This window comes from Impatiens glandulifera, unplaced genomic scaffold, assembly GCF_907164915.1.
Source record: "Impatiens glandulifera unplaced genomic scaffold, dImpGla2.1, whole genome shotgun sequence".
Classification (NCBI taxonomy): domain Eukaryota; kingdom Viridiplantae; phylum Streptophyta; class Magnoliopsida; order Ericales; family Balsaminaceae; genus Impatiens; species Impatiens glandulifera.
Window position 1 is genome coordinate 223738 of NW_025919459.1, and position 72089 is coordinate 295826.

General features: G+C 32.0%; 4 protein-coding genes and 1 pseudogene across 7 annotated transcripts; 4 read left to right on the plus strand and 1 right to left on the minus strand.

The window, feature by feature from the left end:
• Nucleotides 1–2901: 2901 nt before the first annotated feature.
• Nucleotides 2902–6696, minus strand: LOC124918004 (galactoside 2-alpha-L-fucosyltransferase-like). The gene is made up of 4 exons (XM_047458266.1): nucleotides 6194–6696; nucleotides 4593–5352; nucleotides 3453–4152; nucleotides 2902–3347 (listed from the first exon to the last, which is right to left on the minus strand). The coding sequence occupies exons 1-3, from the start codon at nucleotides 6432–6434 to the stop codon at nucleotides 3459–3461; spliced, it is 1695 nt and encodes a 564-aa protein (XP_047314222.1). The 5' UTR covers nucleotides 6435–6696; the 3' UTR covers nucleotides 2902–3347; nucleotides 3453–3458.
• Nucleotides 6697–20015: 13319 nt separating this feature from the next.
• On the plus strand, nucleotides 20016–21690 carry LOC124918021 (beta-D-glucosyl crocetin beta-1,6-glucosyltransferase-like). The gene is made up of 2 exons (XM_047458289.1): nucleotides 20016–20693; nucleotides 20771–21690. Exons 1-2 carry the CDS (start codon nucleotides 20120–20122, stop codon nucleotides 21571–21573), a joined length of 1377 nt encoding a protein of 458 aa, XP_047314245.1. The 5' UTR covers nucleotides 20016–20119; the 3' UTR covers nucleotides 21574–21690.
• A 1734-nt stretch (nucleotides 21691–23424) lies between these two features.
• On the plus strand, nucleotides 23425–23772 carry LOC124918003 (annotated as a pseudogene).
• A 5572-nt stretch (nucleotides 23773–29344) lies between these two features.
• LOC124918018 lies at nucleotides 29345–30565 on the plus strand. Its single transcript, XM_047458287.1, has one exon. The coding sequence runs from the start codon at nucleotides 29345–29347 to the stop codon at nucleotides 30563–30565; it is 1221 nt and encodes a 406-aa protein (XP_047314243.1).
• A 2979-nt stretch (nucleotides 30566–33544) lies between these two features.
• On the plus strand, nucleotides 33545–54577 carry LOC124918007 (DNA annealing helicase and endonuclease ZRANB3-like). Of its 4 annotated transcripts, none has more exons than XM_047458274.1 (25): nucleotides 33545–34082; nucleotides 34510–34869; nucleotides 35981–36113; nucleotides 36554–36729; nucleotides 38742–38815; nucleotides 39030–39065; nucleotides 39154–39244; nucleotides 39577–39636; nucleotides 41946–42120; nucleotides 42795–42991; nucleotides 44324–44425; nucleotides 46305–46415; nucleotides 47083–47148; nucleotides 47213–47311; nucleotides 48457–48487; nucleotides 48605–48708; nucleotides 48786–48899; nucleotides 49025–49111; nucleotides 49486–49800; nucleotides 49910–50097; nucleotides 50167–50269; nucleotides 50348–50493; nucleotides 51115–51194; nucleotides 53296–53468; nucleotides 54202–54577. In XM_047458274.1, the coding sequence occupies exons 1-25, from the start codon at nucleotides 33690–33692 to the stop codon at nucleotides 54391–54393; spliced, it is 3606 nt and encodes a 1201-aa protein (XP_047314230.1). In that variant the 5' UTR covers nucleotides 33545–33689; the 3' UTR covers nucleotides 54394–54577. The 4 variants fall into 4 exon arrangements, with proteins under 4 accessions (XP_047314230.1, XP_047314231.1, XP_047314227.1 ...); XM_047458275.1 differs by having other exon boundaries at nucleotides 48795–48899; XM_047458271.1 differs by having other exon boundaries at nucleotides 48457–48708.
• The last annotated feature ends 17512 nt before the right edge of the window (nucleotides 54578–72089 follow it).

The following is a 72089-nucleotide window of genomic DNA, read 5'->3' on the forward strand; positions in this document are numbered from 1 at the left end:
TTGTGATTCCAATGAAGCAAGTGCTTTACAAGTAAATATAAATAGCAAGCATAAAAGACCTAATAAATTATGGATTAATTACAAATAAATTAATTATACAACTTTTTTGTTAACTCATTGATACAATCTTTTTCACTTTCCTTTCATTTTGTATAAGAAATTTGTAATGTCTATGTCTGGTTGTATTTCTGTTTATAAAAAATTTTAAATCCAATATAAAATGTAAAAAAAAAATTAAAGTTACGAGATGTCGTGATCTATCTTGCTTTTCGGAAAGATTTGGTCGGTTTGTATAACATTTTGCATCTCAAAAAGAAATGATTTTTTTGTTCTCATAATTAAAAAAAAAAATCATTTCGTTAGTATTATTGTCTTTAAATAAACAGAAATATATATATATATATTGTTATAGAATATAATGTTGATTTGAGGGATGTGTTAGACACATTTCTCTTAAAACAGTTTCATCATCTCCTGTTTGTGCTGGAGCTTATCCCAGATGGTTGTCTCCCAGTGTACAACGAATCTAGTAGTGATTCTGCACTGAAATCACTATGCATCGAACTTGATCAATGTACCTGAACTATCACCGTGTTTCAACGAAAAATACCGAGCAAAGAACTCGAAAAACACTCACAAAAACAAGAGGATTTTTAGAATTCTAGAGTGAAAAAATAAATAAAAGATGAAGTGATATGAAATGAATAAAAAATAAGTATATATTACTTAGAATTAAAGTTTCAAATAAAATTATTCAAATATTTATTAGAAATAAATATTGTTCATTCATTTGTCAATTAATCTATAACTAGGGATGGCAATGGTGCAGTTCGGGACGGGGAATGCAATTACCATCCCCGTCCCGTTTTAATTTCGGAGATTTTTTTAATACCATCCCCGCCCCGTTCAGTTTTTTTCGGTTTCGGGGAATCCCGCAGGGCACCATTAATCATTTTTATTTAAAAAAATAAATAAATATTATACAATAAAATTATATAAAGCAATTTTTTAATATAATATATATTGTAATATATTAAAATTTTATATTATTATAAAAAAAAAAATTTTAATACTCTTATAAAATATAGTAAATAAATAAATATATTGATGATTTAATATATTTAATTATGTGTATGGTATTCGGGGCAGAATCGGGGTGAAAACGGGGTGAAATCAGGGCGGGTCGGGGCGGGAGACACAAATACCATCCCCGCCCCATTCTCGTTCGGTTTCGGGGAAAACCGTCCGAAACGGGGCAATTCGGTTCGGTTTTCACGGGGCGGTTTTAAATTGTCATCCCTATCTATAACTAATTAACATTATTGCCTATATTTTTGTTGAAATGCAATGTTGGACATCAATTATTCAATGCTAACTAAATGAAAAGTCTTAGGCTAATTAAAGTTGAATATTTATCGTAACATTAAACTTTAATTTTCTAATTAGATATTAAATATTAATTAAATAATAATATTTAATTATAATTTAGATTAAATTCACTGTTAATCTACGTTTAATTTTTTTTTTGAATTTTATTTGATTTTTTTATTATTTATAATTCGTTTTCCCATAAATTGGAATTTCAGGCTACGTCGCCTGTTTCTGGTTGTCGAGTTGGTTCAGTAAATCGCAATTCTTTTTGTGTGTCGGGCAGCGCAGCGCGCGTTAAGATTCGTCGCGTGATTGATAGGAAGACAAAGAGAACCGGGCTTTTCCAAAGAATGACTGCAGCTTTCCCACTCCCAAAAGAATCTAAGAGTTGAGAAGCAGCTTAGCGTTCAACCCTTACCTCTGACTCGACCTCTTCACCTTCCACCGTCTCTGCGGTTAATTACCAGTCATCTCTGCTACATGCGTACCGTACTACTTTCTTTCCTTTCTGCTAGACTCAAAGAATGGTTCCAACCCTGCGAAAGCTGATTCGTTTGCTTCTTCTGCTCCCGAAGACATCTCGTATTGAAAATGAATACTTTTTCACAAAGAAGCAGGAAGAGGTAAGTACTAGTAGCGGCGAGTGCCCCTTTCTCCCTCCGGCGCTTTCCTAAGCTCAATCAAGCCCAGATCTCCCGACCCCCCGCCGCTTGCTGATCTTGTTCCTGACTCCTCTCTTTGCCTTTAATGAATGTAATTAGTTTAATTTTAACAAATTTTTGTTTTAAAAAATTGTGTTTTTAAAATGTTATTTTTTAAATAAATAAAAAAATTCTAAACAGTTTGCAATAAAACAAGAGACTGAAGAAAGAAAAAAAAAACTACACTAAAGTTAGATTGATAAGCTTGAGATAGTTCAATCCGAAACACATTTCTTTTTTTCTTGATTAATACTAAAGTTTGAAGTGGAGAATATTTAATTGCTCCAAAACTCTTTCCTTGGAAATTAATCATATTCGTTCTTTTCATAATGTACTCTCATTCCTTGCTAATAAGACATCTTGAACATCTCAATGTTCTTATTAGCTATGAGACATGACTTACTCATGAATGATAACATTCTAAAATATTAATATTTATATTTAAATTAACTATGATTTAGTTAGATATTAAATAAATAATTATGTTTCACAGACTGAAATAACAATCTAAGGCTGCTCAAAGTTTTTTTTTTAAAGGGTGGGAATGGATTAGAATATAAAATATGATTTGAAAACACTTTTAAATAAATTTTTACAAGAGATTTTCTTTCATAGTTTATAAAACTAACACGATCATTTAGTAGTACTCGAACCCATAATATTTTGTCTCTTCGACAAAACTATAATCTCCCTTAAACTACGATAATGAGTTAAAAAAAATTACTTTATTTAACACTCAAAACCCACTTACCAGTCAAAAAATATGACAACATAATACAAGCAAAACAAAGATATCACCAAAAAAATATATGACTAAAACAATGCCAAAGACAATCACAATAGAAAATGAGGATTCAAAACAATAAAATGTTGTTTAATCACAATATGATCAAGAGTTGCAGCTCGAACAGTTTGCTAAGTCAAGCCACAGAAACCCACAAAAAAATTCCAAAAGGACATCTGATTCCCTTTTCCATGTTCAATAAGCTTGATCCAAGAGATCTTATAATCCACATGAAGGATCACTGCAACTTTTCAATTCTGAAGACATTTGATGAAGGAGCAGGACACTTGTCTCTTGGATTTAACAATTGAACTGAAACGAAATCGGAAAAAAAGGAGAACCCAACCAAACCTAACAAATGAGTTGAAGTAACAAAATTACTGGAGACTTTTGAATGTCAGCTCTTTATCTCCCATTGGTAATCCTTTACATTGGATTGAGTTTTCGAATATATTCTCCATCTTTAGAAAGACTCAACAAATACCAATTCTCTGATTATGAAAATGTATAAATTTGAGATTTAAGGACCATATTTACTGCAAACTAATAGTAATTTCATTAACAAACAATAGTGCTGCTTCTAAATTGTTACTTACAAAATTTCAATGTGCAGGAGGATCAACCAGCTTAAGACCCCAGCTCATATCTTCACAGTGTCTCACATGAGCCACCATAGCACCTGTATCCGCACCCACTTTCTTCTTACAATCGTAGAAAGCAGGGGCGTGAAAACAAGGTTCCATCGAAACCGCACGCTGACATGGAGGATCTGGAGTCGTTCGATTCTCTGGCTTGTACAAGATCCAAGGTCTAATCCCTCCAAGCCCCTGAGCAACATAACCAAATGTAGACCATGAACTCGTCACTAACTCATCCATCAAACTCAGCAAATACATCTCTGCCCATGCCTTCACATTGTGTGTTTGCTTCTCTGTTTGTTGATATTCTTCGTGGCTAGGCTGAAAAACACCAACAATCTCTCCATTACTAGTCGGGTTTTCCCAGTAAACGTCTCTCATTCGTTCAGAATACCCAGAACTTAAAGAAGTAATCAACACTGCTTTCGTCTTTGGGTTAGAGGCGTGTTCTTCTTCTTCTTCTGTACTGATCATATTGGGAAGGAGATTCTGCTTCCTTGTACAAGACAAGATCTGGTCTAAAACGTGTTGAAACGGGCCATTGCCAGAATCAAACACTCTTATTTGAATTCCGAGTTTCTGATCCGCTTTCGCCAAGTAAGCACGATGGTATCTAGTAATAAACCCCCATACTTTATTCGTTGGGTGGAACAAATACCTGCCAATACATTTATGAAATTTGAAAGGAAAAGGAATTACGAATTTATAGGAGCAATAATAGAAGCAACGGATAAATATGAAAAGAAATTCAAGAATATGATATTGTTAAAAGTAGTAAATTCATTCCAAATTAAGGTATTCATCCATAAAGAATGAAATAACTGAAGAATGCAAAGTCATTTTTGAAACACTTTCTGGATATGGATCTGGGTGATGGAGAAAATATCAACAAATTTATGAATTTGTGTCTATATTTGGATAAACATGAAGATGAGATACTTGACAAAGAAATAAAATGTGTTCGCAAATAAATTTATGTACGTTTTATCATCTAAATCCTGATCCAAATCCAAAAGATGTTTCCAAATGAGCCATAGTGAATGTAACTTGAAAAAATGTTTGAAAAAACTTGTTGGGTTATCGAGTAAATTCTAATACCTGCCCAAGAAGTGGAAGACGGTTTCCTTTACCGGAAAGAGACGGTCGAGTTCTCGCTCGAAAGACGGGATCAAGAAAAGAGATGGAACAAAGTAATTATCCGTCTTCATAATCAACAGAGGCACAACATTTAGCGACATCTGATCTTGATCACAGAAGAATAGTTTGTCTTGATCGTCATAATCATGTACCAAATGTACATAGACAGAAGACTGATTCAAAACAACACCTTTCTTCAGCATATTTCCATAACTTTGAGGTGACTTTTGATTAAAACTATCGAAACCATTATTACCCAGAAGAGAATCCTTAGGAAGTAGCCATGAGGTTTCAGGAAAGGGTTCGCAGAAGAGGTCGGGTATGTCTGCTCCTCTATCGACAAGTAGGACTCGATTTGTGAGTAGAGCGTAGAGAAATGCAGAAGTTAGAGTAAGTATTCTATTTCCCAAACCACTAAACGAAATCCATACTAAATAGTTACAGTCTGAAGGGCCGGAAGAGGTGAAATCTTGGCTGGATTGGAGGCGTTTGATTGTTTCGTTGTAAGATTTTGTGTATGGGCCGCATCTTTTGTGGAGAGATTCATATTTGCGAAGTTTTGAAATAAGGTAAGAGGATGGTTTATGACTCAACCCTTTACCATATAACGTTGATTGGTATCTACTAAGACAAGACCTTTTGTTGAAATCGGGAGATAAAAGGCCGTCAAGTAAGTAATCTTTAGGGATGTCAATTTTCCGAGATAAATCATTCACTCGACCTACATTTCAACCAAAAAGAAAAAGAACTTATTAGTAAATTAGGCCGTTCATGGGCAGTAGACAAATTTTAAACATAATAGTGGCGGGAAAACCATATAAACAAAGGATTATTCAGATTAAGGGTTTGAAAAAGGGCCCTTAACCCGAATCTGGTTTTTTCTCTCCTATATCAGGTCAATTAGAGAAGGATTTCAATCAGCATTTGATGTTCTTCAGTTTTTTAGGTAGAAAAGGATGCCTAAGATGAGATTATAAAGGAAAACATTGGATTAAACCTAACACCAAGAATGGATGTTTATAAAAAAATACCTTTCCAAAGCAACTAATGGAGACATGAAGAACAAAAACCAAAATTTGGATTGCAAAAATCTCTGTCACAATTACAATCCTTTTGGAAAATTACCATAATTTTCGGTATTATAGATTTTCTTTGCATCATGATCCACATTATAGTGTGTTTTTACATATAACATTATTTTCTATATCATGAACCAAATTATTTTCTAAATAATTGTTGGTTTTTGACCTAACAAATAAATGAAAATATAAAAATACCCTTTTTCCCATCCAAGACTTTGAGCCTGATAATTGGTTTGTCATTTAGCCTTAAAGACTAGTCAAATTTTATGATCATAATCCAGCCAAATGAAACTACTGTTTTCATAGACAATTTCAATATTTGGAGATTTTTCTACAACAAATTGGAACAAATCACACTTATGAAATAAGATCATTGTCTTTAAGAGGATTCCAATGATAAACTAAGAAGATTATCCATGTCAAATGAACAGAAAACAAGAACATAACAAAGAAAACGAAAGAAAATCAAAATATGAATACCTTCTTTTGTATGTACTTCAAGAACCCTAGCTTCAGCAAAAGCCCACATTCTATCACTAGGTGAGTCCTTAAGAATCGCAGAAATTGAAAACAGAAGAGAGATACCCATCAAAAGTAAAACGACGATCCCCAACAAGTTCCTTAGATTCAGACCACCCCATTTATTAACAGCCTCCTGATGAAGATAATCGGAGTTGTTTTCTTCCTTTTTCGAAGGATCAACCCTGTTTAATCTCTTCATCTCTATCAAAATCAAATGTTCATAGCAACAATCACGACAATAGGGTTTTAAAACTGTACAAAAACAAATGGGTCTGTTAAAAGAATGGAATCGGTAAACAAGATGGAGTGAAATGAGCAGAAATGGTAACAAAGATTGAAAATTTTCAGATATGTTAGGTTGAAAGGTTTAGTGTACTATTCGCCATTACTATATTGGTGAATATGGGCCAGAATGTCGGGGTAAAGCGCATTGATTGCCATTGGTAAGCACGTTTGTGCTCTTCTTATTTATAAATCTTAGGAGAGAGAAAACAGAGTCAAGGTTTAGACAGAATTCTTGCCATTTTTAAGACCTTGACTCATTAATCTTTCTTTTCTTTTTCTTTCTACTATTATTGGTAAATTTGTTTGGTCAAATTTTCAAAATTAAGACTTCAAAAAGATAAATTAGAATTTTAGACATTTTTTTTAAATTTTATAATATTTTATTATAATAATGATGCAAACTAAATTTTGTTTTAACGGTTTCAAACGTCGTTAATTTATTATTTATAAATAAAATATAATATCTCTAATTTAACTATCGAATTTAAGGGAAGTGACGATTTTGAGTTTTAACTACTAAATTTCAAAAAATCGATAGTCAAAACCTTCAATTCGCTGAATTCGATAGTCAAGTTAATAGCATAGATCTTGTATTTATTTATAAATGTCACGTATATAATAATTTAACAACGTTTGAAATCATTAAATAAAAATCTCATTTTGCATATAACTTTAATAGTTATGAGATTTGAAAGAAAATATTCAAAAATTATTTTATTTTTGTTATATTTTTAGTTATGATAATGTTAGATTTAATTTAAAAATAAAATATTTGATTAATAATTATTAAGATTAAATATATGTAAATTGAGTAGGGACGATTTAAAAATTTGGTAATTTTTTAAAAGAGAGAAACTAAATATGACTATGGATTAAGAAAGTAATATTTGTTGACTAAGTAAAATGAAATTTGATACAAATAGATTATGTAGGATATTAGATTATCAAAATATACTAATATTTACCATATTATAAAAATGAAGTAAAAATATTTTAATAATTTTATGGATTTGATTAAGAAGTGATTTGAATATGTTAACATGTTAATTTGTTTTTAAATTTGGTATTGGATTATTTGAAAAAAAAAAAATTATTTGAAAATTGAATTATTTTGTCAAAATAATTAAAATATATTGATAATCTGAATGAGATTAAGAAAGTCATTTTTTGATGGAATAATGCGATGCTTGTTTGATTGGTTAATTAATTTGTTTTTCAAATAACTTTTTATTTCATGGTTAATTTCCTTTGATTCGATATAGTATGTAAGATTTTTTTTATTATTGTCATAAGCAAATATCTAGATGATATATGGTGACATTAAACTAATGTAAGTTAAAAATATATATAAATAAAATGTCAATAATATATTAGTCAATTAAATTATAAAATTATATTATTATATATAATAAAATTAATAATTTGAAAGAAAAATATTTATATAATATAAATAAATAGTGATTAGTCAATTGGAATTATAAATTTACATTATTATATACAGAATTTAAAAAATTCACTGAATAAAAGACCCTCTAGATCACAAATTCTAATACTAAATAACTACAAATAAACATTATTTTAGAGTTCTATGTTAACTTTTATGGTTTTACTTTTTGAATTTCATATACAATTCAAAATTTGGTGTAGTCTATCTAGCTAAGTCTGTTAGATAGTCACAAATATATATTTGTCAATAAATTTTGTTTAATATAGGAAGCTAGTGTAACATTCTCCACTTCAAATTAATTTTTTTGTGAGAATATTTCTCAATATTTCATCATTATTCTAAATTAATTATATTTTGTAGATTTGTTGTTATTATTTTGTTTTTAGTTACATATTTTTTTGGATATTTATTTATCTTATTTTGATATAACTTTCATTTTCTATTATTTAATAAATAAACTATTTGTATATTTTAATAAAACTAAATTAATTAATTAAAAAAAGTAAGAGATAAAAAGAGACATTAACTAAATAAATTTAGGATTAAGAATGACTAATATGTTGTGATTATAGTATTTGGTATAATCTCTAAGAGGTGGTTTTGGACGTGGGAGACCTCTTGCACACCTTTCACTTCTTGAAGGGATCCAGAACATGTTTTGGGAGAGGCTCCTCATGAGATTTCAGAATATGAGAATGTATTTTATGTGCAATTATACTTAAAAGGCTATTATAAATTGTCATTGCAAGCCCTTCACATTTAATTATATTGTTACGTTGTTTAGACTATGTAAATACTAAAATTTTACATACTTAATTTATAAATTTTAAAATGATTATTTTAAATAAATAAATTCAAAATAATTAAAACCAATACCAAAATGATTTAAAAATTAATTGAATAATTAAACCCAAATTAATTAAGAATAATGGTCAAGAAAATAAATAAAATAATTTGGGATAAATATTGTACTCATTTTATCCCAAATTAATTTTAGAAAAATAAAAGAGAATTAAAATAAATAATTTAGGATAAATGTTGTATCCATTTTATCTCAAATAAATTATTTATTACCCAAAAATATATAAATAAATTGGAAAAATATATGTCATATTCATTAAAAATATTTTGTATATTTTTAAGATTAAAAAAAAAATCGAAAGGTTAAAGAAAAAACAATTTCAAACAAACCCTTTAGGCTAAAAACTGCATGAGATCTAGTGTAACCGAAACTCAGAAGAGTTGCTGCAGCAAAAGCCACAACCTTTGGATAGGCGTTGGAAATCATCCAACGCTAAAGAGTTGTCCACGTCACCCGCTGCAATGGAAGGAAAGCACTTTCGCGCAGCACCTGATTAGCAAACGGGCGTCTCAACGTCGTTAGCCAAAACGCGACGAAATGCCCAATTGAGGACGAAAGATAGACGGAACGCCAACAAAGCGTCCACATTTGGATTTACGCCTGAAATGACGTCGTATCACGTCTGGTTTGTCTTCTTCCTCGCGACGACAAACTGGATAAGAATAATTTCATCTTTGATTTTTCAAAGTTGGAACTTTATCGTTTCTCCACCTTTTGACTTCGTTCAAAAGGTGAAATAATCACCCAACTCATGTGATCATTTCCCCTACACCTAGGAGCATCATTACTGCCTATACAGACAACTGGCCAGAAAACATCCAAAAGACCATCAATGGTCTTTTGACTTAATTGAAATCACTTGGTCAATTAACCAACCTTGAGAGGCTATAACTAGTCTCCCTTGAGCAAGTCGAAGGCAAGAGATCCACTTTCAAGCCTTCAATCAAAATTTTTGAATAATTCGCCATTAAAACTTCAAGCTTTCTGGATTTTTTGGTATTTTCGTGCAAGGACTTAAGACTTTGATCTAGACGTTCACAAAGTTTCCCTAAAATCTAAGGAGTGTTCTCCAACTCTCAATAAACTTCAATCACCCTCTAATTCAATCTTGTAGTTTAAAATTGAAATTTTTATATTTAAGTTTTCACATTTTCATATACAGCCCGGTTGTTAGATTTCTTGATTAGAAAACGATCATACGATCATTTACAAGATTTATGTTGAAGAAAAACACAATCAATCAATAAAAAACAAATTTGAATTTGGAAAATTTTAAAATAGGGTTTTATGTTTTTGAGTTATTTCTAAAGAACACTAACCCATAAAGCTTCCCAACATGTTTTTAATAATGTTGGAAACCTATTTGGACCAGTTTCAATCCATCCCGATCATGTTTGATCAAAAAGTAATTTTTTTATAAAAAATAAAAATTCCAATTCTTGAATTGGTCAAAACGAAAAGCTAGTGTTCATGTTTTGTATCCATTCAACCATATGAAGCATAAGGGAGCTATTGATAAGCTCCTTACGCTTCATCAAAGTCCTACAATCAAAACCCATTTTTTGTACCAAAACTATTTTGGTTGAATGTGACCTCATCCCGATTGAATGATACATCGGAATGATGTTCTAAAAGATCTTGGGAGTTTTGTGAAGCTTCTTATTCCCTCAGATCAAAGGATCCATGCCTAAACCCATACTGTAAAATTTATAGTTTGGATGTTCTTGAGGACCGAGAAACCTAGCCCAAGTTTATCCAGGACGGAGAGTCCTCAACACCCAGGACTGAGGAAAACTAACCCAAGGCTAACCCAGGACTGAGTGTTCTTCATACTTAGAACCGAGGAAAACTAGCCCTTGGATAACTTAGGACCGAGTGTTCTTCACACTTAGGACCGAGGAACACTAGTATTAGGCTAACCCAGGACCAAGTGTTCTTCACACTTAGGACCGAAAAAGTTAGCCACATGCTACCCTAAGACCGAGTGTTCTTCACACTCAAGACCGACAAAGTTAGCCTCAAGTTAACCCAGGATCGAATGTTCTTTACACTCAGGACTTACAAAAGTTAGCCCAGGGCTAACCCGTGACTAAGGGATATTAACACCCAGGACCAACAAAGTTATCCCAAGATTAACCCAAGACCGGGGGACATCAGCACCTAGGACTGACAAAGTTAGCTAAAGGCTAACCCATGACCGAGGGACATCAACACCTAGGACCGACAAAGTTAGCCACAGGCTAACTTAGGACCAAGAATTCTCGCACCCGACTGAGAATTCCCGAACTTAGAAATGAGGAATCCCGCACCCGACCGAGAATTTCTCACCCAGGATCGAGGGCCTCAACCCCAACCGATAAAAAGTGCACATAGGATCGAGAGCACCAGTCCTAGGGTCTGTTTGATTTCATTTTTAATATTTCAAAATTATTTTCATAATTTTGGAAACTTAAATTTCTTTCTAAAAATTCATAAAAATAGAAAATGGTTTCAAAATATTTTTAGAATATTTCTATAAAAAATAATTTGACAAAAGCTTTTTTGAGATATATTTTTAAAACTATAATGCCTTTAAAACTAATATTCTTTAGGTACATTCCTCCCTAGTTATCATCATCAATTACAGGTACAAACATTTAAATATTGTTGTTACAATTTTAATTACACAAAAACGTGTGCATGTTTATGACCGGAAAAATAATTTGTTAAAATAAAATAGTATACAACCATTTTTTTCAAAATCCAAGATTTTATAAAGTAGAGACCGTTTTTTAACGGGTACGGAGGATATAGCGTAAAAGTCCTTTCCCGAGTATTACCAAACTATGAACCAATAAAACTCTAGTTAAAAATACGTTTGTATACGTATATTTTTTTATTGGTTTTAAACTAAAAATCAATTTGTGACTCTTTATCAAATAAAAAATACTTTAAATTAATTATTTTTAATTAATTTAAAACACAAATTTTTATTAATCAAATTTTAATTTGATTATTCTAAATCCAAAAGATTATTTAACATTTGATCAAAAATTAATTATTGTCATAATTAATTTCAAAAGGTCAAGATATATTTTCATAATTCTTTTAAATAATGTTTTATTTAAAAATATTTCTTGAGACACAAACCGATGTTGAAATTTCTCGTATCTTGAGCTTTTTTTGAGACAAAGGTTTTTTGGGGGTTATAGACTCTAAATTATCTGATTTCAAAATACAGATATTGACATCCAAAGTTATTGATGTTTTCAATCATATGGCACAAAATTCCCTTGATCTAGAATTTAATGTACATTCTCATGTTGAAGTGTGCATTACATGAAAGTTGGTGTGAAACGCTCTTGTGTAAAACGCGCATTACACGAAAGTTGTTGTACAACAATTTCGTGTAAAGCGCGCTTTCCACAATATATTCTATACATCACTCTCGTGTAAAACGATTCACACATTCATGTAAAATGTTAGTTTGACATTAGTTTAAAGTTAGCTTTTGTAAAAGGACTAAGTCTTTTTATTTTTAAATAGGTTGTGAGGTGTTAGTTACGATCTCATGTGAATAACATTTTAAATAAAAATAATATAAAGAAGACAATAATAAAATGAGTTAAATATATTAATAAACGTGAAATATATATAATAACTTCAATATTTCTACAACTCTATGCATAATTGGAGACTTAACTACTAGTTAATGTTTGTAGAACTCTTTGAATAATTTCAGTAATGATATGAGTCGTTTAAAGCAACCATATCAAGTAAAGGCCCTTCACCTTCACACGTAGTCGACCCTACTTAAGAAAGTTGAGATGACAAAAGTATAGTAAATGGAGTGTTAGTGTCCATGTTCAAACTTCCATTCTAATGTTGTGGAGTTGTGACTATAGTAGTTGTTGACATTGAAATTGAAGGCTGAAACAATAAAACAATGAACGATTTGTTAGTAAATAATGACTTGAAATAAATACCACAATTATTGTTGTTTGGCTAAAATAGTGAAATACCTTAATTATTGTTTATTGACTTTTTTTTATTAATTTTCTTTTCCTTGAATTCTTCTCTAAGGCACCTTTTAATCTTTTACTAGAGTTTGTTTTCTTCTTCGATTTAATTTCTTTAACTTTCATAGAGGTACCACACTGAAAGAAAATCCAAATAGTGTTTGACTCAAAATTATTTGTTGTAACTTATCATCCACGATCTTACATTGGGTCAACAGAATGTCTTCACCATCCCTATAAGTGTCATCCATTTATGTTGCATTCGTAATCAAATGAATATACAATTCACATAATTCTTTGTATCACCTACTTTGAAGATATTTTGGATCCAAAGTACTAATATTCATCATTGAATTTGTAACTCTAAAATATCTATTTTTGGTTGTACGAGTCCACCTTATTAATATCAACTTAGTAAGAATCTTCATGATGTTTCTCATCGTGAATATCTTCAGAACATGAGAACATAAAATTACACCAAAATCAAATTACCGACAACTACACTCAATTTTATCACAATTTTTATAAAATATAACTATATGATGATATCTCTTTTTGGGATGAGTGATTTTATATTTTGTGTGTATCAACGTCCTCAAAAATTCTACACCACAATCGTGATACATGAACTATTATCATTCAAAACACTTGAATGCATAAGGAGTGTAAATATTACTTGAAATATTTAAGACCTCAATTGGGTAGGACAAACATGACACACTATTAGTTTATTTAAAATTAGCTTTTAACTCCTCATATTTACAATCATCAATGAGTCTTTTGAAGTGATTGAAAATTCAAAGAGCTTGTGTTTATAGGAGACATGCATTTTCAAAACATTGTTCATGCTCTCATTCTTTGAGTTGTAGTCATATTTGCACAAAATATGTATCGTCCATATGCTAAAGTCAATTTTATCCTAATGCAAAACATACACCTCAACCAATCATTGTCTTCAAGTGCATACTTTGTCGACATTTGATTCATTGTTTTAAGAAAATCTTTTTATTCATCAAAAACATATATACATGAAAAAAATCATTGGAAATCTCTCTAAACTCATTAAAGACTTTATTTTAATGTATGGCTGCATTTTGATAAATGTGCCAAATACATAGACGATGATTTGTTTTAGGACATTTTGATGTTAAAGAACTTTACATTGCCGCATCTTGATTGGTAAAAATAGTTGTCGGTTTTTTGGCAATCATAGTTGTAGTAAATGTCTCAAACAACCATTCAAATGTCAAGGAAGTTTCATCATATAATAAAGTGACACAAAAAATTATGGATTATTTGTGATGATTAACACCTACAAACAATGCAATTTGACGACCTTCATTGTTCTTCCTATAGGTCTTGTCAAAGCAAACAACATCTCCAAAGTATTCATAATCAGCTCGCTTCTTAGCATGAAACCAACAAATAGGTATTAAATCGTCGGCATCAAGTTGAATAGCATGATAAAAATTGTGATCATCAAATTGCGTTTTTTACAAATATTCTAACAAACCACATGTATCCCCAGTCATACAATCTCTTGTTCTTTTGGATTGCAAGTAGTTTTGTAATCTTCATGAATAAAACATAAATTGTCTCTCCTACCTACTTGTTTCGCCATAATAGCATGTGATGCCTTTGAAGAGATTCCTACATCAAATGTTATCTCAATTTGTAAATTTGTAGATGCAAATATATTCCTATGACATCTATAAATGTGAGATTTCATTGGACTTGTAAGAGGATGTTTATGCTCACTAAAAAAATCCACTACTTTAAACACAATATTTTCTCCCTCTTTATCCTCATTTTAACCTCACAACTAAATCTTATTTCAGAACGACTACATTTGACAAAATAATCTCTTTTAACTTTTTTTTCTTTGACCTTGTGCACTACAACACAAAACCCTATCTAGTATTAAAACTTGATAGATTATGGAAATAATCTTTATATTAGGAATATAAAATAATATATGTGAATAGATTATGAAAATAATTTTATATTTATCATTTTGTTTTGAACTGCATCTTATACAAAATCCAATTTCTTTAGCGTATGCTAAGTAAAATTCATATACATCTTTTTCTTTCTTAAAATTTCTACCCATATGTAGTATAAATTTTTTTGAAACACTTAGGGGTTAGTACTCTTCAAATTTACCATTTTGATCCAAATTTAATTGACGGTGTACATTCGCTCTCAATTCTAGATCATGAAAAAAACAAAATGTTGGTGAACATCGTAATAATAATATTTTGTTACAACAATTCTAATTGAAGGGTGATTTACAAGAGAGTTGTTGTATTAAGGAGCTGATGTATAAAGAACTGATGTACATCAGCTCTTGTGTGATGCTCACTTCACATTAGAGTTGATGTACAACAACTCTCATGTAAAGCGAATATCCCATGATAGCTATTGTACAACTGTTTTAATGTGCTCTCGTGTTAAATGCGCTTCACATTACAGTTATTGTGTGATGCTCGCTTTATACGAGAGTTGTTGTACATAAGTTCTAATATGAAATGAGCATCACACGAGAGTTGATGTACAACAACTCTAATGTGAAACGAGCATACACAATAGCTGATGTACAACAACTCTAATATGAATGGTGTTTTACAAGAGAGTTAATGTACGCTCTCAGGCGATGTTTGCTCTCATGTTAAGAACGCTTCAAATGAAATACATTACCTCCCATCATTATCGTTGATGTTGCTGGAAGATGTTTCCTGAATATTAACAAAATATAAAATTATTAGTTCTCCAAACAAAACATATCACACGAATAAAATAGAACCTTGTTAGTTTTCAAAAGCGTCAAATGTACCATTTTCAAGAACTACGGAGCTTGTTTCTGGCAAAGATTTGTGAAGTTTTGGCTAGCTACTGAAGCTTGTTTTCGATAGAGATTCGTGTAATATGTTTTCGGTAAAGAAATCGTGAATAGTCTAGAGAGAGAAATTGTAAATCATAATAAAATGGTGAAATTGGACGAAATGAAGACTGATGGGAGATGATGTGACAGAGTGGTATCCAATTTGGGTTACAAACGGAAGGACGAAATGAGTCATGCTTGGTTTCGTTTTTTTTTTTAAACTCAATTTTAATAATATAATATTATATTTCGTTTTAATTGGTTGGCAACGTGGGACACAGGGGATTGAGAACATCCCAACAACAAGACGGTGTTTCGGTAGATATACTCAACATTTTGCTCCAAAACATCAAACCGAAGAGATGTATGGCCAATACTATATATATTTTTTATATTATAAATTTGTAAATAATTCGTTAATTTATAAAAAAAAATTAAAATATTTTAGAATGTTTGGTGGTTAGTATGAAAATTTAAAAAACTAATGGAATTTAATTTTTTTATTACGTTTCAATTTTAAATAAAATTAAGTTGAGTTTCTGTAAACGGTTATATAATAACATAATTCCGTCAACCTATCTTGGTATGCCATTAAGTGCTAAATTACGATCCAAGGTCTCTTGGGACCTGATTATCAATAAAATAGAATGTAAACTATCTAGATAAAAAAATCTCAAAAAAGGTCGATTAATCCTTATTAAGAGTGTGTTGTCATTTATATCCACATATATGATGTCGTTATTGATTCTCCTTAAGAGTGTGGAGTTTGTATGGGTTCTTATAACACATTATTTTGTCATCTAGTTATTTGGGATAAGGTTAAATGTTGTACATATTAAGGAGGTATGGATATTCGAGATCTTATTTTTTTTAATAAGACTCTTATATCAAAATGGTATAGTAGATTTTCAACAAAACAGAATAGTCTTTGGGCACCGATAATTAGATGTAAGTATTATCATAATTGGTCTAGTTGGTTCACCAAAATGTTTAATTATCTAGTGAGGTATAGCATTTGGAGGTAATTTATTCTATGTGGAAATGTTTTCGTGAGTAGTATAAATTTATTGTGGGGATGGTTCTTCGATTATTTTTTTGGATGACATTTGATGTAGTATGAAAAGTCTAGCTACGACGTATCATTAGTTTGCTTCAATTGTTATATGTAGAAATGTCACAGTTAATGACATGTTTGATAATCTAGTGGTTTCACTAGTCGGATTAAATATAAAAGGAGATTAAACTTATGGAGAATATGTCCCATAATAGAGTTTTACTTTTGATAGGACGCAAGCAAGTGTCCCATCTAATAAGATGTTATGTGTTGGCAAGATATAGATAGTTTTCATGTGTGGCATTGCTAAAAGTTGCTTTCTAAGATGATTCCATATAATTTTTGTTGGGAAAAATTTTGGGAGTCAAAGATTTCATCCAAGATCTCGTTCTTTGGATGGAGCGTTATTCACGGTGAAATTCTTACGGATGATATGTGCATGAAAAAAAGTTGTATTATAGTTAGTCGTATGTGTTACGAATATGTAGAATCGACAACTCATTTAATTTTGCATTATTGACGGGTAACTAGTATTTGAAGTCTTTTATGAAGTATTACCGGGATTCATTAGGTGATACCTGAGTCTTTGGATAATTGCTGAAAATTTGAATTGATGCGGTTAAGATGGTATACCTACATATTTAGGTTATCATCCCAATTATTTTTTTGAGGACTATCTGATTTGAGAGAAATTATCGAACTTTCAATGATCGTTGGCATTCGATGCATATCATTTTTAATGTTATTATTATGATGCTTTTTGAGATTCGTCCAGAAAGTCAGTAGAGTCTGTCGAGGAGTTAATCGTTCTTCTCGGAGATTTTTGAACTCGATAACTTATTAAATACTGTTTTATTTCACGTGATGTTTTGTTATTATGCTTAAACGATTTTTTTTATTTATACCATTTTAAAAATATATATTTAATTTTATAATTATAATTAACTAATCATTCCATTTTTTTATGGTGGTATGTTAAGATTTTTTAAATTACATTAATTTTTAAATTTATGTATTAATCTCTAAATATTTAAATAAACATTAAATATATAAATATATATATATTTGTTAAAAAGTTTTAAAATTACGTATTATAAATTATTTATTTTATAAATTTAAGTTGAATAATGAATTATTTAAAATTTATATTATAAAAAAACATATTAAGTTATTGTATAGTTTAAATAGTTATAATTTTTTATTGTTGTTTTTTTGTTGCCCTCATGGTCGATGAGAATTATTGAAATAAATATTATAGGTGCATTTTTGGGTTTTTGTACGTGGACAATACCTACATATTTTCTACATAAATTAAAAAAGTGACTCTAACTTCAAGCATAATATAATGTTTTTCTCAATTAAAAAAGAAATTTAAATTTAGCCGCAAAATCTATAAATTTTCATTATTTTTTATATTTTATAAATAAATTTTAACTATTATCAATATTAACTATTATTACGATAATTTATTTTTTTATATACATATTTACTCCTTAATAACATTTTAAATGTGAGAACAACTTTTTACCTTACTTCCATCAAATGTACTATATCTTTCAAAGTAAACTGATTTTTAAAATAATTGAAAAACAGTCATAAAATATTATATTAAATAGCTATTAATTTTATACTAATAATTAATTTCTTTTTGAAAAATGATCCACAATCAAACAACATATAAGATTCAAATCTGAACCAGAATCATGGCCCAGCATTATATTTTATTAGGCCCAGCTTTCAAGGCATTTGGGATAAAATATTATTTCACCCCTCAATTTTCATACATCTTTAAATAATTCTTGAATTTTAATTTGTACAAAGATTTTACCCTTATCCGTCCTACCCAAGAACTCCACATTTTGTTTGATCTTGGGTTATTTATGCTTTATTAAGGTAGGATAACAGGTCAAATGCTTGAAAAATATTATTGACTAGTTTAAGACTCTTCATTCTATTATTATGGTTACAAATTTAGGATGAGAGGATTATTTATATTATATTAAATTGTTAGTATATCGAAAATATTGTATCACAAAATATTAAAGATATTATTTTTTCGATAAATCAAAAAAAATGTAAGGTAGGGTACTGATACCGAAATATTAGTACGGTAAAACTACGAAATTTTTAAACTATCGATATATACCAAAATAATATTTATATATATATATATACCCCACCAAAGTAGCTTGGTGAAAAAAGTCGACCAAAGATATCAGAATGTCATGAATTTGATTCCCACTGGAAATGTTTTGAGTGAAAGCGGAGTCTTATATTGGTGGGGTATTATGTTAATTCTTTTAAATTAAAAATAAATAAATAATGAGTAGTGAAATTATAAATAATTATGATTTAATTTTCATTTCAAAAATTGGATTCAACAAGCCATTATCTAATTTTCAATTAGATCAAACCGGTGATCAACTAATCAATTTATCTAAACTTAATAGATTTATTTTTTTTTTCTAAATAGATTTTATGTAAATTCAATTATATAAACATAATTTTTTAGAATTAAATAATGTTAACTCAAATCATTTTTATTATTATTATCCTGTCACATAGAGTGTATTTATTATCAATTTATAAAAAACTTCTACAAATGCGATTGAAGACCGTTAGGAATCTTCCTCTCCTCTACTTTAGTATATAACTTTAAAACTTAATCTTTAATAATGTTGTATTCTTAAAAAAAAAAATTTTATAATAGATGCTTATAATTTTTTTTTAACGGTTTTTTTTTGTAATAATTTACTCATTCATTTTTTTTTTTTTTTTTTTTTGTAAATAAGTATGTTTTTTTTTAATATCAACAGTATAATATTTATATATTTTATCGAAATTAAGATATACCGAAATCAAAATACGATAAATATATAAATTTTTCTATTTCTAAAATTTTAATAAAATAAAAATTATTGTATATTGTATCAACCCGCCAAAAGTTATAATTCAAAATTTAAATAGATTATTTCTATTTTCAATCATTGGACGGATTTAAAAATTATTTTTTTCATTAACCATTTGGAACCACAACTTTTTGATATTGATATAAATTTGGTTGAGCAATTAAAGTCAGATTTTTTTTTTCAATCACTCAACTCATTAAATACAATATTAAAATATTTTTAAAAAATATTTTATTATTATAATTTTAAGTTTTTTTTTTGCCCAAAAATAAATAAATAATAATAAAATCTTAAAAATCAGAAGATCAGTATTTTTTAAATAAACTTACCAAATCAGATCAAATCTTCCTCTCTCTCAATCTCTCAAATGTTCTTCTAACTTAAAAATTCTTACCCATCTACTTTCTATTGATTCACCAAAGCTTGCTGTAACTGAGAATCAATTCAAATGGAGACGAAGAAGCCATGCTTGAATGTTGTAATGGTCCCATGGTTAGCCCATGGCCATATCTCACCTTACTTAGAGCTTGCCAAAAGACTTTCCAACAAAAACCTCCAAATCTATCTATGCTCAACTCCGATCAATCTGAGCTCTATAAGGAAAAGGGTGACCCAGAAATACTCTCATTCGATCAAACTCATTGAATTCCATATCCCATCTCAACCAGACCTTCCTGATCCCAGTTTCCACTCAACTAATGGCCTCCCACTTCACCTCAACTCAGTTCTCAAAACAGCCATGGATATGGCCAGTCCATCTTTCATTGAAATCATTAAAACCCTGAAACCAGACATACTCATTTATGACTTCCACCAAGAATGGGCCTCAATTGCTGCAGCAACAATTGGGATACCAGCAGTTCAGTTCATCACCTCTAGCGCTTCCATCATCTGTTATTTCCGCCAAAAACCTCTGAAAGAGGACGATGACTTCCCTTATCCCATCATTAGTCTTCGGGGAACTTACTGGAACCAGAAATGTCAAGAAATGGTAAAACGGAGAAATCAAGCTCGGAGTGGAGGTAATTCATATTCTGGGTTTAGATCATTTCAGAATTATATTATTAGAACTAAACTGAGATATGATTTATTTGAATAGAAACATCAGTACCACACTGTTGTGAGATAATATTCGTGAAGACTTTTGGAGAAATTGAAGGGAAATACATTGAGTTTGGATCAAAACTATTAGGCAGAAAGATAGTCCCCACAGGTCCGTTGGTTCAAGAACCAGAAGAAGTTGAAGAAGAAGAAAACGGTGAAGATGATAAGGAGATCATGAAGTGGCTTAACAAGAAAGAGAAATCATCAACAGTGTTTGTGTCATTTGGAACAGAGAAGTTTCTATCGAGTGAGGAAAGGGAAGAAATAGCAAAAGGGTTGGAGCTAAGCATGGTGAATTTCATTTGGGTGCTTAGATTTTCTCTTGATGAGAAGATTTCAATTGAAGAAGCATTACCCAATGGCTTCCTTAAAAGAGTAGGAGATAGAGGGCTTGTAGTTGATAAATGGGCTCCCCAAGCTAGAATCTTGGTGCACCCAAATATTGGAGGATTTGTAAGCCATTGTGGATGGGGTTCTACAATGGAGGCTATGACATTTGGAATCCCAATTGTGGCTATACCCATGAACATAGACCAACCAATGAATGCAAGGCTTGTGGAGGAGATTGGTGTGGGGTTGGAAGTTAATAGAGATGATAATGGAGGGTTTAGTGGTGAAGAGATTGCACATTTGATAAGGGAAGTCATAGTTGGTGATGAAGATGGGAATAAGATTAAGAATAAAGCAAGAGAAATGAAACACAAAATCAAAAGTAAAGGAGAAGAAGATATTGATGGTGTTGTGGAAGAATTGTACAAGCTTCACAAGAAGAATATTCATGGGAAAAACATGGATTGATATTCAAAGTTGAGTTGAAATTTATTATTATCTTTTTTTTTTTTGGAAGTAAGATTGAGCTTGAAGATCTAGTAGAATTTGTTGAAGTAAAGTTAATGAAATTAGTTAAATAAAAAAAATGATCTTGCAGGTATGGATATAAAACTTGAGTCATATTCACAAAGAGTTCTAATTTTAGAATGTGTGAATGTGAAGAAGAAAAAGAATTCTAATAATTTTCATTTGATTAAATTATCAAATAAAAACGAGATTGAATAACCCTTCTTTCCGAAATCAAGCCGATGTTTAGAACATCTAGACATTTATATGCTCTTTGTAATTTAAAGTTTAGAAAAATTTGACGAAATGACCCTAAAGATGCCTTTATTTGCATCCGTGGTCACCCCATAATTTTTAGTGTAATGATAGAGAAAGGGAAAAAATGACAAGAAAGCATAGGGAAATGATGTGTCATTTTTTGAGTGGTTTGAAAATTTAAAAAGAAAGAAAATTTTCAGATTTTCAAACCACTCAGGAAATGACACATCATTTCCCTATACTTTCTAGTCATTTTTTTTCCCGCTCTCTATCATTACTCTAATTTTTATTGCTCTAGTGACCACTTTATTTTTTTTTGACGAAAATACCCTCATCGCGTAACGCGAAGGGCCTTTGCGTTACGCGAAGTGAAAAAGTTCTTTATATAAATACTCAAATTTTTTCATTTCGTTATTTTCCTTTCTCTCTTCTTTCTCTACTCATCGTTCTCTTTTAGACGGCGACGACAACGACAGCCGCGACGGAACTCTAAACGAACATATCATACAGATCGATACCAAAACCCCCGAATATCATTTGTTCATCATACAGATCGATTTATGTTCTTATTTCCATTATCTTCATCTTCAAACCCTAAACATGTCTTATTGTTCATATTGGTTCATATTTTGTTCATCTTATTGTTCATATTGGTTTTCATATTGGTTGTTCATATTGTCGATAATGATATTTGCAAATAATCTTGTTTTTTTATTCTAAGGTGAATATTTTTTGATTTCATTTCCTCGTATTTTCTATGTATAACGATGTTGTTTTTGGATCGATCTGTCTGCGATTTGTTTAATCTTTTTTGTTGATCTATTTGACGAGTATCATGCTCGATTATTGCGATTTTGTGGGTGGAGGAGATTGGGTCAAATTGTTCTGGAGGAGGAAGGAGGTTGTTATTTTGTCAAACAGGTTAGGGTTCGAATTCATTTTCGAATTGTGAATTTTCTTATAATAATAGATTGTTTGTTTTGAGTTTCTGTTAATGATTTTGTAAATTGTATTGCTTTTTGCGTTTTAGGAGAACTATGGTTTTCTGTAAAATATCACAAATCTATGTTGAACTTCTTTATTCAGATTTAATCTTCTTTATAGTATCAAATGGATATATTTTGATTGACTCAGTTACATGATCATGATACATATATCATCAACCTAAATCAGTAATGGAGAATTGTGGTGCATATAATTGTTTGAACTAAGATAACTGTTCACAGATGCTATTCCATATGTCTGTGTACAAAGTGACATCTGCATTGTTCATATTCATCCATTTGGTAGATCCCATATTATCCTTTTCTTTAACTTTGAATTGCTATAGCCTGTAGGTAAGTCGCAAGTTGTAATTCAATATATGAATGTTTGCGATGTAGAACAAGCTTAAGACCTTGTATGATGTGGGTTATTTGTGATAAACAATCTACTAATCAAGCGAATCATTATATTCATCAACCAAAACATTTTGATTCTCTTTTATTTTCATGTACCAATCCATATCACACTCTATTTTATTTCATTTTTGTTCATTTCAGTAAGCTTAAAAAGATGGAGCATGATGAGACTAGATGCTACGCATCACCGGAAGGTCTAATCTTGTGCATCAACAATTGTGGCTTCTTCGAAAGTGCAACAATCATGAAAATGTGTTCCAAATGTCACAAAGACATGATTTTGAAACAAGAACAGACGAAACTTGTTGTCTCCTCCATTGAGAACATTGTTAATGGAAAGGAACTCGCCATGTTGATATGGGAATATGTTATGTGGATCCCATCGCTACTCTGATAAACATGGTTGCCTTTTTGACTATCATGGTGCTGCCAATAATGCTATAGTTAAAGCCAATCCTATTGCTAAGGCGGAGAAACTCAACAAGATCTAGAGATGTGATTTCTGCAACTCTTTGTCTTCATCAGGACTTTGACCAAGAGAAAAAAATAATTATTCATATCATTTCAGATATATCATCCTTCTGGGCTTCTCTGTTTATTGCTCATTGCAGCAGGGGAGAGCTTGTTTATTTTGTTTTCTCTAATATTTTTTAAGTTGTGGTGATTTGATAAAAAAAAGACAGTTGTGGTTTTGGGGTTTGTTTTCACTTTTCAGTACTAGTTTGTCATGTGAAAACCATGAATGATTATTATGCTTTGTTATATGTTCTTGTTGACATTGTGTTTATATAAATCTAACTATGTATTTGTGATCAGATCTATCCATTACACATAAAAGTTGTAGATTTATATATACAAATATATGTTATTTTATTTGATTAATTTCAATTGTTAAACAAAAATGTGTTATATATTGTATTGGTAGTATACCTTATCATTAGTATACCTTATCAAAATATGAACAACTTTGGGATATTATAAGTTGAGATATTATTATAATACATGCTTTAATTAATTACTACATAGTAAGTTGCATTACCCTACCCAAAAGTTGAACTAATCTAAACTACTAACAACACACATAATAAGAACATACATAAACAACATACATAATAAGAACACATCAACATACACATTTATTAACTAATTACCCATCATCCTTAAATCAATGACAATCTTTCCATTACTCTTCATCTAATCAGTATCACTACTAATCAAGAACGAATCAACACCGAGCCTCTCAATCGCCTCATTTTTCTTGCTAATCGAAGTACTAATAATAGTCACATTAGCACCAAAAGCCTTGGCAAACTTAACAGCACAATGACCTAACCTACCAAGACCCACCACACCTAAATTGGTTCCTGGATTATCCAAACCAAAGTACCTTAAAAGACTATAAGTTGTAATTCCAGCGTAGAGAAGACGAACAACCGCATCAAGAGGAAGATCGTTAGGTATTTTGACAATGAAATGTTCATTTGATACCATGATGTTTGAATATCGTCCAGAATACTTCAGCTGCAATAAAAAACATGAATGGATATATAATATTATTGAAGTCCATGCAATTATTCATTAAATATGTAAAAAGGAAGACCCTTCGCGTAACAAGAAGGCCTTCGCGTAACGGAAAGGCCTTCGCGAAACATGAAGTCTCATCGGGAAATAGAACCGAATAAACAATAAACAACAATAGTTCATGTGATTCAGAATCGAATACAAGATGTTAATTTCATTTAAATAAACAACAAACGTACCAGTTGCCACAATGCTCGTCGTGCTCATTGTGGTGTCCGTCGTTGAATATCGTCGTCGCCGTTGTCGAAAATCGTCGCCGCCGTTTAGGGTTAGAGAGAAGGAGGACAAGAGTGTGAAGAGAGAGAAGGAGAAGAAGATAAATGAAAAAAGATTGACAAGTTATATTAAATAATAAGGGTATTTTGAATTTTTCATACTTTCCTACCTCGTGTAACGCGAAGGTCTTTCGCGTTACGCGATGAGGGTTTTTTCGTCAAAAAAAATAAAGTGGTCACCAAAGCAATAAAACTTTTAGGGTGACCACGGATGCAAATAAAGGCAACTTTAGGGTCATTTTGTCAAAATTCCCAAAGTTTATTAAAAAGAAAATGAGAGTAAGTTGATGGCAGTCAATCTATCCTAACAAATTGCATAATTTAATTTCATATTTGTAGGTTTCAAGACAATTTAATATTCATGGTTTAAAGCCTTTAATCAAATGGTGTTTGACAAAAAAAAAAAAAAACTAGTGACTTTAAAATAGTATTATTATTATTATTATTATTTAACATTGCATATGCAATGAGTAATGAGTGTAAAAGAGTTGTGCATAAAGATGAGTGTAAAAGAGTTGTGCATAAAGATGTTTTAAAAAATCGTTTAACGAAAAAGTGAATTATTTAAAATTATTTAAATTGAATTATTAAAATATTATTTTAAACTTAAATTTTCTAAAATAAATTTAAAATATTTGAATATTTAAATGATGAACAAATATTAATTATTAAATTGATGGGATATGATTGAAGGTTATAAAAATTAAAGATGAATTAGTCTAACAAAAATATGTTAATAATATTTATAAGTGTGATAATTTAATTATGACACTAATGTATTTTACAAGTGTATACTAATGTGTTATTATGCATGTTCTTACGTTAACAAGTGGATGTTAATTCTTCTCAACACATGGACATATATGTGGCAATATGCATGTAACCTTTCATCCTTATAAATAGACTTTTCATGATGAATACTATATAAATCTCTCAACTTTCTCTCTTAATCTTTCTATATTGTATTTGTGTTTGAATATTATTCTCCATCTATTATGTTGTTTTACAACATGTTATATAGTTGGTAAAATATTTTTCTCCCACCTTAAGATGGGAATGACCGTGGTAAAAACCATGTAAGTAATGCCATTTACATTGAAGGTGAATGCTTTATTCGAAGAAATCTACTAAGTTTTAATTATATTCGAAAAAATGGATATCATACTGAAACGACAAATGAAGAAGAAAATGAATATGTCTTAATTACTCAAGTAATAAATGGACAGAAAATGGTATTTGAAAAATTGCGTACTTTCTCATCCGGCCTATATTATACAAAAATATATGCTATATAGTAGGTCTAAAGGCTACTAATGAATTTATTATTTGGCACGATAAACTTAGGCATCTTGACAGCATAATGTTTAGGCAAATAATTGAAAATTCAAATGGTCATATTCTAATAAACCATAAAATATTAAATTCAAATGAATTCACATATGTTGCTTGTTCTCTCCAACAATGTTCAAATGAATTCAAGCCCACCCCAACTGAATTTTTTAGGTCCGTCCATGGCTTCAATGGTTAGGAAATCTAGTTGTCGTCTTACTCTTCACATTCATCGTTGTTTTCATTAATAAAAAATATATATAACAAATTTGATAAAAAGATATTCATTTAACTTTTTTCTCATCAGTTCATCAACCTCTTCATTTTTGACCTCTTACTTTCATTTCTCGGTTAACCAACAATACCATTACTTACCTAATAGACCAATCATATTTACTAATCTCGTGACCTCATTCACTTCTTTATTTATCCATCTCAACAGTACCAACATATTTTACTCTTATTTTTGACATATCAATCATCTCATCATATCACTAATCCAATGTATCTCTCGTTACTAATACCATGATCTCACACATTTGCACACATTTCTTATCTTTCGTCAAACCAACTACCAAAACCTCGTAACATCACGGATTAGTTAATCAAATATATGATTCATATATTTTTAACCATCAATTTTTAATTTGTTACCGACCTTTTATTCACACATATAATTTACTTAAATTTGCATTTTCAAATATTTGAACTCTAATCTATGTGGATTTATGATTGATGAATATTTATATTTTTGTTAATATTGTATATTTTTGTAACTAATAAAATTTGAAAATTTTGATTTTTTTTATAAAACTCACAAATAATATTTTATTTTTTATTAATAAGTTAAAAGTATTTTTTTTCTGTATAAAAAATAGCATTTACCTTCTGTGTCATATATCCAATGTAGACAAATAATAAAAAAGATTAATTTTATTTTTAATAATTTTTTTAATATAAAAAATATTATTTACCTTTTTGTGTTAAATATAATATATAGACAAATGATAAAAAAAGACAATTATTTTATTTAAATATCACAAATTAAGTTTTAAATATATTATTATATATATTTTTTTAAATGATTAATATATATATATAATATATAATTATAAAAATAATTAATACAAATAAAATTATCCTATATATATTAATATATATGAAGAACGCTTATTATTTTAATATAATAAAATTTTTTATATATTTCATTTATTGTTAGATAAAAAGATAAATAAAAAAATGAACACAATTTTTTTTTATTCAAATTCCGCACGTCCATTTTGTATAACGCCAAATTCAAATTGACCACATGTCTCATAATTCCAACTATTTAACTATTTAGATTTATGCATTATTTATATATATATTATAATTAGTTAAATAATAATAAGTAATTAAACTTTTATTATAATACATTATATTTTAAATTAAAAAACTTCATATTCTTTTCATAATTTGATATGCATATATAATATCATTCATAATTGATTTAATTAATTAAATTTATTAAGCTAAGAAAAATTGTAGAATATGTGATCAATACCATCTAGATAAAATCTGGTTTAAGTCTTTTCATATTCTTTTAACAAATTAGTTAAGAACATATCAAATTATAACAAATATATAAAGTTTATTTTTATTTAATATAATTTATAAATAAATTTGTTAAGTAAAAAAATCTAAATGATATTTTAGTGGATAAAGTGAGTGATAAAATAGATAAAGCGCAAAGATAAAAATATATTAAATTTTAGATAATAAAAAGAAATATCAAACAAGCTAATATAGCATATCATTATCAAATTAGCATATCATTATCAAATTAGCAAAGTGTAATGAAATACATGAGAGTGATACAATAATTTTACTCAACACAATCATCAAATGTCCTATTTTTTTCAATCACAAGACGTCCCAGTTAAAAAAAAGATTTATTTTATTGTCTTATATTTATTTTAAAATATTAAAAAAATAAAATTATTTTTTATGAGATTTGAACTTATAACCTAAAACACTTCATTTTTATCTTAAACTATTATGTTACACTAATTTATATTTAATAAATTTAACTAACTGTTTTTTTTTATTGAATGACTGCCTTCTCTAAGAATGAGCTGCCATAGTCCGACGATTTACTTGATTGACCTGATGTCAGTATATTAAACAAAATATCAAATTAAGCCTTATTTAAATATTTTATTTTTTTATTTAAAATAAAGATATTTATGTATGTAATATACATAAAAATCATTTTTTTCTCCAATCATATCTAATTTACCTTTTTTTTTTAACTCAACTTTTATCCCCAAATAACCCAGATCAAACGAACTCATAAACATGAGATGAGACATTTCAAATTTGAAATCGAACGTATCCCTTTAATCCTATGAAATCAATTCTTTGTGGTAATTCGTAGAGAGAGAAACTGTTTTTTAAGGTTTTTTCCTTATTAAAAAAAAAAAAAAAACACATCCATCCGTTGGTCTTATCCATCATTATGCCATTTTCAGCCAAAAAAAAACAAAAACAAAACTACCAATGAAAATCAATTATTAGATATGTAAAAAGAAATCCATGAAACTTTTCACCTTCAAATTCATGTTTTTTCTATGATTCTCTCTTTCCTTCCTCTTCTCACATACAGATTTTCCGGGGATCTTCCATTGTTGGCTTCAAAGAATTCTTGACCCAACAACCAATTTTGAATACAAAAAGCTAAAAAAAGGTATGTTTCCATTTCAATGATGATAATTCATCTCTTTTTATTCATTTCAAATAATATATGTTCATCCATGTATGATGATGATTCATTGATAAAGAATTCCTTTGATCGCAGATTCAATAACCACGATTTCCTTTGGTAGAAGAAACCAAACCAAAGTGTCAAAAATGACGAACTCAACCAGCGATATTCGTGTCCTCAAAAAAGATAAGGTGGTGCCACATTACCTCAAAGTTCCTGATGGTTCTTGCCACATCAATTGCAAAATCGGGTATAAGCCAACCGAAATAGAAATTAAATCTCCCCATAGAAGAAAATTGTTAGCAAAAACATATTCATTCGAGAAGGAAGCTAAAAATTCGACAATAGACACAACGTTAGCCAGACATAACGAACGCCAACGCCCAAACGAAATAAGATCGCCACGAAAAAAAGAAGATTCCAAAAGTTCGACGACATTAATAGATAAACACCAATTTGTAAAGAAGGTTGTTCCTAGATTAGCCAAAACAACATCCATGTCTTCAAATAATCTATTGTCACCCATAGATAAAGATGAAGACCAAACTAAGCCACGGTTAGGGAATATAAGAAGGATGAGCGAAGTGATTTTACGCAAGGAAACTAAACTTGGAAGTCAAGTCTCTCTCGATTCTCCAACTTCGACTAGCCGACGGTTAATTGAACGAAGGAAGACTATTTCGGGCTCACCAAATGTACAAAATGTATCGTTGTCGAGGCCATCATCCTCCAAAGGCGGTTTGAGCAAAACCCCTAGGAAAACAAATAATAATTCAACTCGTGAAACACGAAACAACCAACAACATATTCCCGAGGTTTCTTTAGCTAAACTAGACGAATTCCTTGATGAGAAGAAAATCGAGACATTATCATCCACATGTCATGTTACAAATGAAAACAATGTTAGCTCCTCTCAATTGTCTTCGATCTTGATCCCCCATGTCGAAGATGATGTCGCGAGAAGTGAAATATTGGAAGAAAACCTTGAGAATGTTGAGAATATGAAGTTCAAGAGAGGAACAATAATAGATGTGGAAAATGAGGACAATGGTCCATATAGGCTTAAGTTTAATGAAGGAAGCACAATTTCTCAATTGGGCGAGGTTGGTAAGGAAGAAATCGATTTGAGGGAAGTTGTAACGATCGAAAAGATGTGTGAATCTCAAAATGAGGACAAAATCAATCTAAAACACGTCGATGAGTTGGAGAAAGACAAACCAAGTTCGCTCGATGATATGATTGAAGAGGCCGCGAACAAGTTGCTTGTGCGGTCTAAGAAAAATAAGGTTAAGGCTTTGGTGGGTGCTTTCGAAACGGTTATGTCTATTCAAGATGCCAAATCATTATCACGAAAACGATCCCTATGAGAGATTTGTCCATTTGTAAACTGCCGCCAAATTAAGCTTAATAAATTTTGGGGCATGTTCATTTTTTTTGTTAGTCAGTTGTTTATGTCTATATTTTTTTTATGTGACAAATTCAATTATATGTAACATGGATACAATTTTGGGGATTCAAATTAACTGGCTTACACTCATTTATGTTATTGGGTTGCTCGAGATAATAGTATAGTGATACCTTTCAAATTGCCCTTAATGGTCTAAGATCTTTTGTTTTCATTTATGGGCATAATTAGTTGAATTGAGGGTTGAATTCAGATTGTTTGGTCTTAGGTCTAGGAGTCTCAGTCTCAGATCTAGATTTTTCGGCCGTAGATTCTGAGAGTCTCGGTCCTATGTCAGACCTCTCGGTCCTAGGTGAGAATCATCGGTTGGATTTTTCGGTCATAGCTCAAGAACACCGGTCCTAGGGCTTGGTCCTAACTCAAGAATATTGGTCCTTGGTCTCAGTCTTAGGTAAATTTTCTCGGTCCTTGGTCTCGGTCAGGACCGAGAATTCTCGGTCTTATCTCTCCGTCCTAAGTCCTACAGGACTCGGTCCAAGAACACCGAATGTTCTTCATTTGGTATGAAAATACTGTTTTTTATCTTTTGATAAAGATCATGAAAACATGATCTGTAAGTTGCTATCAACTCCATTGGAGCCCTAATCCTAAAACCGATCAATCGAACCCTAAAATGACTGATTTTTCAAAACGATTTTTAAGGCAGATTTTGGGAACTTTCAAATTAAACCATCTCATGGCCTAATTCTTGTTCCAACAGTTTTGAAAATGATGTTTACAATCGAACACGACCAAAAATGAACATCAATCAAACTTTATAACAGAATTCAAAACTGAAATTCAAACTTTAATTTTTAAAAATTTCAGTTTGATCAAACATGATCGGGATATACGTAATATCATTTGAAAATCATCATAACATGTTTAGAAACACGTTAGGAAGCTATTTGAATCAAAATTCAAGCTAAAAAACTCAAGAACACGAATTTCAAATTTTCTAAATTTTCAAATCAAATTTGAGTTTTTTTTTATTGAGGTTGAATTGATGAAATCTTTTTTAACAGAATGCTAAGACATCATCTAGGGATTGATTTTGATTATAGAAAGAACGAAATTGAACCGTAAATAAGATCAACAACCCGATCGAACTTGAAAAAATTCTAATTTTGAATCATAACTTGAATTACAGTAGGTCTAGAAATTTACTAGTGATTGAAAAACACTCCAATGATTTTTATGAAGCTTTCTTTCCATAGCTCTAGATTGAAGCTTGGAATGCCGGAATAATTTCTTCAAAAACCAGCCGTCGGAGCTTCTTTGAAGATCTTCAAGTTGGCTGTAATTATTGGATTTTGTTCGATGGATTAGAAGAAGAACACCTAGGAAGTATTTATACTCAAGCTAGGTCTATGAATTCGACTTCTGAAACTCTTCTTCTTTTTTGTTTTGTCCTCGCCACCCTAGTTCTAGGGTAGGTTTTGACTTCAATCCTTAAGGGTAATGAATACGAGGGAGAGACGTGCACATTGGCAAAGTTTGGAGGGATAAGGATGACAAACGAAGGAGATAGAGCTTTTGGAAGGACCGCCGACGTTGAGCGCGAGCTTCTGTGTTCGCCCTGTATCATCAGAAAAGACGAACAAACAACGTCGTTTTGTTTAACGTGTGGTTGGCGTTCCGTCCATCGTTAGGCATTCCTTCTAGTGTTCGAGCGTCTGGGCTAACGGGTAGCAACCCTTTAGTTGATCCCGTGTGGACCCGGGCGCGCGTTGCTTTGGTTACAACCGACTACACAACCCATTCCTAGGCGCTGGATGAAGTTCAGCGTTGATACAATGGACAAAAATCATGCTATAACTGATTTATTTATTTTTGGCTGCACTAGATTATCATTTTTTTTTATTTTTTATTAAAAAGGATATTTGAAATCGAATTTTTAACAATTTCTTACATTTTTCTTCAACAAATTAATACACAAATATTTTTGATAACATAATAAAAATTATGTTCATTTATTTTATTTTTAGGTATTTTTGGATATTTTGGGGTATTTATTTAATTATTTTAAGTAATAAATTATACAAAACTTATGTTTAAAATCATAATTAAATTATTTCAATCCTTTCAGGGTTTAATTTGGGTAAAATAAATATAATATTTTAATTCTAAATTATTTTTGGTCTTTAATTAATTTTTGTAATTAGAGTATAATTATCACAATAATTAATCATAATTTAATCTTAACCTTTCCTTTTGATTATTTTGAATTAAAAAAATTCAAAATATTATTTTAAAATTATAAATATTTTTATAAATTGGGGTATTTTAAATTTTCATGTTTATAATTAGTCATTATTTTCTATTTTCCTATCAGATTACACATGGTGTGTTTGGTGACCATAAAATTAGAATTTGAATTAGAATTGAAATTGGGTCAATTCCTAAAACATTTAAGATTAAGAATTAAAATTGAAATTAAAATTTCAATAAAATAAACTAGTGTGTTTTTATAATTCTCGCTTCCACTATTTTTAGCTGGAAATTATAATTATAATATTTTTTTTATTTCTTAAATAAAAATATTATTATTTTATCATTATAACACAATTAACATGTTAACCCGATAATTTATTTTTCTGAATTTAAAATTGAATTTAAAATATTATAATGTGATATATTTATTTTTAAATTTAATAATTTAACCTATCGAACAAATATTTTTTTGAATTTATGAAAATAAATATCATACCAACATTTTAATTTTTTAATTTAGAAACTTAACCCACCTAATATATATATATTTTTTTTATTTTGTAAATTATAATGCTTAACCAATATTTTTATTTTTTATAGTTTTTTTTAACAAAATAAAAAAAACAAATAAACTAAGAACACTTTCTTATTTTTTGCTATAAAAATAAACAAACTTACTTGCCTCAATCTGGCGCTCTTTGCAAAGTGTTCGTCCAATTCGCACTGACACGCCCCTTGGCCATCAAATTCTCTCTTTCTCCATATCTAGATTTCCGTCAGTCTACTGGCAGTCGGAGATTTAGCCAAAAACTCTCATGCCCTAGAATTTCGTCATGGATGGCGATGCGATGACAGAAGAACAGAGGCAGAGAGCCGAATCGAACCGCCTCGCTGCTCTAGCCAAGCGCAAGACACTGGAAGGAGCTACCACCACCAGACCCACCACTACCGCCGCCTCGAACTCGAATCAAGACGTATGGAAGCTATTCAAATGCAAGAAAGTTAATTTACAGCAGTGTGTAACTTCCTCAAGAACCAACGATGCCTCCTCCTGTAATGACCAATTTCAGAAACCACCACAAGTCCCTGTTCCTGTTGATAAATTTAAAGCTAGGCTCGAAATATGCTCTCCTGATTCGTTCTCAATAACGCCTGCCCCCTTGAAGGGCATCTCCTATCCGGGTGAAGCTGTATGCCTTGAGAGACTGAGGGAATGCCTAGCAAATGTATGATCTTTTCCTAATGCATGATTCTTCTTCGTGATTTCTTGCACAACCATGCTCGTGACATTAGGATTTGTTTCCATAAATTTTGAATTCCGGTTGGAAAACATACTACCAGCTTAGTGGTCAGGGAGGGGTTACACCCAATTGACCACCAGAGCACCCTGAAGTGTGATGATATCATGTTTCTAATTGCAGTACTTTCTAATTCTCATTATGCATAAAAACTCAACTTCCCAGTTTGATGGGTTTGAAATTTCAAAATCAGCTGTTCACCGTTAGCATGTTATTGTTTTGAAAATTGTCTGTTATGTAGCTGTTATACAATTATGAATCTGCTATCAGGTTATGCTGGCTTACTTTTTAATAGTTTGGTGTGAATAAAAAGGTTTTTGTCGAATATTTCAATTTTTTTGGAAAATTTTCTTAGGTTTTGCTGTCTCACTACACACAACTCCATGGTGGTGGCAAGGCTTGTGTTTACAAACTTGTGGAATATGACGCAGTTTTGAGATGTTTGAAGAGTTTTAAGGGAATTGAGATTGAAGAGATACCCTGGGGAACATTTAATGTTGTTGAAAGACTATCTCATACTTTTGTTGATGGCGGTTGGATTCCAAGTAGGCCAGAACATTTTTGCGACGAGAAGGTTGACGAATTGCTTAAGAATCTTCCACGGAAACTGCTTGATTCTCTTCTTCCTTTTCAACTTGAAGGACTTAGATTTGGGTTACGTAGAGGAGCTCGTTGTCTTATTGCAGATGAAATGGGCCTAGGGAAAACACTGCAGGTAACAGTAACTATGATACATTATAATGCTGAACCATTTTCTATGCTTTAAACTAATGATGGAAGGAAGAAATGATCATAGGCGAGAATAACTCTATTTTAAGGGTTTCATAATCCTCTTTTTGACATGCCTTCCTTTGATAGGCAGCGACTGAGGAGTTCAAATTAAGTATGCCTAGTTATCTTTATGATTCATTTCAAAGTCTGTATTATAGTGTTGACTACTTTTTCACCAGCCAAACATTTTTAAAATTATGTACAATAAGATTTCTATTAGGTCCATTTGTTGGCTAATAGTGAATTAGATAGGAGGTCTACATGTCGGAGGTCATGGCGGTGGGATGTTGTGGTAGCCTCCTCTAGAAAAAAACGGACCCCCCAAAAAAATGAAAGATAAAGATGTCTACATTGTCATTAAGTGACATGTGGAATAAACTGATTATGAATAACACTATATATTTTGAAAATTGCTTGGTGTCTCTCTAAAGTAAGGAGGAGTCACATATTCACTTAGAAATACCCATACCATGGTTTAAAACTCTGGAATAATCCTTAGATCTTTCTTATGCACTTAAATTGTTTTTGTTCTTTTTGTTGACCACTGATGCAAATACATTTTGTATAAGCAATTGACTCAACTGCTAGGTTGGACATACTTTGTTGTTAAAATGCACGAACTTAATGGTCCGTGTCTTTTCCTTGTAGAATTAATCATTAATTAAAAATGTGTAAATGTATGACTTTTTCTTATATATAATGTTTCAGTCCTTTTATTTTTGCTAAATTGCTACCAGTCCTTGAAATGCTTGTAGAATGATGTCATTAGAAATCTCAGAGAATTTCTAGGCTACAGTTATTCTCATTTCTCTTAATGTGTTAAAATAATTGATTGTATTGTTGTGTTTCTTTTGGATAAATGAACTATAATGACTTATGAATTATCTTTTTCCTGGAAGGAAGTAAGAAACCTGACATCATATCCTCACTGAAAAATTTCTCAAAAAAATGGCATTTGTCTTCAAATTTGCTTGTTTATTGACTGGCACATATCATGAGTGGTTACTTACAGGCAGTTGCAATTAGTCACTGATTTGCATACGTTGATTTTTCAGGCAATTGCAATTGCTGCATGTTTCATGAATGAAGGCCCTGTATTGGTTGTCTGCCCAGCTATTTTGCGATTATCATGGGCAGAGGAATTGGAGCGATGGCTTCCCTTCTGTTCGCCTTCAGACATCCATCTTGGTAATTATCTAAACTTTCAATTAGTTTCATTTACTTCACTCATTAGGTGGGTAATATCAGGGCAGGGGTGGGGGGTGGTGTGTGGATAAGAGTTTGTGCGATTTTAGATGATAGTTTTAGGGTTATTGTCGTATTATTTGATAGATGTTCGCTCGAGTGCTCTTTGTTGGTGGTTGTGGATGCAATTGATGTCGTAATGTTTGATTTTTCCTTTTTGTGCTTTTTGGTTAGTGTCTTCATCGTTTGAGGATGCTTTGACCTATTGAATGGTTCTTTTCATCCCTCCTCATTGTCTTCTCCCAACCCTTATTTCCGTTCCTTAGAAATATTGTAGTTCATTGATTAATTGATACTGAAAATTGCTTGTGTTGCACTTTGTGTTATTGGTTGATTACTCAATCTTAATCTCATGCTATATATACTAATTTTGCATTTCCTAGTTTTTGGCCGTCAAAATGATCCTACGCGCTTGGAAAGATGCCCCAGAGTTGTGGTTATTTCATACACAATGCTTCATCATTTGTTGAGCAATATCTTAAAGTTACAGTGGGCATTCTTGATAGTAGATGAATCACATTATGTACGAAGCTCAAAGAAGTTGAGAGAAACACACGAGGTGCTATACTGCTTACTTTTTTGCTTTACTATGTCTTTGTGCTAGTAATTTGATGTATCTTACTTTCTGTAAGCTGGTAAAGTCATCCAATCAAGTTCTGACAATTCTGGATATTGCAGTGCATTTTCCATCCTAAAACTTTCATCTTTTGCTAATTCTAAAAGCCAAGTCTTGGTCAATGGTTGTAGATATTATCTGATACTAGACTGTTGGAAGAAAAGATACTGATGTATATGTGGCAGAAGTTTGATAACATAAAACTATTGAGGATTCTTGTTTAAAGGGAAACTCATCATTTTTTAGCTTACCCTAGGCCATTACCAAACTTAGCCATCTAGTTTTAGCTTGCCTTTAACTAACTTACCTTAACTTCCTCTTTTGCGTAACAAATGTGGTCTTTTCATACTACTTGGATGGTATTGACTGAATAAGGGGTATCTTTTTCTTCTTTGTTTTGGCAGTTGGAGTGGAGAATTAGATAATTGATTTCTTGTATGGAATCAAACGCATGAGCCATTAAGCCAAGCTTTAATTCTAGGTGTAAGAGAGTTTATGATAATCTGTTGGTCAAAATCAATGTACAAATGTAGAATGAGTCTTTTTCTTTTTGGGGAGGCACGATTTTCCGTGTTAAAATAAAAAGAATAAGGCACAACTCAGAATGAGTCTTATGGGTGGGGTTGATTGTGACATATAACAAGTTTTAAGCTTAAAATGCCCCTACAACTGAAACCTTTTTCAGTTAAGGTCTGTCTTAAACTGAATAGCTTTACATTGCTGCAAAGGACTAGCCTTCTTGTTTTAGTTTTTGATAAACTTCTATTTCCCTTTGCTTCAAGCAGGAGTTTCATAGGTATAAAATTGTTTGAAACCTAGCGATAACTAAATCATTGATCTCTTCTGACATTTCAACCAGTAATGTCCAACCTTGTTCTGTTGATACACTAATGAATTATTTGTTGTCTAGTTTACTTTAGGGCTGAAAATTGCTTATTAGGAATTCATACGTGATTATATCTATGTTTTGGACATTTGATTTGCCAATGAAACTAAAGCTGCTTGGGTTTGCTATGTCTTTTTGTTAGCAATATTGTGTTAAAATGTATTCCCTATTTATTCTCTTGAAATTTATTCTGGCATTATTGAACTTAATCTGGAACTCCTTGTCTTGGAGCACATTGTATAAATAGAACTGGTAAGGGACAGAAAGTCATTCAGATACTCTCCATGTAAATAAATGTCTCATGCAAAGATCTTTTTCTTGTTCATCTTTTCTGTACCTCTGGACTTGATTGTTTTCTAATAAGCTGTAGAATGAGAGGATAATTTATATACATTCAAAACCCTAAGACTAAGAAATAATTGAGTCATTGGAAGAATAAGAAGAAATGAAGAGTAAGTGTGGAAGTTATTTGGAGGGTGCTATGTTGTTAAAAGTAGAAGTTGTGGAAAATTTCCCACCCTTTATCAGAACCGACTCTTATTTAAAAAGTGGGGGTTAGAAGTGGTTATTATCCTTTTAATAAAATTACTTAATGTTCTTTTACGATCCCTTCTTGTTGTTTTGTTGTTGTTGTCTAGGGTTGGTTTGTGGTGCTTTTTAAAGATTGGTCTGCTTAGGAAATGTGCCTCCCAAAAATCACATTCAAAAGACATTTTATTAATGAGAAAAAGATCATTTCTACTTGCTGATGGTCTCCTGTGGACCCAAAACATCAAAATGACATTTTGAGTGAGAGCCCAATCAATGACATTAAGTGGTGTAACAAGTTAAGATGTTCAAAAATAAAGAAAGCCCAAGTAGCAAATGCTTAAATTTTTGAATTAAGTTAAATTCCTTACTTAAATGAGGTGATTAAATTATTACTTTTCTTCTTGCTCAGGGAATGGAATATTTATTTGTTATCTATTCCTTGATTGTAGAATAATTCTTTACATACTTTAAATTCACATTTTTATGCTTCCTTAAAGCTTTTAGATTGCCTTATTGTCTCCCTTTTACCATATGACAGGTAAAAGCTGTACTTGATGTGTCCGCAAGGATCAATCGAATAGTTCTGTTGTCCGGGACCCCTTCTCTGTCAAGGTTATATTATTATACTTTTTCTAGTGCAAAAATGTCACCACATTTGTTTCTTCTTTCATGCTATTCCAAAAAAAAATTCTCTTGGTCCCAAAACTATTTCCCTGTTAGCCTTTTTATACCTTTAAATGTCTTATCAACTTATTTTAATGTTTCTATGTTGTATGCTCAATGCACGCTAACCTGGTTTTATATGTGCCGTCCTAGGTGATTGCAGGCCATATGACATTTTTCAACAGATAAACATGTTGTGGTAATCTTTTTCATCTCCATCCCATCCTACTGGAGTCTGGTGATGATTTAAGTTAGTTCAGTTTGCTTGAGTTGCTCATTTTTGTTAGGCCAGGTTTGCTGGGAAAGGACAAATATGAATTTGCAAAAACTTATTGTTCTGCCAAACTTGTTCAACGTGGCAAGGGGAAAATGTTTAAGGTAATTCCCTTTTATGTCCACCAGTCACCTTTTTGGTTTAGTAGTTAGCATATTCTTGTTGCTTTTAGTGGATTTCCCCGTCTGGGAGATATCTTACACTAGGAAAGCAATACTTTGTGCAGCATCTGGTTGTTTTACTCACTTTATGTTATGTGATTGTTCTATCTTATTTGGTCGCATGTATTTTTCTAGATTCGAGATGCCACATTGATAAGTTAATATTGCGAGTTTCTTGATGGTTGGCCAGTGGGGTCAGAAATTTAATGAACTTTGCAGTGATTTTATAGTTATGGTTATCCATATTTTGAGATGCATCTCCTTCCTTCTCTCAGGATTTTTCTAACGGTGTTCGATTGGAGGAGTTAAATGTCTTGCTAAAGCAAACTGTTATGGTATGGTTTTGTTACATGGTTTTCATATATATAAGCTTAATAATGTGGTGTTATTTCTGCTGTTTTCTTACATAATCTTTTGCTAAAATATCACAGTACTTGTTTGCTCTTATGACCATACTCTTTAGTTAATTATTTCAAGATGGCGTCTAGTTTTTGTAATGTGGTCCATGTTTCTTCCTTAACTAATCAACATGTTTGTGCATTGCACATACTAGTTTTTTTACTGAAGCAATTTAACTATATCTAATGATATCAATATTAAACCTAATGAATTTTAACAAATGTTAGATTTTAATTACATAATTCTATAAAAAGATATTAGAACAGCAAAAAAAAACTTATCCATGTTAGAGAATAGAAGTAAATACAGTGTAAATCAAATATGCAGAAAAATACCCGAATAAGTGGAATATTTGAATAATTAGTTAGATAATAGTTGTAAATTATTAAGAACTAAATATAAAGTTATTAACATGCAATGCAAAACAGCCCATTGTTGAGTGTATTTGGTATTTTGTTCCAGGTTTTACTTTGAGTCGTGCAACATGAGTACACTTCTTTCCAAATTTCATCTTCATTTCTTCTGACCATAGTGCAACATGAGTTCATTTCTTTTAACCACATGCATTTTCTTTGCATTCTTGATGTATATTCAATTGGGTTAGAGTTGAATTGATATTTTTGTGTTCCTCAGCTTGTTTCACATCATTCTTTTTATTTTTAGCTTTTTTTAATTGTTATTGGTTTTATTTAAAAAAAGGCATTGCCTTTTCCCAAATTTATTTAGTTTTTGACATAATGCACGGGGTTCAATTATAACTTCTTTTGAGGTGACGTTACTTTAAGGTAATTTAAAATATGCGATTTCTTCCCATAATGACTAGGTTGTGTATATTTCTATGGCTTATATGACTTTTAGGCATTGTACAAGTTACGGTTTTCTTATGATGAGTTCATAAATGTTGTAACAACCTGGACTCCTGGACATTGGCGAAAATTATACACTATATACACCTTAGGCAAAATAATTGTGCCATCACAAATAAGTCCACAGCTGCATAAGAAGGTAAGTCCAATAGCTTCCCACTTTGCATTTCATTACCAATCCTAGTCCCGTTCACACACATGGCATTTTGTCCCCGTAGGATTCAAGCGGTGGTATGTGGCCCTTTGTTCCATCATGGCTTTGATACCGATTATAATTTCCCGGACCAGTTATAGATCCCTTTGGAAAAACAACTAGGATAGAAAATGCAAGCCCCAAAGATACCTAAGAAGGTAACTGTAGCCAAAACTCATCACAGTACGAATTCATACTTATTTTTTATGATTTCCCGACTGACTAGAAAGAGATAGTGAAGAACTAGAGAGAGAGATGAGACAATAGAGGAAGAAAGAAGACTTAGATTGCAAGGGAGGAACTAAACATTCAATTCATAACTTCTATCTTGCAGCTCCCTTGACTTGGCCTAACTGCTGCCAAGTTAATACAACTGTTATTTAATTACATCAGTTTGAAAGTTTAACTAGTTACAACTGCCCAAATCTTAGATTCTATCGCTACATGCTATCTTATTCCTTTTATGCTATGTCTTCTTGGTTTACCCTTACAGTATTTGTGAATGACATCAAATGTTACATGAGATACAAATATATAAATAATGTATGTGAAAGGGAATAAATGAGATACATATTTCCAAAGCCATTAAACATCTAGTGGAAGCATGTGGACTAAAGCCACATGCCTAAATGAGAAGGGATAAGATGATGAGTTGTCATGAGGTTGCATGCTTGCTTGTATATATAATTATATATTCAACATTTTCAATGTTGAATAATCCGGCCTAGTCAAATTCAGTTGTCAAAGAAAGAAGTTATCACATAAGTTCTTTGATACAAGTCTTTCTTGAAAATTGATGGAGAGATAAAGAGAATAACAAATTATGATAAATGAGGGAGAGTAGTCGAGATCTTTAGCTTGAAATCAGAAAGAATGTGTAAATTCTATGAAAAAACTTGCTCCTCCAAGGCAAGTAAAAACTAGCTGAGTAGAAATGCTTAAGCCCTAGCAGTCTTTGATTTTTATTTTGAATTTAGGAAGCTAGCACCACTAGTTATGACTCTGATTCTAACTTAAGACGTTATAACTGGGAATCGAACCCGTGATCTTTAGTCTCTTAGACACCGACTCTTACCACTTGAGTCACCCTAGTGGCTTAACAGTATTGATTTATCACCATTGTTTTCTCAAAATTTCTTTCCACTGATGGAAACTGACTTTCAGATTTATATGTGTTCATTTTTAGATAAGACGCTTGAAGCAGCATGTACTGATGCAATTGCCACCAAAGCGTCGACAGCTCATAAATTTGAAATTGAAAAATTCAGATATTGTTTCGGCAATAGAGATGGTAAAGAATGATAAATCTTCTACAGATGCTGCAGAAGGCATTCCATCTGAGGTTTCTGAGGATGTTGATGGTAATGCTGCTGAATTTTCTCCACACTTGCAGTTTTCTATAGATAACTTATACTCATCTTTATATGCTAAGTATTTGAGGTTTTGCATGATTTATATAATGTTTTGTCAATTGTCATGTTTCCTGATCAACCTAAATAAATTCTCACTTAATTTTTCCTGCAGAATTTTCGTTCCTGAATCATGTAGGCACTTAACTTTCTGAATTATTTTTCTACTCCCACACATAATGTCCTCCGGAATTATCAACTGTTAGAGAATTACTAGAATGGTCATTTGTATTACTTATGATGGATTGTCCAAAAGAATGTCAATTCTGATAGAAATATCTGAAATTTCAGGATTTGTGCCACATGCTTAGTTTCTTCATGCTTTTGCTCCTATTAGGAAAAGAGGGTTTTGTACGGGATGAGAATTTTATGATTATTTTTTTAAAAAAGCTCAACTTTTTATTGAAATGGAGAGTAGAACGCAAGCCTAAACAGTTTGCAGAAGAAATGCTTCATATCCTTAAATTTTCCTTTTCTATCAAAATCAGGACAATAAAGAATTTGATTGAAGCAAATAGAACCTTTTGATAGATTCAATGTAAAAAAATTGAAATTATGTATGGACTTTGGGTTGAGCTTACCATTCTTGTACAGTTTGTCTAAGCATCTCTGTAACTTTCTTTCAGATGGTGGTGGGTGTTGTGAGTATTTGAAAACACTCTCCAAGCAGGTGATTGGAATTGCCAAACTGTCAGGATTTCGTGACTGGCTTTGCATGCATCCAACTTTTGCTGGTTCAGATGACGCTGATATGGAAACTAACCATTCATGTCAAAAGATGATAATATTTGGTCATCATCACAAAGTTCTTGATGGTGTACAGGTGAGCAAACTTAGTACACACAATGTTTTTTCCTATGGAGTAATTAGATCTTTAAATACAAAACATTTCATGACTTTTTGTTTTAAGTTGCTATAGTTGACAAAAATATGTCGGTATTAACATAATGTTTAAATATGTGGTCGCTAACATTTTTTCTCCTAAGATTAGGAATTAAGATGTATACTTTTTTGGGCAAAATATTGAACTCATTTGGCATAAACAAGAGTCATACGGCACCCTTGAGTAGCAATTATTGGACGATACATATGCAAGTTATGTCATATCAAATTTGGATTTAGTAGTTGAGGTTTAAATCTTTAACGCTGGACTCTGAATGTGTTTGTATAACTCACGCTATAGTGGAATTCACTTTGCACATGTATCATTAAGTTTCTTCTGGTGTGGGGAAACTATGCTTAAATCTTCTAAAGCTAGAGAAGGGGTTGTCCTGACTTTTATAAAAATGTTGCACATGTGTGATAGTACTTTTGGTCTCATTGTAATGAACTTCAACTTGGTTACAGCTCCAAAACTGTAATGGGAAAGTGCTTCTCTGGCGGAATGAAGTGCATGTTAGTTAGTCATTCTAAAGTAATTAAGACATGTTCAAACATCATTGATTTAAACAGGAACAAACAGAATATAATGAAGTTGACCTGAAATGATTTTTGATTTCTCACCTGATTATTTTTGTTTCTTTGAATCAATTCCTATAATGTAATTTTCTTGTTGGAGCTCTGGAGAACATAATAGCTAAAGTGCCTGGCTGTTGTAAATGTGGAAGTAGCTCTGATATCTTGAAGTGAATAGATATAAGAAACAGTTCTACTAATTTGCGTTAGATTTAAAATTTTAAAATGCTTTATATAGTACTTACAGACTAGAAAATGAAATACTATCAGGGAAATAAGGAAACATAACTTTCATAAACTGGAGATAATTAACCACTTAGGTATTGACTAGTTCCTCCATTTAAGGGATTAAAACTCTTAAATCCAGCCTGGATATCAGCTTATTTAGAGTTTATCATAGAGTTTCCGCCTATTTACAATGTTTTCACATTATGAAAGGTCCGTGCATGGTATGTTGTTACTGATGATACCATTTATCATCTTCTCCTAAGATAAAATTAGCTAGCTTACAGTAGAACAAAATTTCTTCTCATGCTAAATGCAACGAGATGAAAGCATACATATAAGAAGCCACATTCCATCATATTTCTTTGCCATGTTTCTTTTGAATGTTAAACAGTCAGTATATGGTGTTATTATCTTGGATTGTCATCAAATGAGTCTTTGTTTTATGTTTTTCTATATTCACTTCTTTCTGTAGGAGTTAGTATGTGAAAAGGGGATTGGATTCATCCGAATTGATGGAACTACTCTTCCCAGAGATCGACAATCAGCTGTGCATTTGTTTCAATCATCAAGAGAGGTATGCAAAGATTCTTCTTTCTTTGTCTCCAGAAATTGAATCTGTTTGGAAATAGCTAGAGTTGAGTTTAGATGTTGGTGCATGTGATTGCTTAAATGGGAATTTGGGTGTATTTATTTGTGTATGATACTAACAAATGTTAGTTTTTAATTGGAAAGTAGAGGATACAAAACATTCTACAGTGTGTTTTGAAATAAGCTCATTTGTTGAATTATTGTACAAAACATTCATGTCATTGTACACGAAACACATGTTTACCTCTATTATATTCATTATAAAAGTAAATAATCATTCTAATTTGAAGTTTAGAAGAATAGTTGTTTTTGTTTCAACAAGAAACAGTTATGTAGAATTATCTCTCTATCTTTCTTGGAAGGAAATATGAAAAGTCAAACGATTCCGAGAATGAAATGTTATCAGTAGCAAATCCATGGGACTAATTGATTTGCTAATTGATTGAAGATTTGTTGTTGGTTGTCAAATCAGTTATAATTCATATGATTTTTTGTTTAAATCATTTCCTTTCCTGCAAATGTAATTTTCATTATTTAACACTAGAATTCTTATGTACTGAACACAAGCAATAAAATTCTCTCAAATTTCTACATGGTATCAGAGCGAGTTTTTCCATCTTGAAAAAACCGATTCACAATTTTTCGCTGCCTCCTCCATTGGTGTAATTAGCCATTGGAGGATAACTCAAATGATTCTATAATCTCATATTTTTCTAAAATTGTTTATCACAAATCTCAGTGCGTTTTTTTTTGGCAATTTTGTCGTTTCGAAACTGCACTTCAGTCGAATCTGCATCGAGCATCGTCTTCGTGTCTCGACAGATTTCTTCCAACATTTCATCTGTCAAAAATTATCATTTTTCACTTCAAGAACCAAGAGCCAAGAGCCACTCCTCTAACTAAGTGAATCATGGATTAAAATCAATCAAATTGAAAGAATGTCATCAACATTTCCATCCTCTCCACTCTCATAGCTGCCCAAGGCCTTTCCTATTAGGTGGTTAACATTCTCATCAAAGCTCTTCTCAAGTCGATTTGAGGAAGTATGTGGCAAGTTGGGTACTCTCAATATCTTTTACCCAACTCGAGGGAGAGTGTATAATTATCTCTCTATCTTCCTTGGAATGAAATATGGAAAGTCAAACGATTCCGAGAATGTAATGTTATCAGTAGCAAATCCATGAGACTAATTGATTTGCTGATTGATTGAAAATTTGTTGTTGGTTGTCAAATCAATTATAATTTATATGATTTTTTTGTTTAAATCCTTTCCTGCAAATGTAATTTTCATTATTTAACACTAGAATTCTTATGTACTGAACACAAGTAATACAATTCTCTACATATTTTCTCTCTTAAATTTCTGCAAGTTATTATTGATGAATATAATCGGGGAAATTACAGGGTAATTACTAAAATAATTTGGAAGCCTAATTCCTGCTAAATAATGTCTAAGGGTATTTTTGAATTTTTAAAGAGAATGATTCTCTAGTTATGATATAGATATACTTGTAACATATATTGTCATGCATATATCTAATGCAAATATAAAGAATTGGCGAACAAAATTATAGACATCCAGGCAATTTAGGCATAACAATAATCATTATGGACTTTATCCCTTAAGTTTCCACGAAAATTATAGACATCCAGGCAATTCGAATAATCTGTTCTCTCATGGTTCACTCTAATCTAGTGGAACCATGAGAGAACAGATCATCCGAACTTTTTGTGCATGTCTCCATAGAGGAAAGAAAAGGAAGAAAATCCAGTAAAATCCGAATAATTCATATATTTGTTCTAATTTCTTACCATTATTTTTCTATATTCCCTTTATTTAATAATACAATTTAATTATTTTTCAGGTAAAGATTGCTATCATTGGGATCATGGCTGCTAGTTTTGGAATTGATCTATCCTCAGCAGAAAATGTTGTGTTCCTAGAGTTGCCTTTGAGCCCATCTATCATGCTTCAGGTGAATACTTCATTTCCTTGAACATTCAGTGCTAGATTCATCTTCAACATATTATTGAAATATTTACCTGTACTTTTCTCTTACTGTTTGAAGCTTTTCTAGCTTTATCTAAATATCTACTATGTATTGAGGACTATTGATTCTAGTAGAGAATTGTTTTCATGCTAACATTTCATTAGTTTCTCTTTTAATTTAGTATTTTCCTAGATCCTTGTTGGTTTTAGTGTATCAGTTTGGTTTCAATATAGTATATTCTCATAGAATTGTTTTTTCACATTGGGTGCAAATTAATATAATTATCTTGTCATTAGTTTTTCGGTTTTTCCATATGCAATTCCTTTATCAAATGACATTTTGTTCATTATGCACCAGTTCAATTTATCATTAAATAACACTCTATTCAATATGCCTGTATACTAATTTTTGAAACTTAAATATCCTTTAATTGCAAGGAATTAATGCCTCAATGCAAGAATATTCTAACATATCATTATTAGCTTAAAAACACACTATCTTGGTGGAATTGCAAATAAAAAAACTAGTGGCGGGGGAATATGTTTTGGCATATGGTTTCCAGTTATAGTCTAATAAGTATATTTGTAATTGTATATTCTTTAATTTTCTTTGCATGGTTAATTTGTGATTAATGTGTTTCTAACTTTTGAAGGCTGAAGATAGAGCTCATAGGCGAGGGCAAACCAAGGCAGTTAACATATATATCTTCTGTGCCAATGTAAGAGTCATTGACGAAATATTTCTTTCTATTGCTTGAAGTTTACAAATTTATCTTGTTTTAGGACACTTCTGATCTGGCATGTTGGCGAAGCCTTAACAAGAGCTTGAATCGTGTTTCGTCCACCGTGGATGGAAAGTATAGTTCTGTAAGAGGAATTGAGGTAATCTCCTTGAAGCTTGTCTTTGGTGTTTACATTTTTGTGACAGTGACAAATTTTCTTTTACTGCATTATTTGGAGATTCTTATGTGTTGTTTTCTCGGGTACAAGAGGTGAAAAGATAGAGATAATTTGTGGCGAGACTACAGGGAATTGGGTTGACATATAAGGAGATGTGATAATAGAGAGAAATATTGATTATAAAATAGACTACTTCATTTGATTGATCATTACTTTGCCTACAGAACATTGGCCAATGTAAATAATAGTAGCAAGCATAATCCTAGTGAAGCTCTATTCCTATTCTAATTTGAATGAAATCCTATCTAATCTACTTATTGTAATTCAAGTATTATCCTATTTAACTAATTATAATTGTCTAATTAAATCAGCATAACTATCATATTCTTGTTTGCTCTAAATTTTCGGTCACATGTCATCTTTGTATGTCCCTTCATGCCTTCATATTTATCTCATATCAACTTCATATACCTGATTTTGAGATGTTTTTTCCTCATTCATTCTAATACAGAGAACAGTGATGTGCTTTCAGTCCAACATAGAACTTGAGATGGTAAAGATAGGGAATCAACACCATGATAGGGTCAAGTTAGGGTTAGTTAGTAGTGTTCATCCTTGATGTCTTCTGTTTACCTGTTCCTTTTGAAAATACTTTCATGATTATTAAATTGGCTGTCATCTTATTTACTATCTCTTCAAGCTGATTGCACAGATGAATTGATATTTGATAAACTTCTGGAAAGAATATCAGAATACACTGATGAATTTATTGAGCAGCATATGCTTACCTATTGACAATATCTTCCCAACCACCAATTTGCCACAATTTAACATGCATTCTTAAACTTAATATAGCCTCTATTTTTTCCTGAATAAATTGGGCTATCTATCTCAATCTTATGCTTCCATCGGGAGTGGTCTCATGCAATTATATTTCTTTATCATATCCTTCCTAACCACTTCTACTTGGTCAACTTTGGGTCTACCATTTCCTTCACTTCTACTAGATTTAACTTTGGGCTGCAATGTTCCCAATCTCTTGGCATTTTTTTTGCAATAATTTAACATTACATTTGTATGCTTCCTATCACCATGCTGTTAATATTTATTTATTGCTAAAAAAACAGGTTGACAGAGTTACGAGTATAGGGATATCAGGTGAAACAGATGGAAATTCAAGAAATCCGAATTTTAAAGAATCAAGATCTATTGGAACATCCGGAATTGAATCAATGGTGTCTTCTAAATCGATCTCTGACTTTAATTTATGCACAGACCTTGACAAAACAATTAATGAAGGATCTGAAGTAGAAAATACAACTGAAGGACAAAATGTGAAGGACTGCAGTTCATCTCATGATGACTTGTTTCATAATGAGGTTTGTAGCATTTTCCTCTTACAAATCGTCATTGCTTTTTTACTTTGTGCTATGTAATTTTAAATCAATTCTGCCAGGGGAAACAGGCTATCATGATTTCCAATCACAATGGAACACTAAAATCAGTTCAAACTGAAGAAGGGAATGAATCCATTGAGAAGGATCTCAAGGACAGTGGTAACTCACTAAAGGTGCCACTTAGTGACCTAGACAATTATCAACAAGCTGGTCATTTTGTGCTTATCTGTTTTTTGGTTTTCTTGCTTTTTCACCCCTTTCCTATATTCTTTTAATGCTAAAATGTTTGAAACTGCAGGCTGAAAATTTAAGACACGATGAATGTTGTGCAGTGATGGATGTTGATTCTAACATTCGTATCCCAACTGAATCTCTACGTTTTGAGGTAAGATCTAGGTATTTACCTAAGCTTATTTGTCATGTTTTTGAAGTTGAAGTGGTAGTTGCTTTCTATGTGCTGCAGTATCATACCATTATTTCATAGTTAATTACTTTATCACCTTCGATCAAAGTTCAGGAGCTTATTTATCTTTATTTTTTTTATTTTTAAATGATATTTGCATCCAACAGGCTGTGTCATGATATTCTTTCGTAGCTAATTATTTTCCTTGATCAATGATTTTAGTTGTTTTACAACCATCTATATGAATTATTTTGGTAAGACATGTAAAAAGTGCTTCCAGAAGGTTAGTTTGGCTTCTTAAAAATTGAAATATTATTATTGTCATGCTATAATATTTTTAATCATACCTGCTTCAGGTGAGCCAGTATACTAGAAGGATCCACATATACACGTGCCATAGAGGAACTGATTCAAGGCCAAAACCTTTGTTTGAAAGTTTTTGTCCAGAGGATCTTGAGGTCCCACCTCCTCCTGCTAGCAATAATAAGGAGAAAGCCATCTACAAATGCATCAAGGATAACCCAGCTTATAGGTCTATTCTTTCGGCATTTGTCAAAGAGTGGAATAATCTCACACCCATTCAACGAAACAAACTTCTTGCTAAGCCTCTACAGCTTCCTTTGTCCTTTGAGTTGTACTACTTGAAGGAACACCAAAATCATAATAGTGAGGTTTGCCCTGTACCTTGTCAATCACTTACTATTGTCTGTCTCCCCTTAATTCACCTTAGCTCTTTTAGTTGTTTATATTGACATGCTATGAGTTATTTGTCTTTAATAGGGACTTCTGAAAGTAGGAAGCAATAGGCGTACAACACCTTTGGACGAGATAAACTCTGGATTGCCATTAAATGCTGTCTGGAAAAAGGTCCATCTGCGCAGTGGTCACGGTAAGAGAGAAAAAGAATACAATCAGGGTTGGAGTGTCATGGATGAGCCACTATGCAAATTTTGTCAATCACCTTGCCAGTAAGAATTGTTAAAATTTATTATTGCTACAATTATTTGGCAGAGTTTTCATTTATTATTGATTTTCAGGAGTGAACATGCCAAGACACCCGAGTATTTTGAGGATCTCTTCTGTAAGTTGGCTTGCCACGAAGAATATCGTATGCGAACAAGCAACAACTTTCTTAGACGGGTTCGTTCTTAATTTGCTTACATGTTTTTCTTTCTTTTAGAACATGAATTTCATCACTGAAATATTTTGATCATCCAGGAGCTTTTTCAAATTGAGAAAGGTGTTTGCACATTTTGCCAGCTGAACTGCCACAAACTTGTGAAAGACATAAGACCCTTGTCACTTGAAAACCGGCTGAAGTACATAATGAAGGTTGCGCCAAAATTGTCCGAGCATAAGAAATTGTAAGCTACTGGATCGGTATCTCTCTCTTACTAAGTTTAATGAATTACGTGTTTTCGTTAAATGATCGAACATGCCAAAATTCAGTTATTTGAAAGTTTAATAGGGGAATTTGATCTAAAAACTTATGTCATGCAGAGGAATGGAAGAACTCACTTTTCTTTGATAATGTTTTTCTATTTCTTCAATATTCCTACCTATCATCCACAAAAGAAATCTTATATGAAGCATACTGATGAGGTGTCATCTCTCTTCATATTTAGTCCATATCCCCATATGTTCAATAAAAGAAGTTTAAGCACCAGGAGATTTGGGTTTTTACACTTATATGATTTCCTACTACATTAATTTAAAATTTTGGATACCTTCGCAAAAGTGTCGATCCAGTTCATTTGTGTTTTGACTGCTTCAATACACTTGTGATTTCTCCATCTGAGAGCTATAAATAGAGTTGTTGTGAGAATGATTTCTAATAATACAAATAAGGTGTATACCAAGTGTTGAGCATTGTTAATTGAACAACTCAACCATCAAGTCAAGTTTGACTTGGTTTGCTTAAATTATGATTTTACTTTATTTCATTCGTATGTTTTTTCTGACCAAATTTCTGTTATACTTTCCAGGCTTGACAAGCTTGTTCATCATCCAACTGAAGGCAATGCATGGCATGCAGATCACACGATAGCTGTCTACCTTGGAGGAGGTATTATAGTTCAGTATTTGCCTTTCTCTATTTATATGCAGATTAAAGTCACACACCTTTCTTTTTAGTACTTTCCGTTGCTTTCTTAAGTTGGCACCTCTAAGAGTAGTTTCCATCTGTACTCTATATAATTGTTACATAAGTTCATTATGTTAAATTCAAAGTTTAGCTTCTGCTGACTATACTATTCCAAAGAGTTAGAGCACTGATTTTTTTTGAGTTCCTCAGTAGTTTGTAACAAATGTAGAAGATGTTATATACCCAGATTTATCCCATGACTTTTTTTTCTTCAGCAAAAGAGCTCAACTTTTTCATTAGAATAAAAAGGAACGCAAGAAGCTTTCAAACATTACAACATGGTGAAAGGGGAAGACAAATACAAAATAACAAAAGAAGTGAAACAAGGCAAAACAAAGGCACAAGAGAGTTAAATGTCAATAAGCCAGTGTTCTAAACGGCGGTAGGCGGCGGCGGTGCGGTTAGTGACTGCCTACTGCCTCGGGTGCCTAGGCGGTGCCTAGGCGGTGCCTAGGCGGTTGAATATAATATAAATAAATTTAAATATAAATATAATAAAGATGTTTTATAATTACTATTTTTGGCATTTTACCTAACATAGTATTCCCCAACATAGTAACATTTAACAATAATAAGTATGTAAGCATAATTAATCTTCTAAATCTTCAATGTATGCACCATCAGCTACATTCATAATTCTCTCATCATCGGACTCAAAATCAACATTTTCTTCATGTTCCTCTTCTGATGTATCTAAATCCTCGTCAAGTTCTCTAATAGTGATTCCCCTTTCACTCCTCCTTGGTCTTAGTACTTCATCTGCCCCTGAAGCCTCTGCCACCATCTTCCAAGTAAGTCCTGAACCTGGCTCGACCTCATCTTCATCGCCACCCTCAACAAGCCAATCTTGAGCTTCACTAGCTTGAGAACATAAAAGCAAATCTCCACCAGTTTCTCTTTTACTTTTCTTCTTCATAAGATTGGCGTTGAATTTGACATATACTAGATCATTCAACCTTGATGTCTCAAGTCTATTCCTCTTCTTAGTATGTATCTAATCAATTATTAAATTATGAATAAAAATAATAATAGTTAATGAATAATAAAACTATAATTTATAAAAAATACCTACCCCTTCAAATTGGCTCCAATTTCTTTCACACCCTGATGAACTACTAGTCAATGAAAGAAATCTCATTGCCATTCTTTGCAAGTTTGGAGTGTCACCACCATAATTGGACCACCATCCAACTTCAAAAATAAAGAGGAAAAGAATAAATGGTAAAAGTGACCTATAATATGTTAAGTGTTAATGGATAATAATAAGGATAATTGGATAAGAGATTTACCCGGATCAAAATCATGATACACATCCACCTTCTCATATGCTGCAATCGCCATTTTCCTACTAAAATTTCCAGATTTGTTCTTATACTTCAACAATTCTACATTGGAGATGATAGATTGCATATTCGTATCGGTAGAAAAAACTTTCTCAACACAATTCAAGAACTCATTCATAACATTGGCATCGTTATGTATGCTTGAATCTTTGAAGTAAAAAAATGGATTCAATAAATAAGTAGTGTAATGCAAAGGGCTATCAAGTCTCATCCATTTAGAACACTGCAATAAGCTCAAAAAATTCTCATCCAGTACAAAATCCCCTTTTATGAATAGAAGCAAACACGTGAAGCATAAACCACACCAAAACTTTTCTTTTGAAATGTTCTTCTTTTCTTTTCTTTCCAAATTGTCCACCACATAAAACACTAGATTTGACCATATGTTTAACTCTGTTGCCTCAGCCTCCTTAATAAAGCTAGTTTTGCTTATCCAGATTAAATTTGATGTTAATGGGAGAAAACATTTATATTCACCTGTAAGCAGTCATCTTTTAATAAACTGTTTGATAATATTCATTTTATGTGTCTTTATTCTACTTCTGTATCCCAGTTTACATCATAAAACTACTCTTCTACTCTTCTGCTGAATTAACTGTTTCTCATTACAAATCCCACAATACACTGTTGCTTTGAGTACCTATCCTTTTAACTTTATACTTAATTCTTGCATTGAATAGGTGAATGTAATCTAGAGAATATGAGGACACTTTGTGTAGCTTGCCATGCTGAGGTCACATCCGCTCAATGTGCTGATCGACGCACAAGAAAGGCCTTGGCCAAGAAACAAATTAAAGCTGTCATGGATAACCTCAAAAAGGGAGACGGAAAACGAACAGATTCTATTTCTGAGGTATTCCATCATTCGTGTAGAGACTAGAGTTTACTGTTAACCTGATATTGAATAATAAATAAAATCCAGTTCATATACATAAATTGCTCCCATAAATTAGACACTATACATGTTTCGGCTCATTGGAGCAGCAGGAAATACAACCAAAATGAGTATTAATAATGGTGTGTTCTATCCTAACTTTGTTGTTTCACACCAACATTCCATGTAGAACAACACTTTGTCTTCAATCTAAATGTGATGTCTTTTCATTAGTTGTAAAGCAAGTCTTTCAAGACTCCTATAATATGAAAATAATGTTCAAAAGGAAGGAAGTTGCAAATTCATTTAGTCGAAGATTTGGGGCAAATTAGTAGATATGATTGAAGATATAATTTGTATGATTTGATTGTAATTTATATTTCATACTTACTCATGTACAACAAAACATTCAATACGAAATTTACTGTACATGATTAAGGATCAAATATATACAAAAGTTCTTTATACTAAATAAGAAAGTAATTACAATCAAATTATCTCTTTTGATTTCCCTCATATCTTCCTTGTATGGTTATGCTGCTTTTGAACATTATTTTCATAATATTCTTCACAGATAAGAATGAATCTCAGATGTATAAAATGGAAGAGAATATTACCTTGAAATTCATATATATGTTTTATCCATAGTTGAATTAACACTTGGGATTTTGGCTTGTTCTATTGAGATGTTATTTTTTTTTCTTTCCTTCAGAGGCAAGAAAAAACCATAGATGATCATCTCCTAGTTATGGTTCCTGGGAGCGCATATTCCATTACGACGAAGAATGATGATGCCACTATTCCATTACGAAAAATGATGGCACCTGAAATGTTTGCATATTTTCCTGCTCCTCCGAACAAAGAAGATAAAAGCGGGGATGAAGATGCGGTATCACTCCATTAATTGGTAGTTCCATTGATTTTTTATGCCATTGACATTCTTTTTACAGTATCTAATTATTTTTCATTTGATTGATATATCGAAATAGTTTGGATGTATCCATTTCCTTAACAACTGGATCTGGTATTTGAGAGTCAAGATATGTGTTCTTTGTAATGAGAATGTACTGACCATATTTGTTATTACATTATTTGGATTATTACCCTAAAAATTACACAGTAAAAAGAATTACTTTGTTTATATGAAATGTTCTTAACTATCTTAGTTTATATGAGATTTGTTATTTTATGATTCAAAGAGCACCATTTGTTTATCGGATTCTTAAAATTACAATAAGTTCACACGTTACACACAACTATACTAAATAGACGAAGGTCTCAAGTAGTTGAGAAGAATCAACATTTTTTTTATCATTTTGTGTTTGAAGAATGTGGAACTGGACATAGAATGCCAAATGGAGTTTGAATAACGAAAAATCGATATGAAGAGGCGTAATTTTGTAAATTTATCTCCCTGCATCATTTCTCATATGATTTGAATATAAACTTCAATTATTAATTACTTTTGTTTTATTTTTGAGAGCCCAGCAACCCTTTCTCTGTTCAACTAATGAAACAAAGCATTTGTCCCCTCTCTACTTATCCTCATATTCTCCCTTTCCTAATAAAGAAAAACCCATAGCATATTCTTAAATAGGACTGATTTATCCGACTTATTTAAGAACCGAATTGTGAGAATATGAGAGAGAGAAGGAATGAGATAGTGAATTACATGACATTCAATTTGATTTGCTTGAAAAATCTCTCTTCTCCCAATTCATCTAAAAATAATAAAAAATTTCTCTCCTTTTCCTTTATCTTTTTTCATCTGATGCATATCATTTCCTCCACAATTTCATTTCTCAAATTTCCTTCCTTTATCACTTGTTATCAAATTTATTTAGTCTAATTTCTTAATTAATATTCGTTTTGACTTATTATATTATTTTAAAATAACCTAAAATTGTTATTAATTTATTTTTATTTATTTAAATTGGGGGTATGGTAACCCTAGAAAAATCTTTAGGTATCGATTTTCGCGGAAAGATTCGAGGTTCAAGAATTTTAACATCGGTTTGCATGTCAGGAACATTTTTTTAAAATAAAACATTATTTAAAATATTTTTAAATAATCTCTAACAGCTTTAAAAATTAATTAATTTCGGAGTTCAATTTTAAATAATCCGGGGATTTACTATAATCAAATCACAATTTGATTTTTTTTAGGTTTGAATTAATTAAACATAATTAATTTAAAAAGATTATTTATTTGAAACAGAGTTGTCAATTGATTTTTTGAAAATCAATAAAAGTTAGCATACGTATACAAATGTAGTGCTAGAGTTTTTTTAGTTCATAGTTTGGTGATACTCGGGAAAAAACTTCCGCACTTTATCTTTCGTACCCGTTTAAAAAAACGCTCTCTACTTATAAAGTTGGCTTTTGAAAATCGGTTGTATAACGTTTGAGTTTTAATCAATTATTCTTCTGGTCCTAATCATTCTTTTAGGTTTTAGCGTTATTTAAAATATTGAAACAACAATATTTAAATTATGGTACATGTTGATGATAACTAGGGAGGATTATACCTGAAGAATATCAATCATTTTTAAGGTGTTAGAGTTTATAAATAAACACCAAACAAGCCTTAGTCAAAATATTTTTTATGGAAATATCCCAAAAATATTTTAAATTTTTTTTCTAATTTTTAAGGACTTTTAGAAAATGGTTTGGGATTCTAAAATTACAAAAATAATTTTGAGTTTTGAAAAGTGGAACCAAACAAGCCTTAGGACCAGAGTCCTAAGCCATGGGTCCGTTTTTGTTGATCGGGGTCTAAAATCCCTCGGTCTTGGTTGAGGAGCCTCTTAGTCGAGGCTCGGGACCTTCGGTTGGAGTGTCGAAGTCCATCGGTCTATGTGTTAAGGACTATTGGTCCTTGGATGAGATTACCGGTCTGAGTGTATAAACCTCATGATCCTGTGTTAGCTCTAGGCTACGTCTATCGGTCTCAGGTTTAGGAAATCTCGGTCCTAGGTCTCGATTTGGACCGATGATTGTCGGTCGGACCTCTCGGTCCCAGGTCTAGTTCTCTCGATACTCAAGTACACAAAATGCAGATTTTGTATTTTTGATTTAAGCTTGGATTCTTCGATCTAAAGGTTTGGGTAGCTTCACAAAACTCCTAGAAATATGTTGATAATCATCTCAAGATATCAATAAAAAAAACTCGGTCTGGGTGCTAAAGACTTTCGGTCATTGACTATGATTACCGGTCTGAATGTATAAACTCATCAGTCTTGGGTTAGCCATATGCTAAGTTCATCGGTATGGGTGTATAAACCCACCAGTCTTGGGTTAGCTCTGGGCTAAGTTCATTTGTCCTAAGTTCACGGATTCTCGGTCCTAGGTTGAACCTCTCGTTCCTAGATTAAAATCCTCGGTCCTAGCTCAAGAACATCGGTCGAACCTTTCGTTTCTATTGAAATTATCGGTCCTAGGATCGAATTTCTCGGTCCTAGGTTTTAGTCCGAACCGAGGATCCACAGTTTTATCTCTCGGTCCTAGGCTAACAAGCTTCGGTCCTTAAGAACACCAAAGTTTATTTTTTTTAATTCGTTTTTTTAGCTTGGATTCTTTTATCCAAATGTTTGGGTAGCTTCACAAACCTCTTAGGAACATATTGATCGTCATCTCAAGGTATCAATCAACCTGGATGATGATCAAATCGTTCAAAATAGTTTGTGATCAAAATTTGAGTTTTTGATTTTAAAGTTGTTTTAAGGAGAAATTATGCTTAATTGGTATCAAAACAAGAACACTAGTTGTTTGTTTTGATCAACTCAAAATTTTCAATTATTTTGAAAATTTTGATTTTAATCAAACATGACCGGGATGGATCAAACATGATCCAAATAATTGTCCAACATCATTACAATCATGTTGGATGCTTTCTGGGTTGTGATTCAAGAGAATTAGCCCAATAATAGTAAATACTTTTTATTTTATTTTGGAAATTCAAATTTGGGTTTTCTGTTTTAGGTTGATTGATTGTTTCTAACATATCTAGAAAGTTTATAAATCATCTAAGGATGAATTTCTAACCATAACATTATGCAATTTGAAATATAAATATTTCAAATTGTAAATATTAATTAGAGGGTGATTGGAACCTTACCAATGATTAGAGAACACTCCTTGATCATAAGAGAATTTTTGGGATGCTCAGATCTAAGTTTTTAGGTTTCGAACAGAAAATTCGAAAAATCCGAAAGCTTCAAGCTTTAATGGAGGATTTTTAATTTTTTTGATTTGAAGGTGGAGAGTGGATCTTACCTCCGGAATTACTCAGGGGGTTTATATATAGTTGCCCAAGGTCAGTTATGAGTTTCAAGTGGATCGAATCAGCCAAAAGTCATTAATGTCATTTTGGTTGTTCTTGAGTCAACTAGCTAGAATAGGGATGATTCATCCATATTTTTGTAGGAGAAATGATCGCCAAAGTAGGGTGATTATTTCACCTTTTGAATTAGCCATTTTGGTTAATTGTGGAGGAAGTTCCAAAAATAGAAAATCAAAGATGGGTCTTTGATCTTATCTTCTTCGTCGATCGCAATGAAGATGAAGGTGGCGCTCAAAACGACGTCGTTTCGTGCGTGTTTGACATCTCTTCAGTGTTTCGTTGGCGATCATGCGTTACGTTGGCGTTCTGGCGAACGGGGCTAACGCTCGGTTAGCTGATCCGGTGCTAATCCGGTTACAATCGGCTACGCGTGCGATCCTTGGGAGTTGGATGAAAATCGAATGTCCATCTGACGATTGTTGTTTCGATTGTAGCCTTTTCATAGTGTTTCTGCTACACCCGATTACAAATTTTGTTTTTATTTTAAAACATTAATGGTTTTTTTGAAATTGGTTTTTTCTTTCAACTTTTTTGACTTTAATTTTGATCTTTTTAAATACATAAAATACTATAATGAATATGACAAATATTTTATCAATTTATTTTTTTTACATATTTTTAGGATTAAATAAATAATTTTGAGAGATGAAATGGGTCCTTATTTCATTCTAAATTATTTATTTTAATCCTTAATTTTTTCTAAAATTATTTTAAGATAAATGAGTACAATATGTATCTAAATAGTTTTATTTTTATTATTTTGACTATTTTCTTTAATTAGTGAGGCTTTAATTATCATAATAATTAGTCTAATTAATTGTTTTTAAATGGGTTTTGACCATATAATTAATTATTTTGATTTTATTTATTCAAAAATAAATTAAAATAATTATTTTATTTTTATAAATTAGTGAATAAATTTGTAGTGATTACATCTATATAAAAATTATGTGTTTACACTTAGGTTTTATCGTTTAAACTTGAGAGGTTCGGGTAAATTTCAAACAATCAGATATGGTTTATTAGTTGGTTTGTGTAAACTTTATACCATCAGTTTCGGTGTATCGGTGATTTGTTTAGTCCAATTGGTTTTATTTATTAAAGTTATACTTAAAAATAAATTTTAAAAATATAAAATTTAATTAAATTATATATATTTCTAAATTTTAATCGGTTTGACTATTATATCACTATTGAATTCAATTTAGTGGGTTGAATTGGGAAATTTAACGAAATGACCTGATAATGGGTCAAATTCTAAATATACCAACACTTGATAAACTTCGTAAAAATGACACTTTCGGTCTACGAAATGTCCTTTTTGCCCAATAAGTGCCCCGTTTCCGCGTAATATGTAATACGCGAGAAACGCATTATAACCAAATACTTGCCCAATAAGTGCCCCGTTTCCGCGTAATATGTAATACGCGAGAAACACATTATAACCAAATACGCGTGAAATGAATTATAATACACTTTACACGTATTATGTAATGAGCTTTACGCGTATTACATATGGAGCGCGTGACTGCACGTGCAAACTCTAATATATATACCTCCCATGACTCTCTCTCTTAAATTCTTCAACTCTAAAAATTATAAACTCTCCCCTTCTCCCTCTCGCTCCCTATAAACCCTAAACTTTCTAACGCAGCTGCCACAGACACTCCCTCTCCCTAAACTCTAATCTCCACGACTCTTCCCACCCCCACGACTCTCAGTTCAACATCAGCAGCCAACAACCAGGTTGAAGAAGACCCACAACTCTCCGTTCTCAAATGAGTATGTTCATTTTATGTTATATTAGTTGATTTGATGATTTATTAGTTAGTGACATGATTTTATGAACATTATGTTATATACTATAGCTGATAACTCTTGGATGCGAATACTATTTTTTGAACAAACAAAAATTTTGTTGAAACATTATTCAATGACTCACGCGTATTGCAATCACCCTCACATTTGATCTTTTACAAATATCTGAATCTTAAACATCCCCTAGAATTTTCTTTTCCCAACACGCAATCTCCACTTGCAATTCTCGTCCAAATATTTCACATACCAAAGTTCTTTTCTTGACTTCTCCACTTTAAATTCAAAATAATTATCCATCGCATATTTATGTAACCTTAGTTGAAGATATTTTTTATTCTCAAACAACGTACTGACATCCAATCCAATTGCAAGTTAATGCCTCAGGTATCGAATTTTCACTACTTGGTATGGTACTAGAAACCTAATCACTTCTTAGATTGGTACTAGCAACCCAATCAATGCTGCTTGATTTGGTACTAGCAACCCAAACACTATTTGGTTGGGTACTAGTAACCCAATCATCAAACCCTCCCCCATTTAGTCGTAAACAAGGGTTACTAGAAATTTAATCACCAACCCCCTCATTTAAACGCAAACGTGGGTCTTTTCCTATGTCATTTTGAGTTTCAAAGACAACCTTCTACTACTGAAGCATCGAGAATACGTCAGGATCGTGAATTTCTAGAACCACTACATTTTGGGTTTGTTGGGTTTCTACTTCTAGGTAGTGACTTCTCTACTAAAGAGACACACAGTGTAGTGCAATGGTGGATTGACATCGTTTCTATTAAAAAGACTTCACATCCATATCTTGTTTGATATTAGTTATAGCAGAAAATTTGACATCCATACCCAAAATATTATACTTGGTTTGAAAAGTTGAAAAAGATGAAGAACAAGTTGATTATTGTTCTTGATGTTAATAGAAAGATGATTGATTTATTGACTTTTTATTGATTTACAAACATCAGTTTTATACTAATGAAAAAGGTAACCGAAATCCTAACTAATAACTAATTAAAACTAATTAATAAAAAGAAAATATAACTAAAATCTAGCCTAACTAATAGCCGATTGAGTAATAGAATAAGGTATTTTTATCATCCCTTCAAGCGAAATGGTGAGGCACAAATTGCTACGTAAAGCAAACCTTTGAGAGGTAACACCTTTTGTAAGAATGTCAGCAATTTGATCTTCAATAGATATATATTTTATGAATAATTGTTTACGAGAGACTTTTTCTCTAACGAAGTAAAAATTGATCTCAATATGTTTTGTACGAGCATGAAATACTGAATTTGCTGATAAAAAGGCAGCACCAATATTATCACACCAAAGTATGAGAATTGAAGGTAGCGAGACTCGAAGTTTGCTGAGTAGAGATTGAATCCAACATAGATTAGCAGTTGCATGTGCAAGAGCGCGATATTCAGATTTAGTGCTGGAACGAGCAACAACTTGTTGTTTCTTAAAGTTCTAAGAAATAATATTTTCGCCAAAAAGATGCAATAGACATTCGTAGATCTACGGTCATCAGGACATCCTGCCCAATTAGCATCAGAGTAGGTGGTAAGAGTGAGTTGTGGCGTTGAACGAAGAAAAATACAATGACGAGGAGTGTGTCTAAGATATTGTAAAATACATTTTATTGTTGCCCAATGAGAAGTAGTTGGAGCTTGCATGTATTGACATGCTCGATTAATTGTGAGGGCTAACTCGGGACGACTTAAAGTGAGGTATTTAATGGCTCCAACTATGCTCTGATATTGAAAAGGATCTTGTAAAGGATCTCCATCATCTTTAGAGAGAGAAGAACCAGAAGATATTGGAGTATGTAATAGCTTAGATTGAAGCATATTGTCCCGAGTCAAAATGTCATTCACATATTTTGATTGATAAAAGAACATGTCATCCTTTGTGCGTGTGGCTTCCATGCCAAGAAAATAGTGTATTTGACATAAATCCTTAACTGGAAATAAAATATTTAAGCGACGAATAATTTCTTTAATAAATGATTGAGAATTTCATGTAAGAATAATATCATCCACGTATACTAGAATATAGGTGGATGTAGTTGATGTATGACATATGAAAAGAGCAATGTCATATTTTGATTTAGTAAAATCAATTGACACTAGAACATTTTTAAGAGTGGAGTATCAAGCTCGAGGAGCCTGTTTGAGTCCATATATTGCCTTGTTAAGTTTACATACATGATTAGGAAAGTCTCGATGCACAAAACCAGGCGGTTGTGACATGTAGACTTCTTCGTTTAAGAACCCGTGAAGAAATACATTACTGATATCTAGTTGATGTATAAACCATTGATGCGAATAGCCAAAGTTAGAATAATACGAATAGTTATAGGTTTGGTCACTGGGCTAAAAGTCTCTTCATAATTAATGGCTTGTTGTTGATGAAAACCTTTAGCCACGAGACGTGCTTTATGACGATCAATTGTCCCATATGATTTGTGTTTGAGTTTGAAAATCCATTTGCAACCAACAATATTGTGTGATGATTTACGAGGAATAAGAAACCATGTTTTGTTTTGAATAAGTGTATTATATTAATCTGTAATGGCAAGTCTCCATTGTGGATTTTTATTAGCATTAGTAAAACACATAGATGTAGTAGCGGAAGTAATAGTAATGAGGGCAAATGATGGCATAGAATGTGATTTATTTCGAGTGATCATATGATGATTAGAACATGTAGACGTGTGATTTGTTGTGTTAGTTTGTAGTAGAAGTGAGATAGTAGATGTAGTATTTGATTGAGTAATATCTATTGAATTTTTAGTATTCAAAGGTGTGGGCGTGATCGAAGAGGAAGATGGTGGCGATGACAAATTATTATGAGTTTGAACATTTAGTATGTTTGTAGAAAGAGATGATTCAACATCATGAGACTGTGGAGATAATTGTACAACGTTATTATTTTTGAATGGAAAAATGAGTTCGTCAAATTTAACATGTCGAGAGACAAAATACGTCCAGATGGAATATGAAGACACTTATAACCTTTGTGAGACGGACTATAACCAAGAAAACTACAAAAAGTAGTACGAAAATCAAACTTATGTTGATTATACGGTCGTGTAAGCGGATAATAAAACAACCAAAAGTCTTCAAAAAATCATAATCGGGTTGAGAGTTGAATAAAATTTCAAACGGTGATCGTTGATGTAGACTTAAAGTCGGAAGGCGGTTTATTAGATATGTAGATGTTTCAAAAGCTTCACTCCAATAATATAGTGACATAGAAGTATGAGATAATAATGTAAGACTAGTTTTCGTTATGTGACGAATTTTGCATTCATCAATACCGTTTTTTCACTTGTATGTGGTCAAGATAAACGATGTAGAATACCGTGATGATCTGTTAATAATTTAAAATTCATGTATTCACCACCCCAATTTGTTTGTAACATTTTGATTTTGCGACTAAATAGGTTTTCAACAAGACAAACATCTGACTTTTTCTTTAAATGATATGTCCATGTAAAACGACTAAAATCATCCACAAAATATACGAAATAATGACAACCATTAGACGAAATTTAGGAGCAGATCCCCAAACATCCGAATGAATTAAGTCTAAATTTTCGAATTAAGTCTAAATCGAAAAAGGTAGTTTGTGTGCTTTTCCATATTTGCATGGTGTACAAAATGGAATAGTGTTACTACCCAAAAGTGGTAGTTTAAATTATGATATGACTAACGATGTAATAGTGGTAGAGGGATATCCTATTCGTGAGTGTCATATATGAGCTGAAGATCGGGTACCAATAAACACTTATTTTTTCGAACGATTCGAAGACGAACTTTGAGTAGGTTCAAACAATAAAGTTTGTCTTTAAGTGATCATTTAAGAATCACCGTCTTTGTGTCCCGAACCTTAATAAGACAAACATCCGGATGAAATTCAAAAAATACATTGTTATTAGCTGAAAATCTCGTAACACTAATAAGATTTTTAGTGATTTATGGTGCATGTAATATATTACGTAAATAAAAAGTGCGTTGAGAACTTGTGATTTTGGTGGTGCCAATATTGTGAATAATTAAAGGTGTGTCATTACCAACTTTAATTATTTTTATACCTTTATAAGGAGCATTGACCTCTAGATTATTTATATCAGATGTGATATGATCAGTGGCACCTAAATTAGGATACCAAGCTAGATCATCAATAGTAGACAGTGTTGCTAGAAAGGCGGTATAATTCATTGAAAATATAAGTCGAGAGCATCCGAGTGTAGTGTGTCCTTATACATTACAAATTTGGCACGGTGGATTATAGAAACAATTTTCCGAGCAATGACCATCTTTGTTGCAATAAGCACACCATGGGCGATTGTTGTCCCAAAAGTTATACCCATTTCCAGAATGAACAAAAATTATTTGACCCAAAATTAATTTTAGAATTAGAACATTGGGTTGCTTCTAGTTTGTTTAATGGTGAGTCAGTAACATAATTACTTTTAGAGTGGCAGGTTGATTATGACGGTGGGTGATAGAGTGATTAGAAGTAGGTGATGAATGACCAGATGAATTAAAATTTGTAGATGATGGGCCATGTTCATGTGAGTAATTAGAATATATACTCATTTGAAGATATTTGATGAGATCTTGCACCACGTGACTTTCGATTCTCTCTCCTTCCATGGTAAGCCACATTAATAGAAGAAGAAGATGAAATATTTCCATAATTCTTCAGTTTGGAATTCAGTCTATTTTCATGGTTAAGGAGTATAATGGTCATCTCATCAAAGGATACATCTTTAACCGGCGTGAGAGTTCATATCATCAATTCATACTCTTCGGGAATTCTATTCAAGAGTTGTAGTTGTAGATCTTGATTTGATATTTCTTGTCCGACGGTCATTAGAGAATTTTCTATATTTTTGAGTTCTTAAATAAAATTTTGTAGTGGCCGAGAGCCTTTATGAGAATTGTGATGTTGATTATGCAATTGTAACAGTCTACTTAGATTGTGTCACTTATGTGTTCCACAGATTCATCCAGAGTTCTTGTGAGGAGGTGCATCTGGAACATTGTTGTCTGATCTGATCTGATAGTGTTGAGAAGAGCCAAGCGAGTTCTCTTTGATCTATAATTCGCCATGATTTGTAATCTGGGTTGAAGATTTCGACTATCACTGATTTAGTGTTCTTTGATTTGACGAACTTAAGAGGGGTTTTTAGGGTTCCTTCCACCAAATCCAAAAAATCATAACTCTCCAATATTGGCATAACATGAGATCGCCAGTAAGTGAAATTATTCATATCTAATTTTATACTTACTGGAATATTTGGAAGCACTTAATTGTGGCCTTCCATTGTTATTGTAATAGTGGGAGTCTTCCCTTTACTGTTCTGATACCAAGTTGAAAAAGATGAAGAACAAGTTGATTATTGTTCTTGAATTTGAAAAAGATGAAGAACAAGTTGATTATTGTTCTTGATGTTAATAGAAAGATGATTGATTTGTTGACTTTTTATTGATTTACAAACATCAGTTTTATACTAATGAAAAAGATAACTAGATTCCTAATTGAGTAATAGAATCAATTATTTTTATCATGAAGCAATAAATTATATCTAAATTTGTCAACATTAATAGCACAATATATCATATTAATTATTTCGGCATATGTAGAATTTATGAGAACATTCAAACATTTGGATGACTTTGCATCAAAATAACTAAAATCATCCATAATTTTCCACTCTCCATCATAGTAAATAATTACTTGAGCTGTAATTGAAAACAGATAAATGATAATTATTTGAACTAGAAAGTTGAATGTATTAATAATACGCGTGATGGTGATTGCAATATGTGTATTGTAAAATTTCCTGTATCGCTCAAGAAGAGTTTCCTGTTATAGTTTTTGAAAATTCAATGTAACAACTTTCCCAAAAGTTTGCTGCAATGGATCTAATGGATATGAGCCCCCTATCCAATAGGTCCATTTAAGCAAACTTGTGGGCAATTTTTTCTGTATTGAATTTCCAAGAAACCTAGTAGGAAACTCCTCATGCGTGAGCAATACGCGTATTGTAAAATTCCCTATATTGCTCAGGAGGAGTTTCCTGCTAGGTCAGGTTTCTTGAAAATTCAATGTAGCAACTTTCTTAAAAGTTTGTTGCAATGGATCTAATGGATATGAGACCCCTATCTAATAGGTTCATTGAAGCAAACTTGTGTACAATTTTTGCCATATTGAATTTCCAAGAAACCTAGTAGGAAACTCCTCCTGAGCAATACGCGTATTGTAAAATTCCCCTCACGTGTATTGTAATGTTCCTCACTCACGATTTTTACTTACTTCTGTTGTTGCTTTTTGAAGATGACATCAACCATAATTGAGGAGGAGTTTTCTGCTAGGGTTTCTTGGAAAATCAATGTAGCAACTTTCCCAGAAGTTCGCTGCAATGGATCTAATGGATATGAGTCCCCTATCCAATAGGTCCATTGAAGCAAACTTGTGAGCAATTTTTGCCACATTGAATTTCCAAAATCTAGTAGGAAACTCCTTCTCAGCGAGCAATACGCGTGAGGGTGATTGTAATACATGTGAGTCATTGCATAATGTTGCATCAAAATCTGTGTTTGTTCATAAAATACTATTCACATCCAAGAGTTATCAACTATAGTATATAACATACTGTTCATAAAATCAGGTCACTAACTAAGAAATCATCAAATCAACTAACTATAACATAAAATAAACATACCCATTTGAGAACGGAGAGTCGTGGGTCTACATCAACCTGGTTGTTGGCTGCTGATGTTGAACGGAGAGTGATGGGGTGAGGAGAGTCGTGGGGATTAGGGTTTAGGGAGAAGGAGAGTTTGTGGCGGCTGTGTTGGAGAGTTTAGGGTTTGTAGGGAGAAGGGAGAGTTTAGGGTTTTTAAAGTTGGAGAGTTTAGGAGAGAGAGTCGTGTTAGGTATATATATTAGAGTTTGTGCGTGTAGTCATGCGCTGCATATGTAATACGCGTGAAGCTCATTACATAATACGCGTGAAGTGCATTATAATTCATTTCACGTGTATTTGGTTGTAATGCGCTTCACGCATATTACATAATACACGGAAGTGGGGCACTCACGGAGGGCAAGACGGACATTTCGCAAACCGAAAGTGTTATTTTTGCAAAATTTATCAACCTTTGGTCATTTTTTGAATTTGACCATTATCAGGACCCTTTCGACTAATTTAGGGTTGAATTTATCTTTTCTGATTATTAGGTTTGATCTACTTTGTTTATACCCTAATAAAAGTGATTTTATCCGGAGACATGATTTCCTTGAGCTAAACATAGTATTAATAAAATTTATTAAAAATTATATAATAATGAAATCTAAGGTGATATGTTTTGGGAAAGAGTGATATGCTTGTCATGTTTGATATTTCTTTCTTTAATTCATGATAAGTATAATTATATTTCAAGATATAAAATTAAACATTCTTATTATTATATATAATTGTAATTAGCCTAATTAAATCTTTAAAAAAAGATTAGAGACACTAATAGTACCATGATTTTATTACATTCTACGACCTGGTCAGGCCACAATAGGATAAAATTCAAAAATATGTATTTAATTATTTAATTATTTATTAATTAATTAATTAAACTATTTATTTTCCAGTTTGAAGTGAATTAAATGACACATCTACAGAATTTATAACTTTATTTTTTATTTGTGTATAAGAAATTAATTTTTAATAAATTCATTTAAGAATTAAATATAAAATTAATCAATAAATAATACAAAATTAAAATTAGTAATTAATTATATAGATATCACATTGTATACAAACTTATAAAAATAATATTTTTAATGGAAAAAATTCAACAAACCTACAATTTTATAAAAGTCACTTCAAATATGAACTATTTGAGTCACGATAAATATTGAAATATAGCAAGTCGAATGAACAAATAAAACAGAGTCAATATAATCCTTATCAAATATTTTAAGCAACAATTAAAATTATTCTTAGTCGAGAGTTGGTAAATAATGCCGAAAAACGTTTTACCACATAATAATGGATTATCTATGTATGTGACCGAAATAGTGAGAAACTCATCAAAAATAATAGAAAAATACATTTAAGAGGGTCTCCATATGAAATATGAAAGATTGTATCATGTAATTAACTCTTTATTAAAAAAACTGAAAAATAGTCAATTCAATTATTTCGTCTCATTTGCTAATACGAAAGGGGTGACACGGACTTGAGAAAGAATCACCAACATAGTCGAATGAATGAGCAATAAACAATTCACCAACGGTTGAAAGTATATTATTCGAATTATAAAAACCGAGACAGAAAATTCGATCCGACTAAATAAGATGTCGAACCAACCAAAATGCAACATCAACTCAATCTAAGTGATGTAAAAGAAACGATACACCTTCCAATGCTAAAAGAAATCATTAGAGACAAAAAGAAATGATTTTTCAATTTTTTATAGTTTTTTTAGAGAGGGAGAAAAAAAGAATAATTGATACGTGATATGAATTGAGTTAATAACTTATTATTAAATTAATTATTATTTTCTTGATAAAGAATTGAGAGTTGCATAGAAAATTAATTAATAAATAATATAAAATTAAACATACAAAATTAATACAAAGTACAAACATTTTGGTGATCTAGATATCGAATTAGATGAACAATTTACAAAATTAAAATTCTCAAAAAAAAATCAAATAATCATGCAATGTGTTGAGGGTCACTCTAATACGAACTCATTTGAGTTCCTAAACGATGAGTGTTGAAGTAGAGCAGGCCGAACAAACCAATAAAACAATGTCAAGAGAATCTCTACCAAATATTTTGAGCGACAATAAAAATTGTCCTTAACCGAGGGTTGGTAAAGAACGCCAAAAAATATTATGTTAAGTGATAACTAAATCCTCCAATAACTTCTTTAGCATCGGATTGTGCTTCGTTTTTATTTCACCACTCATATTTGAGTTGATATTGTTTTTGTTCGATGCGGTATCTTGTTTAACCGGGTTGGATTTTTCATTCTGAATTTTTATAATCCAAATAATATTTCCAGTGGTTAGTGGGATATTTTTTGCTCATACTCTATGATTGTCTTGTTGATCATTTTTTGAGTGTGCTTGTCTCTTTCTTAGTAACAAAGGAGATGAACTTAACGAATTTAGATTTGTTTTTTATTTTTTCAATAAAGAGTCATCAAAACAGATCTTTTAATTTGAGGCTCTCTTACAGGGAAATTTGATGGAATAACCCTCATAAGAGGGGATTTTCCACTTTTAACATGTGTTTAATAAGTTTTTTATTTTTGACCTTTTGCCAAGGCAAAAGGTCAGTTTTACCCTTTAATAAAAAAAAAAATAAAATTTGATTTTCATTCTCCCCTCTTCCTTTCCCCCGTTCTCCTTTCACTCCCTTCCAACTTCCCGAAGACGACTGATCAACCCCGAAGACGACGACGACGCCGAAGAGCCCCCGAAACATCGACGACGTCCTCTCCCTCGAACCCTCCCTCGAACCCCGACGAGCTCCGACGACAAACAAGAGCCCCCAACGAGAATCTCAACTCAAATACGTTAATGTGAGTTTATCTTCCCCGTTTCTATCATATTTCTCCGATTTATATCCATGCATGTTATAATGGAGGAATGGTTTAGGGTATTGTTTAGGTTTAGGTATGTGTTTAGGTTTAGGTAGTGTTTATTGTTTAGGTTTATTGTTTAGGTTTAGTTTTGGGTTTCAAATGCTTCTGTCGAAGGCTGTTGCAGGGTTTTGGGTTTATTGTCGATGGCGACGATGCATTTTCGCAGGCGACAGTGCATCTGTCGCAGACGACAGTGCATCTGTCGCAGACGACAGTGCATCTGTCGCAGACGACAGTGCATCTGGCGCAGACGACATATGCATCTGTCGCAGGCAGAATATACTATTCGCCTGCGACAGATGCATATGTCGTCTGCGCCAGATGCACTGTCGTCTGCGACAGATGCACTGTCGTCTGCGACAGATGCACTGTCGCCTGCGACAGATGTCATATTTCCTTTAAATTAGTGGTATTTACTTTCATTATTCTGACTTATTGATTTTTTGCAGATGGCACCAACCAAATGCAAAAACAAAACTGTAATTGAGAACTTTCCTGGACGTGTTTCATGGAAATCTACTTGCACCTGCTTGTTAAAGACCAAGGACAAGTTTAATCACTTTGGTCTTATGGAAAGGGCTATGAAGAGTCAATTTCAGTATCTATTGAAAGCCCCAACTGTCATTTTCTCAGGAACAATAATCCACCAGATGTTGATCAGGAAAAGCAGCTCCAATTCGAAGGGAATAAGTTTCTTAGTCAATGGTCAGCAGCTTTACTGGGGCATGAAGGAATATGCCTTGGTAACAGGCCTAAATTTTGGAAGATTTCCTGCCATTGAAAACTGGAACGCTGAAGAAATTCCACCTCTAGTCCATAAATACTTTGGTGGCAAAACAATTGTTAAAGTGACAGAAGTTCAAAGTGTTTTCCTCAACTGCTCTGAGAAGGAAGATGCATGGAAGCTTGGGCTCATCAACCTTATCTACCAGTGTCTCTTTGGATCTGATAATAGGAAGAGGGTATGTTTGAAGATCTTCAGCATGGTGGAGGATATGGAAATGTTCCTTCAATTTCCATGGGGAAAGGTGTCATTCAATTCAACTTTGAAGGGTATTGACAAGGACATGAAACATCTTCGGCAGCTATATGTGGAGAAGAAGGAAACTTGCAAGGGGAACTGTGATGTTGCTTATACTATTAGTGGCTTCGCCATAGCCTTCCAAGTTTGGACATATTTGGTTATGAAGACATTTGTCCCCAAATTTGCGGATATGATCGAGGAAAAACATACATGCCCAAGGATATTACTTTTTACAGCCTCCAGAAGCAACACCAACACTAGCCAAGAGGTATCCAATGCCCTTTTCAAATGCAATGTCTTTAACAAGATTCATGAGTCTGAGGAAGAGAAGAGGAACTACTGTGGGGATGACTTTGAAGAAATGGGAGATTACATTTATGATGATTTATTTGAGGTGGATGGTAGGAAGAGAAAGAATGAAGATGGTACTCCCAAAATCACGCCCAAGAGGAGAACAATTAAAAGGACAGCAATTAAGATGATCGAGTCTAGTGATGAATCTAGCGAAGACAGCTCTCGGTCTACTACTCGTGAATCAACCCATGTCCCTTCAGCAACGAGTCCTCAAAAGAAAGAAGACAGTTCTCCTACTAGGCAAGACAAGTTTGACAATCCGGTGACTAAAGCCCAGAATGATGACAAGTTTGATGAGCTTACAAAGGATGTGAAGGAGTTGACAAGGGATGTGAAGGAGCTGAAAACTGAAATGAAGGTAATGAAAGAGGATCAACGGGTTATGTTCAAACACATAATCCAATTATTGGATGAAATAAAACAACAAAAGAATGATGTTTCTGCTGCTGATATGAATGATGTTGGGTTGGAGGATGTTGTTGCTGCTACTGATATGAATGATGTGGAGAAGGATTTGGAAATCAACAAAGATGTTGCTGATGAGAATGATGATGTTGATGATCTGCCGAATGAAAAAGAAGATGCTGCTGATATGAATGATGTTGGGTTGGAGGATGCTGTTGTTGATGGTTTGGAGATGATAACCAATGATGATGTTGGGTTGGAGGATGCTGTTGTTGATGGTTTGGAGATGATAAACAATGCTGCTGTTGTTGATGATGACAAAGATTCTTCTGCTGTTGATGGGTTGGAGATCAACAAAGCAGCTGTTGTTGATGATGATCAAAACAAGGATGCTTCTGCTGTTGATGGTTTAGAGATGAACAAAGAAGCTGTTGAAACTGTTGAAACTGCTGTTGTTGAAATTGATGATGAAGAGGCTGTTGATGAAGAGGCTGTTGATGGTTTGGAGATCAACAATGAAGCCGAGCAGAATGAAAACAAAGTTGAAGAGGCTGAAAACAAAGTTGAAGATGCTGTTGATGAAGAGGCTGTTGATGGTTTGGAGATCAACAATGAAGCCGAGCAGAATGAAAACAAAGTTGAAGAGGCTGAAAACAAAGTTGAAGATGCTGTTGATGAAGAGGTTGTTGATGGTTTGGAGATCAACAAAGAAGCCGAGCAGAATGTAAACAAAGTTGAAGATACTGCAGCTGTTGTTGATAAGAATGCTGAGTTGGGAAAGAAAGAATTGGCCACGAAGAAGAAGAGGAAGGTAGTTTTAGCCAAAAATAGGTTGGGCAAGAAAAGGAAGATGAATGAAGATGATGACATGGGAAAGAAGAATGATGAAGATGATGACATGGGAAAGAAGAATGATGAAGATGATGACATGGGAAAGAAGACTGATGAAGAGGCTGTGTTGGGAAAGAAGAAGGATGATGATG

Excerpts from the sequence above, each read along its gene's own strand:
- LOC124918004 (XM_047458266.1), bottom strand. The coding sequence starts at position 6,434 with ATGAAGAGATTAAACAGGGTTGATCCTTCGAAAAAGGAAGAAAACAAC. Across the intron at positions 5,353-6,193 it reads TGAAGTACATACAAAAGAAG|GTCGAGTGAATGATTTATCT; the intron begins GTATTCATATTT and ends GTTGAAATGTAG. Across the intron at positions 4,153-4,592 it reads GTCTTCCACTTCTTGGGCAG|GTATTTGTTCCACCCAACGA; the intron begins GTATTAGAATTT and ends ATGTATTGGCAG.
- LOC124918021 (XM_047458289.1), top strand. The coding sequence starts at position 20,120 with ATGGAGACGAAGAAGCCATGCTTGAATGTTGTAATGGTCCCATGGTTA. Across the intron at positions 20,694-20,770 it reads AAATCAAGCTCGGAGTGGAG|AAACATCAGTACCACACTGT; the intron begins GTAATTCATATT and ends TTATTTGAATAG.
- LOC124918018 (XM_047458287.1), top strand. The coding sequence starts at position 29,345 with ATGACGAACTCAACCAGCGATATTCGTGTCCTCAAAAAAGATAAGGTG.
- LOC124918007 (XM_047458271.1), top strand. The coding sequence starts at position 33,690 with ATGGATGGCGATGCGATGACAGAAGAACAGAGGCAGAGAGCCGAATCG. Across the intron at positions 39,245-39,576 it reads GCAAGGGGAAAATGTTTAAG|GATTTTTCTAACGGTGTTCG; the intron begins GTAATTCCCTTT and ends TCCTTCTCTCAG. Across the intron at positions 42,992-44,323 it reads AAGTTCTTGATGGTGTACAG|GAGTTAGTATGTGAAAAGGG; the intron begins GTGAGCAAACTT and ends TTCTTTCTGTAG.